We start from the raw sequence: 71643 nt of genomic DNA on the forward strand, positions 1-71643 counted from the left end.
GGGTCTGCACCCCACATGTTAATCAGTGGAGACCCAGAAGCTGATGATGCTGCGGTAACACAACTCTTTACCCAGGTAAGGAGATCAGAGCAAGCCAAGTGCCCAACCAAGGGCATAGAACACATGTTGCCTCAGGGAAAAAGCAGAGACTTGGTCTCCCCTCTCCTCCACTGAGGTAACCCCCATATCTACAGGTCCATGCTACTTCCCCACACCTGTTCCTTGGAAATATAGAGCTGCCATCCCTCAAGCACACCCCTTCCTCTCTGCCTTCAACTGAGATGATATAAAAATAGCTCACAGAGCCCTTTTGAGTCATTGTTTTCGTGCCTTTTTTGCTTTGTCATTTTTACGCCTGTGTGTCTCTCTTTCTGCCAGCTGTGTTCCCATTGCTGAAACAAGCAAAAACTTCAGCCCACAGGTTGTGAAGTCCTCATTTGCTAACAAACTTGTACGGATTTCTGCTTCCTGATTAGATGACTTACATTTCTGCAAATTCTTACTGCTCCACATGACTATGATAGCATTAAAAAATGTTTTCTTGAGTTGCTGCAGAGATTAACCTTGAATCATGCAAATAGGTTGGGAGAAGCCGACAGGCTCACATCATAACATGACAAAAAAGATTCTCAGACATGCTTACACATACACAGTTCCTTCTCTCCTCCCACGTGGTAATTAATTATCTGAAAACAGAAACAGCTCCAGTATCACTATTCCTCTAAAGAAACATTTTAGATGAGTTTTCGAGTAGGTTCAGTAATTTGTTCCCGTCACTCTGCAAACTGCAACTGCTTCATGCTATTGTCTTGTAACTTTGAGGTATCACAGCTCATTTTCCTTTCCTTGAGTTATTTTCATAGTTGCATTTTCTTGAAAGATTTCTGGAAGGGCATTCTGCTCTGACCAAAATGTGAAATCAGTGAATAATGGTTCTTGTGGGGTTTGCAGACCATTTTACAGATATTAAGCAATGCAGATAGCTCCAACAGGCTCTGGACCAAGTCAGAGGGAAAACTACCAGCCTTGAAAAGGAGATTCACAAGCAAACATTTAATTTCCAACTGTCAGCCTCTCAAAACATCCAAAACTGAAAAAAAACATTGAAGATTTGCTGAAACCGTGTCCTTTTGCACCAAAGCCTCCTAGCAGGGTACAAGTGACCTGTGCAAATATTAATTCCAGGATTTGTTGGTGCCGTTACCTTAGCTCTGCTTCAATTTTGAGACTAAAGTTTAACAGAATATTCCACAAGCTTGCAGACACTGTTGAAGTCCTCCTAGCTGAACTTCGCCACCTAGTGATCACAAAAGGAACTGCACTTGATTTAAAAATGCAAGCCAAGTCGATGTATTTTTCAGCTCATAGGAAATGTTTTTGCCAGCTTCAACAATTTAAATTTCATCAGAAATAGTCTAATCTTCCAACCTGGTGCTGCTACATCAAACAGCTTTCATTCAGAGTAAACCTTCAGTCTTAGCGACATCCAAGAAAAAGATAGAGATGGGTATTGCAGTTGGAAAAATGTGTTGTCTTTAAATTATTAACAGCATCCCCTGCCTGGTGCTAAAGAGCCATGTACACTGGCTGCTTCTTCCAGGCTCTGCTTCACCTTTGACTGCTGCTGACACCACATGGAACCCAGCGATACAGGGACCTCCCTCCCAGGCTACATCCCTGCATCTCTGCAAGCCCATTTGACTGTTGCAGCATCTCTTTCTGATGTCCTCTTCCTCCAGGGACCAGCCAACATCAGCAGCTAATCAGCTTCAAACATAAGGTAGGCAGGAATATGAGGTCAATTCATTAACCACACCACTTATTTCAATTTTGTGAGAGCATCTTTAAGTACATTTATTCAGACAGTTCCTGATCTGCTTGTCTTTGCATTGACTGCTGGTGTCAGTCAGATTGCTTGTCAGTCAGGTTCCATGCTCTCCTGCTTCAGTTGCACAGCGGCTTCATTTCTGAGAACAGCACACCATGCCTGAGCTTCAGGCACTTTCCAAAGCCAGTGAAAGCTTGGGAATAAATTGGGCAAAAGATAGTTCTGCAACCACTGCTTGAAAAACCCGGTGAGTCATACTCTTTCCTTGCTTTCTGTTGCACTAGGATGGTCTCTCTAGTTCCCAGTAAAACAAAAAAGGACACAGAAGAAATAATTGCAGAGTCACTAAATGACAACATTTCCACACAGACCAAGTGACTAATGATATCAATAATAACATAGTTGAACTTCTGGAAAATGTGATTGACGGGAGCCACTCAGGCAAAACTGTAGTCTAAACCATTGTTTTGTCAACCATCAATCTAAACCATTAATTTTTCAACCCTCTAAAACGAGGTTACCAACCATGTAGCTGCCTGCCTTGTCAGCAGGATTCAGTGCCACCTCTCAAAGCACTGCCTGTAAAGAGAACAAAACAGAGGGAGAAGGTTTCAATCCACTGCCAAACTGTAGTGACTTTTGGAGGTTTGTTCATCAGCACTAGTAGTAGATGTTACTATTGGAAAGCAGCTTGTCAAATGCTATTGAACAGGCCTGGTAAGTTATAACATGTTCATAAATAATGCCTGCATCCAGCAAATCCCTCTCCATCTCAGCTGGGTTTGGAGAGCTGCAGTACACTGGGATAAAGACAGTAGCTGCATCTACCACCGTATGCTGCAGCCTGTGTCACTACATTGGGGTGGGCTGTGGCAGGACCTGCAGCCTAAGTTATGCTGCAGGACCAGGTGGGTGATACTAATATGGGCAGGGTTACAGACAAAGTGTCATGTTTGTGCACAAGTTTTAGATCAGATGGCACAGGGTAGTTTTTATGCAGCCACAGCTGTTTTTCCTTGGTCATGTTTGACTTGGAGGTATTTGATCTGTGGTCACTTCCCAAACTGGGCTCCCTCCCTCCACTACCACACTGCCATCAACTGCAGTAAAGGACTGCAAATTACATCAGACAGCACTGAAATCTGATGTGGGACTGCCTAGCAAAGTGCAAAAGAGAAACAAAGGAGTGGTGTTGCTTAGCCAAGACCTAGTTTATGGTGGCCTGTGTCCATCTGCAAAACCACGTTACTGGGAGACAGCACCTGTTGTGAAACTGTCCAGTTAACTGCACAACACTTCTTACCTCTGTTTTGATGAAATTGCTGCAGACACCTGAAATCTTACAGAGACTTTTTTTTCTTTTTCAGCAACTTACCACAATTACAATGTGTGAACTGAAACACACTTACACCCTGAGCCATCAGCCCTGCAAATTGTACATCTGGTTCTTCTGATTTTCTTCTTCCTTGTAGCTCAGGAGAAAGAAAAAGGAATAAAAAAGTCAAAAAGGAATAAGCAAAAACAGAATGCATTGGAAAGCTTCAGTAGCAAAGCCTGTGCTTTGTTGGGTTTTGAAGTGTTTGGTTTTTACCATTCAGTTTGTCACATCGTTTCTCAGAAGAGCCAGATGTCTAGTCATGCGGTTTCCTCTTGACAAGAGCACCCCAAGTTTCTGTTTCACTCAGGGGATCCTAGAGGGAGTCTATGCTGCAACCTGCTAGTCACTTCGTGGAGGCCACTAGCACCAGTACACCCTTGCCAGCACCCCAGGAAACCACGTCACTCATCCATTCGTCCCCTCTTCCTCTCCCACCCCCACTCATCAGTGCTTGCCTGAGGTGGAGGCTTTGGAGTTTTTTTTAGGTGCACAATATCAGGGTGCTGCATACACTTACAGTGTGAGAGATAGTGAGCCTCTTTTGTCCCTGAGTTTCACTCTGTAACACAACAGTGCAGCAAACAATTCAGCCATCAGGGAAACCACACCAAAATTGGCTACTAAAGGGTGACGAGATCCAGTGGAAGAATGGGAAACTGCCTACCAAAAACAAGGTAGGTTCTATACCATTTTATTTTTCATTACTAAACAACAGGGCTAAGATAGTGATTTTATTAAAAAAGGAATAAACGATACCTGCAATGAATCAGCCTTAGGGGACCATGTAAGGCAGCATGAAGAGTCTTTTGATTAAACAAAGGTAATTTAGCAAGCAAATTAAGATGAACAGTATAGTTCTTAGTATGTCAGAAAGTATTGTCTTAGGATGATTTTTAGGGAGGTGACTTCATCTGTAGGCTCCCAACACTGAGAGCCTGCTGAGGGGAGAAAAGTGTTACAGGTGCGGAAAACAAGGAGCAGAGAGTATTGTCATCTGCTCCAGGTTTCCAGGCAGGAAAATGACACTTAGATGTTCACCTTGCTATCTCTTACCTGTTGGCACTGTGTCTCATAAAGACAAGCTTTTACATACACTGTATAGAAATAGATTCAATTATACAATATATTTAAATGCTGTACATGGGATATTTAAGTATAGCACAGTTATGTACAAGAGTGGCTCGGAATAGATTGTCTCCTGAGGAGCTGTGAAGCAGAGGAGGATGCTCGGCAGGAGCCACCTAGCACAGGTGGGTTGCCTTTGGCACTGTCTGTGCCAGAGATGCTCAGTGAGGGGACCGCAAGCACTTCTGGGCACTGGCCAGGCTGCCCCTCTGCTCAGCCAACAGGCTGCCATCGCTGCCCGCTCTGGGGGAAGGGTTTCCAGCAAGATTCATCACTCTGCAGTACAGTGCTCCTTGGTGCTGCCCATAGAAAGGAGGACAAATTACATTAGAAATTTCTTTTTTACCTTCAATTATATTAGAAATGTCCATGTTACCTGGATATAGTGAAGCACTTGGATATTTCTGAGTTTATCCCACCCAAACAGAACAAGCTTGGGTTCCTGAAGCAGCACACTACAAAGCAGATAAATAAGGTCACATAGCTGGAAATTTTTAAGTAGCAGTAATGAAACCCCCCCCAACAAAACTGGCTGGCTCAAGCAATGACTTCTTTCACTAAAGCGAACAGAAGGTGGTTTGCTCTGTAATGTGAAAACTCACAGACTATCTTACAGCAACCTGGGATTTTCAAGGAGGGTTCCTAACCCCATGTGTTTAAATATTATGAACATGGGGAAGGTCAGAGGCAGATCTCTAGACACAAGGGGGTGAGAGCCATCACCGCAGCTGGCAGTGCTGTATAGGGTGTCCAGAGCTGGCCTAAATGGGCTGGGGGACCCCACCACGGTGCCACAGATTCTCGTGGCTCTCTCGCCCTCCAAAGTTGCTGTGTTGTGGTACGTAGTGGTGTTTTGCTTGGCCTGGCTAGCCACAGGCATAGGAAAAACCTGCAAAAGGCTACACTGCTGCAGAGTAGCAGGTGCTGGATGGCTCTCCCACCCAGGTATCCAGCCCCTCTGGCCATTGCTTTGCTGGGTATTCATATCACAGCCTTGCTTCTGCTAAATACTGTCCAAGTTCTTGGTTTGTGTCTTTGCACTTCCAAGGGATGGTCATCAGGGCTCTCTGTTAACACCTCTTCTAGTAGAAGCAACTAAAAAACCAATGCATTGACATGATTTCCTTGAAGGCCTACAGAGAGAAAGAATCCCTCCCTTTCCCATTGTCTTCTTGGTAGACCAAAGAAAAACTCATGCAACTTCTGAGTACTGTACCCTGACTGCTTACTTGATCTTAAGGAGCTCAGATGAGGCACCTCGTTGCTAAAATTAAATATTATGCTTGTTTCTGAAGAGATTGCATCCCTCACCTCCTTGCAGGTCTGTGGCCAAATGTCTAAGAAGGCGTGACCACTTTACCTTGCTTTGGGGGAAAAAGACAAAATCCCCAAAGCATAAAGCCTTGCTCTCAGAAGCAGTCTGAGTCAAGGTCAACAAAATCCGCATGAAGCTGGTGGGTCCTCACCTGTGGCAGTGGTGAGATCACGTGCCTGTAGGGTCTCAGCACCAGGCTCTTAGCTCCCAAGTTTGCTGAATACCCATTGCTTTAAGTGCCTGTGTCACACTTACGGATGGGAGTCCTGCTGCTTTTAAAAACATTCCTGACTGCTTTTGAGGAGGAGGAATCAGAACACTGTGACCAAAGTTTACATAAAGTAGATATTCCTGCTAGCTGTCGAGATCCATATCCCCCATCAGAGGGGAGGAAGGTCCACTGCTGTAAAGGGTGGCACTGGCATGGTGCTGTGTCATGCCCTGTGCTCATGCAGCTCCACACCCTGCATTCCTCACTTTCGAAAACTCTCCTCTAACAAACCACTACCAGAAGAGGTAACATGGGGGGAGCATTAACTAGCTGCCCTCGCAGGACAGAGAGCAACTGCAACCCATCTCGCTCCATCTCCTGTTGATTAGCAGCGCCAGCTTACCATGGGGTTTGTGCAGCATGTCACTCCTCAGCCATATCTGCCTGGCTGCTGATAGAACTGGGTCTTTCTGAAAAATCATAGACCTTGCAGAAGTTCAGAGGGATGGAGAAATGACGAGGGTTTAGGGTTTTTTTGTAGAAAAACTGACATTTCTGTGCAGTGACTCAGCATCCTTGCAAAGCTCTGGTCTGGGGAGGTCCAGCCCTGTCTGCCGCTGTTCACCAGGCAGCGTGAGAGGCAGAAACTGTGGGTCAGCTGCCAAAGGGCTCCTCTGCTCCACAGCTCAGGGCAGGCTCAAATCAGGCTCACAGAAAAGCTCAGGTTATGACATAAAAGATTATATCTATCTCATAGCAGACAGCCCATCCACACCAACCTGATCCTGCATTCCTGAAGGTGCTCAATACTCTGTGGGATCAGATCCATAGTGATCGTGCCAAGGCTCCCCAAAGCACTTCTCTTTCCTATCTTAAACTCTAGGCATGTACCATCTCCAAAAATCTTCCCCAAAGCATTTTGTTCTGCATTCACAGCTTATATTGATATAAACCAAAATTCCTAAGGGATGAGGCTTAGGCAGACACACCATTCAGCTGTCAGAATCTCTCCTGAGTAGCTTTAACCAGATCTGGAAAAAATATCAAAGTAGATGAGCACCTGCAGATGGGGGAGTGTCCACAAGGCTTGGGAAAACTGGCAGCCAGGTGGAGGAAATAACCCCAAATTTTCACTTCAGTGAGACTGGCAGGTAAAGTTCATCAGCTTGAGGTGAATCAGCCCATGTGTAGGTGAGGAACAGCTGTGGCTGGTGGAGTCCCAGGGATGAGACCTCAAGGGCAGGAATTACAGTGTACTGAAGCAGTGGGATGTTGGGCTTTCTTTGTCAAGCAGCCAGCTATGAAGCAAGGATGATGGGGTTTTTTGCTTGCTCAGATGGTTTCTTTTTTGAGGGTTTTGCAGTTTTGTGTCAGAGGTGGTGGGTTTAAGGAGACAGGTAGGAATTGGCTACTTCTGGTGGAAGGTCCAGCTATTTCTGGACCAGTAACCTCTTGTTGAGGGGGACCAGGTTAAACAGAGACAAGAGCTGCAGTGTCTGCCCACTAAAATCCTACCTCCTAAAGGCTAGTGGTGTCACGTCCTGCAGCAGATCAGAGGAGTGTCATATTTCTGAAAGCAGGTGACTCTGGCATCACCCCTTACAAAGGTAGCTTGGTGGATGCGTGTGTGACCTTAACAGCAGCGTCCCACTACCTCTGCCCAGCAAGTCCCCATTCGGGATCAGAAGGGCATCCAGTGCCTTGGCCCTTTGGCAGAAGTGGGCCTAAAGTAAAATCAGACTGAAGGTGATCTTAGTTTCAGATGTGCAATGCAGACCTAACACAAACTTGAGCTCTCAACAGTGGGTGGCTTAATGCTGCAGCTGCTAGAAGAAAATGTCGCAACTGGGAGCTGAATGATTTCAGACACCACCTTTTATCCATAGACCTCACTGCCTCTTCTGTATTTAATTTCTTGACCATCTCTTCTTATTATTATATATTCCTAAGTCTGCCACTTCATCCCTTCTATTTGGAGAGCTTACTCTTAGTGGCACTTCTATATTTGGCTTGGCCACTTCCTGAGCGTGACAGCCTCCAGAGCCTGTACAACAGCTCATACAGCTACTCTGCAAACAAAGAAAATTAATTCTGCCTTTGTTTTTATTTTAAACAGTTGAGCCACATTTCTTCTCTTTGGAGACTGCTGTTCAGAACTATTTCCCAGCATTTTTGCTATATTTATAATTGCCTCTAAACAAACTCAACAAGAGCCAACCCCCCACAAAAACCCTCCAGCCCACAGGCAAGTCAGGCTCTCCTCCTCTAACTGCTGGGCATCTGCCTCAAAGGAGCCAGCATGTCTGTAGTATGAATGCAGATGCTGAGAAAAGCTTTCAGTTCCTAGACCACGTGACATATTTCCCCACAGGATTACACATTATTGACTAAATAAGAAGAATTTATCTATGGGCTGTGCAGCAGTTTACAGGTCTAATTTGCTACGGGAACATGTGTTATTTATCTTTTGACAGTCCAGGGGAGGAGCTATCCAAGCCCAGGAACCTTTCCATTCAAGCGAGGGACTAAAAAATCAGAAGGCAACTGAATATAAACAAGAAAAGGTGGAATAAACAGATGATCAGAAAACAAAAATACATCAAACTCATGATACCTGAAAGTTATGATATACTCCTACTTGTGAATTATGTATATTATAAATATACATAAGATATACATACATATTTTATTTTAAATGTATCTCATAGGACTTCTAGAACCAAACTGTATGAAACATTCACACTGGCATCTCCAACGAAGCTAGAAGACTTTATGCTCAGTATAGGCAAAACGCTATATACAATTCAAAGAATGCTGTAGGATTAGCTTTATCTTTATACCCAGCTGTAATAAAAGTGATCTAAATCCTGACACTACACAGAATGTCAGGAAGTTCACTAATATTTTCAAAACTTTCTGCTACTCTGATAAGAACACCAGGGGCACACGAAGAAAGAAATTATTTCATACAAATTGCTGAAATTAGGTAGTACATAAAAGAAATAAGACCTAAGAGCACAAGTTTAGCAAGGAAAGTATCAACAGCAACAAAGAATGGTGTCATTACCTATTTACCTCCAGTCCTGGGAAAGAAGAAGCATATGAAAATTAGAGGGTGACTCATAATGCACCTCCACAGGCAAGTTGGGCTCATTCCCCAACTTCATACAACTTGGCAGCTATACAGTCCCCTAGCAAGTTTTTATTATATATGTAAAACTAATATATAAATATCAATACCGCATTGTAAAATGTTTGTAAATTACTCTACATACATTTACAAGCACAAGATTGTAAACTATAAGCAATAGTGCACTCTTTAGCAAGCCTATCTTTTATCACCAAAAAGCCTGGTAACAGCAACCTGCATGTAATTTAAAGGATGTTAAATTTACCAGGTAATCTCAGTACTTAGTCTTTGCTGTTTTAAGCAGAAGACTATACTTCCAGGTTATTTTGGTTGCTGGAGATTAGCGTGTCAGCCACTCGCCTGTCCACTAGCCTTGCACTCACCCGCAGGTTTGCAGTTTGGGTTACACAACTGCCATGTTTCTCTTTCTTTTGATTTTCACCAAGACATGCCAGAAGTACCCTGATGTGAATAATTTTGGAGAGGATGGGGCTGGTTCTCTCCGATTTTGTCCCAGTATTTACTGCTCACTCACCCATCTGGAGGTATTCAATATGAACAAGCCCAGAAATGTTGATTGCTCAAACCTACCAACTCTGCTGAGCTACTGCCAGGCTCCCCAGGGGTATGGAGGCTGTACTTTGCAGGAACAGCTAAATGCTGTAACACCTGCCATCAGCTGCTGGCTTGTCCCTGCCATCCTTCCACCCGCGGACCTGTGATTTGTGCCTCTCCTCGCCTGGGGCAGGCCCTGCTCCAGCAGCTCCCAGGGCAGGGCTCGGTGCCTGCCTGGGGCTGCCTCCCAGGCAGGACATGGCAAAAGCTGAGAGGGCAGAGGCAGAGAAGCTGCATAAACTGACTTGTCTGAAAAGCTGCTGGAGGCGTCTCCTTAAGTCACCGTGGGTGCCCAGGGGCCGGCAGTGGGGAGTGAGGACTAACCAGCACCAGACCTAACCTGCCCACCCTTACTTCCATACCTTAGGTGGAAATACCCTTTCACCAGGAGAAAAAGATACTCCCACAAGGAAAGTAAGTAAAGAGGCTCCTCGAGCACCCCAGGAGGGATGTGGCTGGGTGTGGGTGGGGGCACAGGGGAGCCCTTCGCCAACACTCAGCACTGCTGCGGAGGCAGCCGGTGGGCATGGGCATGGCCACAAGCAGCAGCCATAGCCAGGCATTTTGCATTCCAGCAGGGGAAAACCTCCTTACATCCAGCGGGGTGCACCTGCCCTCTCGCTGCCCCACTGCACTGGGTTATTTGGTGCCTCTTTGGGTTTTTTGATTTCTGGAGAAGGCAGTGTGAGGGGGCAACCGTCCCCCCCCGACCTCCTAAACCATGCGTGTGTTGGCCACCACCTCACAGCTCCCTCCTGCAGTGGTGAACTTAGGATTTCCTATGTCACAGCTGGGCCCTCAGGCTTGCAAGCACCTGAACTACAGCAGGGGAACACTCACTCTGCAGGGTGCCTCTGCTACACCCCTGCAGAGGTGGCGGCATGCAGGAGGAAGGGGGCTGCCAGCACAGCACAGCCTGCGTTTGATCACATGCCAGTCCCTGTTTCCCACATACAAACACAGTTTAGGACTTTTTCTGAACAGTCGTTAGTATGAGGTATTCTCCTAATAAAACAGTTTCTGCGTATTAAGTATGCAAATAGGGACAACTCACATAGTAGCAAGGATCACGTGTGGTCATGTGAATCACAAGGTCTTGGTTTCGATTCAGACTGCTACCTTTTCCATCAGTGGGTAAAGCCATTCATGTGAGGATGGTATAATGCTTCTCCCACTTTCATAAGTTGCTGTATTTTCTCAAACAGCTTCTTGTTAGTTGTGTACATTGGCAATTTCATGGCAGTGTCAAGTCAGCACAAAACACTGCAAGTTCTCTAAGATGGCAGCTTTAATGCAATATTGAGCGACTAATGTCTTTCCTTCAATCAGGTTGCAAAATTAGTATGCTTAAAAAAACCCATTCTCTGAAGCAAAAATGAAAGCATAGCTCTGGAATTTTACAGGAGCAACAAATAGTTCAATCAACCCCATAACAAGAAGCAGCTAGGCAGATAAAAATAAAGCTTTGAGAAAGGATGATGCAAACAACCACCCTCTGCCATTTAGATGCTTATGGGACAGAGAGACAAATTTCCAGAAAAGCTCAAGCCCACTGAACCCATGTGCACAGACACCCCGTGCACACTCAGGCACGCAGCACATCATGGAGTGCCTCTGCACCCCAGCGCCCAGCCAGCAATCCCAGGCAGAATGAAGGCTGCATTGACCATAAAGCTGAAATACAGAGAACAAGCAAGCAAGAACAGCAATTTCTAAGAGATGTAAAACTGATTTCAGTCAAGTTAAAAAAGCACAAAAAAAACCCACAAAAATACCCCCAAAATGTTGCGCACCTAGGTTTTATTAAGATCAATGAACAGCACTACATGACGTAAGTGCGTGTCAACTAGAGAAAAATATAAATCTTGAAAAGCCATCAGATCTACTTAGCCCTCAGAGATTTAACCTTTCCCCAACTATGTCACACTAGCTCATGCTTTTGCACAGCCTGTGCTTGGACTGTAAGTCTGAGCAAATCCTGTGCTGCAGAAAATCTGTGTCCTGTCACTGCACCAAAGAATGACAATCACATGTGTTTTCTTCCTCTTTCCTCAGCACAGACCTACAGATATTCACCAAGTACCATCAAGGTAATGACTGAAAGTGAATGTTTTTGCTGTTCTCTGGGGTAACTGAGTCCAAAACATCCATGTGTCAGAAAGACAAGGTATCCATCATGTTCCCGCAGGAGAGACAAAAGCCTGTAATCGGGGTATTTGCTTGGGATACAGAAATACATCAGCCTATGTATGAAATAAATATATGTATATAAACTATAACAATGGTAGTTTAGATGCATATATTACGTACAGTGTACATACAATGACAGCAGCCCCACTCTCAGACAGCTAGTGGCCAGACCGCAGCACACCTTCATAATTTCTGAGGCTGAGTGTAACGCTGTCTGGCCTGAATCAGACAATTCAGGAGGTTGAACCTCACAATTGTGTCCTAGATGAGTGTCCACAGAGACTGGGCAAGTTATGTTTGTGAGAGTATTTCTCTGTCCTCCTCCTCCTTCCCTTCTCCCCTCAGCTTTCTGGTAGCCAGTGTAAATTCTTTTGCGTACAGTTCCATGAAAACTGGCACGTTTCCACAAAAGGTTTCTGTTTCAGCATGACATCTTCTAATAAAAAGCCATTTAACTGGACTATTGACAACTAGCTTTAGTAATAAAAGTAGTCTTCAGTTGAAAGACAAAGGGAGATTTAATACTTGGAGGCTTAAAAGGTTTTGGTTAATCTTCCCATTGTAAAACAATAGCTGATATCACAATGAATGGCTAAGTCTCTGTTGGAACAGAATAAGGTTTCCCTTTCCAATGTCCCACTGCATCTAGAAGGAAGGAAAGAAAACAAAACAAAACAACAAAAACATGCACTGTCAGGTTGAACATTAGTTTCTTATACACCAGAATGGATCAAATGTTTGCACTGCAGGTCAGGACACGCGGGAAAGACTGGCATGATAAAACACATTGCCCAGTCCATTTTTCTTCCCTGCTTTGGGGTTAGAATCAGGAGCTCTGGCAGTGTTCAGGAGCTCTGGCAACGCATCCCAAGGTAATTGAAGAGGTAACTATATAATTTGGTGTGTGCCCTGTTCCTTTGCCCAAACTCATCATCGTGAAGGCAGTGGAGGGGGGAGCAGCCACTTGACAGACGATGCACTTCACAGTCGTGTGTACTTGTTTTTCTGTGTTAATACGCTGGGCTCCGAGAGGCAGCAGGTCTCAGTACCTGTGGTTTGCTACCTCTGCTTTTTAAAGAGTTCATTTTAGCAGAGGGTAAGTGAAATTGTCTCTTGTGTCACCAATGACAAACAGTCACCAGAAGCCCTATGTACCCCAGAACAAAGCACTACCATTTAGCAGCCCAACCTGGTTGGGTTTTGCTGGGGTTTTTTTATAAAGATGACATCAGTAAAAACAAAAAAATGTTTCTGCCTGGCAGATATGTGGGTGTTTCGCAGAAAATTTTGAAGAAAATGGGCAAGATGACAGAAAAGGGTGTGATTAAATGAGATCATCGTTTATACATGTGAGTGTGGGGTGGACTGTGGAGGAAGAGAGGATGAGGAGGTGGAACTGTAATGGGAAACCTGCCAAGTAGCTGTCTAGATTTCAGAGTTTTTATCCTAAGTAAAAGCCCCAGAGTGAGGTTTGAAGACAGTCCTGGGAGGGTTGTTCGTGCAATAGGAGAGATGCCCCTTCTGAGTATTAAACTTGGCCTGTGAATAATGAAAGACTAATGAAATCCAAGACTCTTCATGCTTCCTTCTTCTGCACCATCAGTGTGTGGGACAAAACACCCCACATCTGCACTTCAGTCTCCCGGCTGATAAGAGGAGGTCGATGATAACAGCATTTCAAAACTTGTAGACTGGAAGGTTTCTGGAAAATATGGCTATGAGCAAGTCTTGGATAGACCTATATGTTGGATGGGACAAGAGGCACTTCAGACTTCACTCAGTGGATTGATGTGGGACAAGACTCAATCGTGGCAGATTTGGAGCGAATCACTCATAAAAATTAAGACCCTACCTGTTCTCACTTAACAGGCACATTAGGAGAAATACTGCTGCTCTCCCAAGTCTTTGCAAGAGACAGTGGGGGAGGAGAGAGGCATAAACCTGCAGGTAACTAGGGAATTAATTTTCTGAAGGAAGTCCACCGTGATTGCTCTGCTCCTTAAAACTTCTGGAATTTCTAAATCTCAAAATTTTATAAAGCCTCAAATCAAAACTCAGAAATTATTTTCAGTGAAGCGTCCTCAAGATCAGGAAATCTTTCGCACCGAGCAAAATCTAAACAGACAAAATCAGTTATATAAACTGGGAAAATCCAAGACAGATTCTGCAAGAATTATGTTCTAATAATTCTTTTTCACTTCTAAGTTTGAAAAATAAAAGCAAACCTTTTGGTTTTATTAACCTGTGAAGCAGAGACCTCTATTCCACTTACAGAGTAGGAAAGGTGGCTATAAATGTCAGCATGAACTCAGCAACACCCACTTAAAATATTACTACCCCTGTAGACAATAGAGGATAACACAATAAAACCTGTACTTACTCCTTGGCTTTATTACCCAGTGGGTTCAAATCAAGAGCATCAGGGCAAACAAATTTTTAAGTTCTGCCTCCAAGGACTTAATCAGTTCACTTTGTCCCTTTAGATGTAGTGAGTCATCCTGCTATAGCTATTTAGATGCACAATCACCCACAACCCATTAGCAAACACCTTCAAGAGGCAAGAGGAGGGACATGTCTAAACAGAGTTGGGAAGGCATTTACCCACACAAGCTTACCTCCTCCTTCAGTAACGGCTCTTCCTTCACCTCCCTCCATTTTCAAGGAGAGCCTTAGATGAGGGCAGCCAGGGAGGGGGTTAGCCATCGCTGCATCTCCTGTGAGGCCAGGGCCCCTTCCAGGACAGTGTGTCTCCTGCACAGACACATCCATACACACACACTTGGGGTCTTACTTGACTCTCAGACCCTACAGTCTCTCTGGCAGCTGGCTGCGACTCCCTTGGCCCTCCCTGTATTCCTCTGGTTTTCTATGCCTTTTACTCTGCAAATCAGCCTGACCCGTTCCCTTTAGTTACTCCCCTAAATATCTCATGTTAAATCTTGTGAAAACCCCAAATGCTCTCCCCTCCAATGCATCAATAATATTATGTCCCATACCTTTAGTAACTCCCCCTCCATCCCCACCTTCTTCCATTCACTCGCTGGGTGGGATGTTCCCCTGGGCTCACTGGGATGATGCCTCTCCTGGAACAGCCCCAAGGGGAAGCTGGGGCAGGGAATGATCCAGGCTCCCTCCTGAAGTTGTGCTGATGTGCTTGCTCCCTTGTATGTGTGTGTGTGGTGATGAGCTTCTTATCACATAACAGGCCGCTAAGCAGTCCAGCCTCAGGACAAGGGTCAGGCTTCCACCCTCCACCCACACCAGCTGTGTACTTGTTGGGTGCTGCTGGTGTCCAGCCACAGCCAGCACAGTAGGGAAATGACTGGATTTACAAACCATTCTCAGTACTATGTACATTGCTCAACACCACTGCATGAGCACGCTGGCTACACCAGATTTGTTCACGTTGCAGATTTCAAGGTATAATCACACTGATTCTCTCTCTCTCTTTCTTCCCCTCTCCCAGGGACATTTTGACAAAAAAGACTGTATGAATTCCAGCGAGCTGTGGTACTCTACTGTCTACCATGATGTAAAACATGAAACCTCTGTGATTAAAGGCAATAATCAGTCAGAGTATGCACTTGTCAATGTGCCCAAGAGGAAGGAAAATATCACCAACGCTGAAGAGCACAGTGAATATGATTACGTCCTGATAACTTAGACATTTTCTGCTCCCAAGGCACTCTTTTACTTGAATGTGTACAGCCTTGCTAACCATTGTACTTCTGCTGTCGGGTCTTCAAACAAACATCTCTCTCTCGTTTATTCACTAGGACACGTGCCCATCATTTCCAATGAGACAAATCTGTCCATGAAAAGGAGATTAGAGAAAGACATATGGACAGGGTACAGGACAATTAAACCAGGAGGAATTAGTAGCAACTGCCATTGTAAGACAACGTTTCTCTATAGAAAGTTAGATGCATCATTACTAGAAACAACTGAGGCTGCACATTCTTCTGGACTTTCACTGTACATTTTTTTAAAAAGGTGTCTTACAGAACTACTGCTAGAAATTACAAAAATGCAATAAAAACACCCTTTATTGTTTGTTTGAAGGTGTTTGGTTTTTTAAACAAAAGCATAGACCCCGTGTTAGGCCCGTTTGCTCTTTTCCAAAGTTTCTCTGGCCTGCTTGATATATACATTATACGATGTACATTTTTTGATTAATAACTCGTTTCTCAAATTGCCCCCCACCCCCACCCCCTTAATTTAATACTACTTATCTTAGAGTGAAGTCTTAACCCAGTTGGAAATAAATAAATAAACAAACAAACAATTAAATGCATGTAGAACAAAAATTCCCACCATTTAGAAGACTATGAAAATGAATGCAGACACACTGCTAGCATGGTGCAGGCAGCACTCTACAGGTACTGCTGCAGTGACAGGCAGCTGAATCTGCCCAAAATTTGTACCAGCTACTGTGGCCGCAGAGACGGCTGCCTGCCATGGGATTTCAAAGTGCTGGCTGCACACTCCACAAGCTGAATTACCAGAACTATCTTTTATCTTCCTTTTTAACAGTGTCTCAGTTGCCTCAACCATTGAAGTATTACCCACACTCCTTCTATTAAAATTAACATTAAACATTCACATAAAATATCTAACTTGATGAAATAGTGTGTTTTCAGAGTGCTCTGTCCCCAGTGGATGAAGTCATAATTATGTGGTTATTTTCTTTTACATGATCAATTTACCTCAAATATATAAAACCAGAAACCACTTTTTGTCATTTTTTTGGTATTTTCTTCAATGAGGTAGGCTGTAAGGTTGGACACTTTCTGGTGAACATCTTGCCTGAACTCCACCTTCTTCTTTCCTGTGAACTGCTGGGATAAAGGTACTGGGGCAGAGAAGGATGGCTGGGAAAAAAAAAAAAAAAGGATGGCTCCTTTTTTCTGTTGATTCTTAATGCACACAGGGGTACCGCAACAAAGAAGCATAATCGTTATATTATTTTTCAGTTCTTAGAAACAGAATCAAGATAAAGAAATGTTCAAGGGCAGGTTCAGTCATCTTAGTAAGAGCAGTAAGATCAAGCAGCATCTCAAAGACAAATTATTTCTTCGCTGCTGGTATTTTCATAACCTGATCCTTTTGGGACAAACCATATAAACTATTGATTTTATCCTTCCCCAATGTTAGAATTAGAAGGAACATCTCTTCCATTTGTACGCTGCATAGAATGTTGCATCAAGAGAAATTATGGTTCTTACAGCCAATGCTACACCTTACAAATCAAGATGGGGTCAGAATTAACCACAAATATGAGAGCCATGTGAACTAATAATTTGGTTCAGACTGTCTCCCAAGATCAGTTAAAACTCAAGTAACAACAAATATGGATTTGAGTGTACAACTGTGTCAGACAGATGCTTCATACAACTCTCAGCATTAAGAATTCTGATGGTTATTTTCCAACTCAAACAGCTGAAAGACTGGAGATGCTGAAGAATGAAGAACAATCACTTTAAGAGTAAAAATAAATAATTTAATGCGCAGTAATTGTCAGATTAAATAAAATAGTAATATTAGAAAGAGAGAAACACAATTTCCCATAAGATATTTCTTATAATACTAAAGGTTTCTTAAAATAAATTTGTCTATCCAACAGTACTAACATTTATACTGGTTATAAACAAATGACAAGAAGCTATACTTCACTAACATGGTAGTGAATCCTTTCCGTTCCACATAAAGTTAATGCTTATTTTTTAATTTCCATGTTATAGCCAGTTACTGGCTGTAACACTCATACCACGCTGGCCTACGTGGTCTGCTTCAGCACCTTTCTCTTGGCATTGGTCCATCTCACCCAATCTCTTGTCAACAAGAACAACTATTTCCTGCCTTATTAAGGCAATTACCTTGCATCTGTTCATTTTTATTCCCACTGCTGGGACAGGGACTAGAATCAAGGGTATAGACTAGTTTCTCTTTGAATTTACAAATGTGGGTCAACTAGCTGTTTATTCAACCGCACCAATAGCTTATTATTAAAGCACACAGCTAATTTGACCCTTGAAAGATTCCTGTGGCATTCAGATGCATTAGTGAACAAGACATGTTTCTTCCTTCATTGCTATTTCACATTACAGAAGAGAAAAACAGAGCAGATACCGCCTTATCCAGGAAGACTGTAGGATGAACAAGGGAGCGATGAGAGTTGCAGCTCACTTAAGAAGCTAGAGCAAAGGTCTTCCATGTAATCAAAGAAAATAGGGATGATACTTAAGTTTCCAGGTTGTTTTATGAGGGAAAAAACAAACAAACAAACAAACAAACAAACAAACAAACAACAGAGAAACATTGCATATGAAGTTAGCAGGGGAAAAAGTAACAGACATGAGCATGGGTGGAAACGAGCATTAAGGATGAAGCTGTGCAGATAATTTTGGATGAGCCAAGAGAAGAAGAAAGGAGCTGCTTTTAAAGGGAAGGGAATCCAGATTTAATCATAAGGCAAGACAAAGCAGAGGTTTCAAAGTCAACAGAGCATGTATCAGATAAGATACATGATTTTCACAAGAGTGACATGGGTTATTGAGATATCAGGACCACAGTAAAGGAGGTAGCATTCTTATAGGAGTACAACACTGTTATAAATATACCACATTTTCCATTTACAACATTGCATCACAGCCGGTATTTACAGGACAACATCTTTAGAAGTGTTTCTACCTAATGAATAGCTTCCTGCCCTGGGATTAATAATAGATAGGAGAAGACCATCTCTTCTAGGAAGGGAAGATGATGAGGAGTCTTTCCATCATTTCTCTGAAAGTTAAAACAATACACTATTAACATAAGAAACTTTAGTTAGATATTTCAGCATATTCTTTCCTGTCCCTCTTACACTACATTTTCTATGAATCTTGTCAATATATAACAAAATGATACTGAGAGTTGGAACTCATGACTTGTTGCTCTCTTGTCCCTTGATAAGCGTACCAATAAAGATCAATATGAGTTAATCACAAACTTACTTATATACATTATAGGTGTGAGCCTAGATTTATTCTGAAAGCACGTAGCTGTGGCTCAGTAAGTTGAGGGTTGGGGGGAAGCAGCTCCATGCATTGTTTTCAGTAAAACTTCAAGGCTCATAGGACTTTTATACTGACATTTCAATCAAGATAAATCTAAATGCACTGGAATCACGACCTAGTCACTGGTAGTCATTGGTATAACTACCTAGAAAACCTGGAAGAATGAAAATTTGATTCCTTTAAAAGGTATCTGTGCATAATAAATCTTCTCCCAAAACTCTGAAAAGACAAAAATCAGGAGGGTTTTTTCACCCTTGTCTGTGAAAAAAATCAGAAGCTCACTCCCAAATTACTTACCCTGTTTAATTGAAATAAAATTTGTTTTATAAACATTCAAGTATGAATATACACTGAGGAGAAACATTTTTAATTGTTTGGCTCCTCATTATGGTACACACACACAAGAGATTTTCTTTGCATGCGTAAAACACAAGAAGAAATCTAAAAAGTTTGGTTGGAGTCCATAGCTAACCATTCTCATCCCTTCCTCAGAGGACCAAACAGTAAATCCTAGGTTATAAGCTAAGCATAGCAAGACTTCCTTGAGAACTGAGTATTTTACAATTTTCTTAATACTGTTGTGCAAAAGATATTTACTAGCAAATCCCCAAATCTTTCCAGAAAAATTTCTCTCCATTCAAGTACATACTTCTGTTCTTTGTAAAGAAACAGTCTCTATAACATACAACACTTACATGTTAGTGTGAGAGAAGTCGGGTCAAGCTTTAATGTGTTACACTCAGATGTCCCAGGATTAAAAGTATCATATTCATCATAAATATTTTGACGTAAAATGTTCCTTATAAAATCTGGGTTCATCGTGTTTTCCATAAACCCATCTGTTTGTGGTGGTACAGAAAACTCTAGCTGATAAAATACAGTGGAGCTTTCGTTACTGAAAAACAAACAAAGTCAAGAATGAATGCCTTCAAGTCCCTGCTGGATCTCTTCTTTTTTGAGAAGACTGACTTTTCATATCAGTGTTGGTGTGGATTTTTTTTAAACTTGTTCCAAACAAAAGCATTATAAGATAAAGCTGCCAACAAAGATTCCAATTTACTCCTCCCCCTCCCTTCTCAGAACAGCTCTTGACAATAAAAGAAACTGGGCCCATAACCTGAAGCCAAATGTTTTCAAATGCACAAAGGGCAGTTGGACATGTGTCCTAAAAGGGTGAAGTTTTCAGCACTTGTGCTTCATAAGTATATCATGATAAGAGGTGCTGCAATACCTCATGCACAGGTTAGCTGAGAACCTGCAGAAATATTTCCCCTCCTGTTAGCAGTACCTGGGGCCACCCAGCTTTGCTCCAAACTCAGTTCTGGAGTGGATTACACAAACCACCCAACTGGAGTCCATCTCTGGAGATTCATTATTTGTAGTCTACCAAATGCAACTGACTACAATTTGACAGTTACATTTTGTACTCGCAGAATTTAAAACATTAAAAATGTAGTTGGATGGGGCAAAAATAAAGGAGATACAGCGAGACAAAGAGGCAGAGACACACATACACAAAGCAGGGGAGGGGGAGATAAATCAGCTCATCAATACATATGTAGCACTACAGCTTTGCACTTGATGATCTAAATCAGAATTTTTACCCATGGATAAACCATCATTTTTACCAGGGCTAAGGAGCTACAGCTCATTGAACAGCACCAGCATGCCCCAGACTGGCAGTGTAGGGGAGCACATTCCCCAAAGTGCCCTCAGGACTGCCCCTTGCTGCAGCCCAAGGGGGCTCTTCCTCTGGCCTTGCTCTCTCAAGGGCCTTGGGACTTTGCAAATCTACTTCCCTTGATCTTCTCCTGTCTTTCTAATCCCTTTTGTAACAATGCTTTTTCAGAAGTCCTTGGGGAAGCTCTCTGACCACTTTCTCTTGCCTCTCTGTTATGTCCCCATGGAAGGACACGCTGCAGCTCATTTTTCCAGCCCCACTTTTCCCTCTGCTGCTCAGCCTCCCCTCCTGTTGTAAACCTGTGGTATCAGCATAGATTCAAACTTTATAGTCTCAAACACAGCAAACTCCTCAGCCTTCCTCCAGTGACAGTTTCTGCCAAGGGTAAGATCCTCCCTTTGTTCCAGTTTGAAGCTTTCTGTTGCCTCTGCAAGGCAGGCCTGGATGTTTTTTCCCTTCTCATCACTGCTAGTTCTCTGACTCCACCAGCATTCAGTGGCTGAGCTTCCCCTTCACATGCATGAGTCTCCCACCCAGGCTAGCCTAGCCTCCCCTCTGCCACCTGCTCTGCCTCTCACTCCTGTTCCATCAGTCTCTCCAACATGCTGCTGCTTTGAGATTTGCTCCTGTTCTCCAAAATGAAGTGAGGGGGGAAAGTGGCCCAAACAAACCAGCAACATATTGTTACTGTTTTGGCTCTCATGATTTGTATGCCCCTGTTGCCTTTAGCTCTTTTGGGAACAAAGCAGCTCTCCCCTCCACATGAACCCCATTTTAATCATGTAAGGCTATTTAAGCCGTGTCAATCTCAGGTGGTTCCAGCAGCTCATTCTCCTTTTAATAAATATCCTTGAATATGTTCATTAAAGGCTGCACTTGGAACCAAAGACAGATGATACTTAACATCAACAAAATGCTACTGTCATTATATATTATTAGCATCATTTGCCATTTGACTGGTTTTCACTACTTACACACGTAACTTCCCCCAAACAACTTATTTTTCCCAGATTTAAATGTCATGCATATTTACATCAGCACACGTATGTCTCTGAAAAGCCCAGAATTTTCAGAAAATTTTTGTGACAGAAAACGTTTACCTGAAATAAACCACCTGAGCTGACCTAAAGTAGCGTCCTAGAGCTGGAGATGAACTGTAGACATCTGTTAACTTGGAGAGAAAAAACAAAATAAAAAGAAAATATATTTCTTCCATTCACTCTCCCTTCCCCATAAAAGAAAGTACAGCAAATCATTTTTACAAGTTGTTTTAAAGGGCATAAACATGGGTGCTGAAGGTGAAATATCAGCAAATATCTGCCCTGGAAAAGGTACACAGTCCCTTTAAGCTTGATAGACAAGTTAATCTGTGTGTTTGAGTGATTACTTCATTATCTTAACACAATGGAGGCATTCAGGGTGAACTAAAAGTGTGTGCTCATGTTGTCATGTGCAATTTATCTTGTTTGGCTTGGGTTTTTTATTAGTACCAAAAAGTCCTTCTACTCTTACTTGGTAGAGGGAAGGGTCTCACTACTGAGACTCGCTTTCCACAGTAAGTCTAAATCAGCAGTGCCATGCTTGCTGAGCTTATTTCACTTGTAACTCAGAGCTGTGACGGCTCAGTGGAAACAGCAGCTATAAACCCAGGCTGTCATCATGTGCTTACAGAAGAATGCAACACACGGGACTTTTAGTCAGTATTGGGTTTAGATGACCTTCACAGGTACCTCCTAACCTAAATTATTCAACAGTTCTATGAAAAAGGTAAAGACTATGTTCCAACCACTACTCAAATTTGGGAAAAAAATCAGGTTTTTTGTGTTTGTTTTTTTTTTTTTTTTTAATCGGTGTAAACTGCTTGTGTGCTTAAAAGCACACAATTTTTTTTCCAGATCAGGATTTAAAATTCTACTAGAAAAAGTGCAACTCAATTTCTTGGGGACTTGCAAATGACGGAGTAGCTACACAGAGAAACAAACTTCTTAAAAAGGAAAACACCAAATCTATGTTACAAGCAGAATCAGCTTTGCCAAGAAGCACATCAACACATACCCTCTTAGTAATTTCTTCAGAGAAAAGGTGTGGGAGACCACACATTAACTCCAATGTTCCTGAAAAATTGCGATAGTATCCACTATTTAGTAGTGCATCAGGATCCCAGTAGTCATCCTCATCTGTGTAAACAGCTTATATACAAAAGGAGATAGAAAGAGGAGGAAAAAATTCCAATTAGCAGAAGTATTGAAAAAAACCTTCTTGGCTTTCTCCAAGGTGGTTTTCTCACATTTTTTCTAGGTAATGACTGACTGGGAGTGACAGACAGTGCAAGCCACCTGAAGTAAAGTGACAGCACACGGAGGTCAATCACCTGCTGCCATTAGCAAAAGTCAGCTGCTTTGGGAGCCTGACAGGCACTGGTATCACATAAGGGTGATCAATTGTTGCAATGTTATAAGCATCATTTCCATCTTCATCCCTGACTCTGTTCTCATAACATTTTTTCACTTAGCTACAAACTGGAATTGCCATCCAATCAGATACCAGTAGCTTGCTGCCTGCTAAAATAAAAACATTCACATCCACTACTCAACTCACCACCCACTGTAGTCAGCATCTCAGTCCCTTCAGGAGTTTACAAAATGAGTTTAAAGGATGCTACTGTTCAATTTGCGTTATATTAGATTGCATATATTGAACATTTGTATTAGAGGATGAACCATGAGTGAGATACTTACTAGAATAAAGAATTAGGCTGATGAGAATGACCAGGAAGAATACTAGAAAAATTGTAGTGATAACCATCCATAATTTACACTTCCAGAAAACTACATTCCTGCATGATTTCCAGTGATTGCTCTCCTAGTTATAAAAGGAAAGGGAATATTGATTAATGAAATAAGTCAGGAAAAAACATTGAAGCATGTCTCTACTGTCACATTTAGAAACAAAAAAAACTCATAGAGATGGGAGAGCCTCATTGGTAAGCAATGCCCTACAACCAGGTGTTCTCAGCATTAAATACTGCTGGAGGTGGGAACCTGCAGAAGGCAAAGAACATTCACAGGTAGGTTATTACTTGAAAGAGAAACCTATCATTCCCCATTTGTGCAGAATTTCCCACCCCTGAACTGTCCATAAAGCTAAGGTGCTACAAAGGTGCTTTCATGGGTTCCAAATGTTTTTAAAATGACATCAATTTGATTTACATGTTCCACAAGCTATCCTTTTAAAGTTTGCCCTCTCTCCCAACCAAAAATGTGTCTGTGGAGGAATTTCCAGGATCATTCACCTCTGCAACATTGATGCTATCAATCTGCATAGCTCCTGAGTGCCAGCACCCAAAGCCAGTGGACTGCTGTTCATTAGATACTACTGCATTAAAAAACAATGTAAAACAATTGGGACATGTACAGTTGATGCCCTTTTTCTTCAGACAGTTGCAAACTTGAAGGCTACTGAATATATTTAACAGAGAGTTTATTACAAATCTCACTTGTTCTAGGAGATCACAAGGAAATTCTTCAAAACAATTGTTTATGCATATATGTTCATATAGGAGACAAAGGACAATACTGGCCTTCCATTTAATTTTTAGTAAGATTTAAGACCACGGCATAAATTAGTTTTTTTAATAATTACTGCAGCAGTACTAACATTTTTTAAAAAAACAAGCCAGAAAACAAAAAAACACTTAGGTTACATAGCAAACCAAAAAACTACAATTGTTTTGTTCCACAACCAGAAGACTGAAGGAAGGGCATGAATTCATAAGTAGACCATGATGCTTTTTTATCTCCTCTTCCTCCTTCCCATCTGCCATAAACCCAGCACTAAAGTCCATGTCCTTTTTGACATCAGTACCAGGAAAAGAAAAGCACACGCTGTACGTTGTCTGGGCCACACACATGCAGGTTGGCAGGAACCAGCTGCTGGCTGGAGACATTAACCCGGGCTACCTTCCTTTACTTTTTGAACTTTCTAAGAACTCAGCATAATAGAAAGCCTTTCACTGAATTCAACTGACATCCGCCAGCTGGCTTAAAGCTGCTTTGGGGGCGACAGATGAACAAGGAAAGAAAACAGCCACCCACACAAAGATCTTACAAGAGTCATTTCTCCAGGATCAGGGGCAGAGAAAGGGAAAGTGCTCTCCTGTGTGCGGAACTTTGCTTTGGTGAAGAATGAAGGGCAAAGGCTGAATATGGTTTAGCTTACAGCGTGCTTTCATGTATGATCATGTTTACATAAGTATTTTTTAATTGATTTTGAAATGTATTAGAAGAATGAAGCTTCAATTTAATACTTGACACTAGCGTATTGTTTTGTGTCTGAAAAAAAGCCCGTAAGTACTGCCTAGAGCACAACTACGAAATCAGCCATAGCAGTATGAGACAGACAACTATCAAGTCCAGGTTTCGAATGAGCCACATATTTAGACCGTCAAAAAAGCGTAATTCTTAATCAGGCGTAGCAAACTGGCTTGATCTCAAGCAGACATTCAGCTCCCCAACTATCCCAACACCCTCTGGACATTGCCCATATACATCACAAGACTGCCGAGAGGGAGCAGCAACAGAGAGAGCCTCTCCCTGGTGGCCAGGGCAGTTGTTCTGATTAACCTGCCACCTCGGAAGGAAGAAGAGCATGATAATTTTCCAGTAGTCCCTAAAGGACAGGGAGCCAGTTTCTAGAATCGGCAGAAACTGAGCCCAAATGAAAAATCATTTCTGGGAAGTGGAAGGCTAAACAGAAAAGGGTAGAGTTTCTCAAGACAGCTGAGCAGATCTCGCTCACCCCGGCCTCTCCTCTACCCTCTCCTGTTCCTCTTTGCACCACCCTAGAATTTGTCTGACCCCGCCGCAAGCTGATTCAGTTTACCAGGCCAGAGTAGAAGTAACTGCCCCCCGACTGAGTAGAGTAAATGGGGGGTTTGCCTAGCTGGTGGAATGAATCAGCCCACAAAGATGATCAGTGGGGCTCACACAAGGAAGAAGTCGTTGTTGCTCTGCCAGGAGCAGGAAGGGAGGGGTGGCATGACTAATGCAGATGAGCTCTCAGGAGGGGTCAGCCATTCCTACAGAAAAGTGGGAAACAGCTCTGCCACAGGTAGTCTCTTGAGTAAGTAATGAAAATCATTTTACAACAGTCACCTGTGAGTATGTATTACTCCTCTGCCAGCATTAGTCTGTTCCATAGCTTTAAACTAAAAGCTGGAAGCTACCTCCCTCAGGACTCACATGCTGGTCTTAATTGAGGTTTTGGGGCACTCTGTACAAATTCGTAATTGTTAGCAACTACAAATTACTCAGAGATAAAAAGAGAGAGAATCGAGTCTGTTGCAGGACATCCTATTCTTGTTTTGGCAGTGCTCTTTCCTGATTAATTTGTTCTGAGAGAAAGCCTGTTTTTCTAACTCGGGTTTCAACTTTTCTCCTTTCTAGTTTTGAGCCCAGATCCCACTGACAGCACATGAAAAGAGAAAGCAAAACTCAGAGTACCAATTAGACCTTAATTTTCTTAGTTAATTTCACAAACAGCCAAGCACAAAAATAGAAAAGCTTAAAATCCCACTCCAATATTAGTATCCTTCATTGAGAAGAAGAAAATAAATATGTTTAGCAGGTTTTCAGCCTTTATTTCCAAGTGAATAAACCTTCCCTCTCCCTCAAACAAATTAAACCACCCCTACAAGTTGTTCCTGCAGTGTTGTTTCTCTTGCTGTGTGGTATTTTCCCCAACAGCAAGCATCAAATGAGCAAGTGAAATTCTTACCTTTCTTGCTTGAGAATTTAGAGGCTTTTCATGATCAGCCTCACTTTCCTCCATGTTATCTTCTTGCAATTCAATAATGTCATGCTCCTGACCAGAGCTTTGCCGTTTCATAGTTTCTGTCTCTGCACGAGGACTGCTGTCTCTGAAGCAAGCACAGCGACAACTCATTTCCTTCTGGTTTCAGTGGCACTTATGGTCAGTAGCAGTTCTGGTGTGAGGCTGGGCACGGTAACATAGAGAGTTGTGTTAGTTTTCACAGGACTGATCTCAAAACACTGATAAATAAGGGGAAATCCTTGGACAAATAACGTCATCTGCCCTAGCTAGAGAGAAACGGGAGGCGGAGGAAGTATCGATTTGCCTAGCCGTCAGAACTACAGCTCTCAGCTGTGCAATACTAGGTTTTCCAGTTTGTCTACCTTGCTGTACCAGCCCTTGACAAGCAGGTGACTAAACGTTCAGCAACGTTGTCATTTGCTAAAGCAATTTTGAAAGGAACCAGATTGCTTTCCCTGCTGCTAGCAGCCGAAACAGTAAAATGTCACTGCTGTTAGCCGCACAGCTAAACAAACAGATGTGATTCTGAACAGCACAAGCTGAATAAAGGATCACACAGCTGCTTGTACAATTAGGCTGTGTAGGGAACTTATCCATCAACACTTCTAATTTTAGTCTCCCTGTACAGTCAATAAAGAAATGAACAGTACTGACCTTTTAGCCGTGAATTGTCCTCTCTCTAGCTGCTATGCAGCCTAACACCGTGTCTGGTGTTACAGCACCATTTAAGACTATTCACATACTATCCAACCTAAACCTGAGAAGTGGCTGCCATGTGAAAAACCAAAAGGATAAATCTGAAGAGAAGAGAAAGGTGGCCTTCATTCCAGCCTGTGCTCTACAGGGCATGCTTTTATGAAGCAAATCATGGTGTGAGTTGAGATCTGGTCTGCGCTAACTTCCCACGTGAACTCTCCCGTGCTAGAGTCACTCGTAACAACTTACTGTAGCTGGGGACTGATTCCTCCCCCCACATCCCCAGTATCCTTCATCATACCTCCTCTCATTTCTCATGTTCTGACTCCACCCTCGTGTTTCTCCTTCCTCCCCGCAGAGCACCTCTGTCCCCTCTGGATCAAAGGGTTGAGCAGGCAGCCAGTAACTGCACTCCTGCTCACTCTCTTGTCACAGCTCAGAGAGGGTCACACATTAAGAGTGAAACAAAGCCTAGCTCTCCAACTCCCTCCCCTGCTGGCTGAGTATCCACGAACAGTACTGCTCTTTCTTTCTCTTGCCAAATGTTGAGGATACTTTCCCCTCAGATTTTCTCTTTATGTAATTCCTCTGGCTACTGATGCTTGGAGCATTCCTGAGGGTTCAGACTTCATGTCACAGCCATCCAGGAAAAGGCACTCCATAAAGTTGAGCACATGTCTTGGCTTCATTCAGCAAATAAAAAGAAATACAAGTTGCATACCCCACCTTTCAGTTCTGAAGAATCCTTAAAACTCAGGAGGACTGAGGACAGAGCTGAGCAGTCATCAAGATCAAAATATGGGTCCGGATCCACAAAATTTTACCTGGACATCTTCACTAGGAAATCCTTTACCTGATGGTTGTCAAGTACTCCTGCTGGAGATGAACTTAATTTATTTCATTTCTGATCACAGTAAAAGACCCTAGCTTCGTACTGAACTGTCTGAAACCAGAACGTTTTTTCTAAGTCAAATGAGTTAATGATTATGGATCTCACCCTGAAAAAGCCAAAGTCCTTTTATTTGCATCTGTGAATGAGTTCCTTACAAAATCTTGAGTTACTTTCATCTGATTGATCTAACTTCCACACTTGGTGCCTTTCTTGCATGTGAAGTAACTAACTCTTATGACGCATGGAGCTGAGAAACTTAAAGAAAACAGGAAGCCAAGAACTGATCCAAACTTTCTGGTTTAGGCCTTAATCTAAAACAGAAGAGCAGGAGAACTGTTTTTCTTCTGTAGTGAAAACATCTCTAGTTTCAATATAGGGAAAGGAAACTTGTGAACTTAAATGTGCACTTTAACAAAATCGTCAAGCTAGGCTCAGCTTTACAAAAAGAGGAAACTCTAACGTACAAAGGTAGTTCTGATTACACCTGGGGATTAGAGTTCAAAGGCACAAATGAATAAAACATAATCACTTGCATTTTTTGCATGTGTTTATTAAAAAGGAAGATGTGAATGACTGACTAGCCATTAAAGATACTAACCCCCCTAAAATACGGGCTTTGAGTATAGCTTATGGAGTAAGTTTGACACAAGCATCAGGGGGGAGGGGCAGGGGGGAGTGGGAAATGGCCAAACTGATTCAAGAAAGGAAGGAAAAGCAGTATCAGTGAGACACAGGAATCTCCCTGCATGCAGATTACAGCGCTAGCTCATTCCAGTGTTTTCCCCACATGCTGCCAAGGTGGGTCTAAAACTAAACAACGGATCACATATTGATGTACTGTAGAATAAAAGTGTGTTGTGTGAACAGCAATGACTGGTATTCAAATTGCCAACTTTTTTTTTTTTTTTTTTTTTTTTTTTTTTTTTTTCTTATATATACATTAAGCATGAAAGCTAAACACTTCCAAATACTGAGCACAATTTTAGGACCATCTAAGACAGATCTTCTATTAAACTGAATACCAGCATTCTTAAGTCCCATAAACACCTTTGGAAACCTTAAATCAGCTAGATTTGAGTGGATTGGCTTGTCAGGAGATTATAATTATCAAAGCTAGATCTACTGCTAGGGTTAAAGGAATGTGGCTACCGTTGCCAATTCTACTTTCTTTGAGTCCAAGGATGCATCCAACCACATAAATCCCTTTTCCTTTAATGTCCCTTTCACTGTAGTGTGGCCATGTGGGCACAGCCCAGAAAGTAGTACAAAACAAAGATCTTGACCCTGAAACTCTGCTTGCTGTAGACCAAGGACTTCAGGAGAAGCAGTGCAAACCCACTCAGGAGCATGCTAACAATTCACAAAGTATGCCAGAGACAGAGCTGGGGAAATACACTTGTAACACATTGCAAGTATCAGACCCTACGGCTATGTTCAAATTGTAAAGAGAATGTAAGAAAGCACTAAAGTTTCCTTCTGTTTAATTAACTAAAACTGAGTATTTCTTTCCTCTTATTTAAACAACATTCCAAACAACCTAAATGATGCTCTTCAAGTTCTTTAATGAAAATTTCTTGCATCCTAACATTTCTGAACTATATATCTGATGTTTTTAGGAAAACACAGGAGACAGCACAAAAGTTACAGCCCAGAAATGAAAGTCGTGCAGTGACAATGTAACTAGAGAATGAATCAATCTCAGCCTTGTATGCTATGCTGATTACAGTATTTGTATTTCCAAGAAACATGAAATAATTTACGTTTAGAATCCTGTAACATGACTAAGGTAATATATATGAGTATATATGGGACTGGGCCATGTATATCCAGATATGTGTATATGGAGACATATAGGTATCAAGTGAGATGAAAGGAGGGGAGAAGATTTGCAGGAGAAGTTTGGCTGGATTTTTTGCTACAGGTTCTAATCCATTTTGTTTTGTTTTTAAGGCAGTGCTGTTTCTGCTGATGGGGATAAGAAAAATGAATCCATAAGGAATTTGAAGTTTCTCTGAATCTGAACAGTCACTGCTAGGTGAACAACACATGATAGTTTCTTCATAAAGAAAATGCATTCCTTCACAGAGAAGCAGTCAATGGCATTCTCATGTTACACTATCAGAGGTGGACATGATGGAAGGAAACCGCTTTCATAAGGGAGATGATCTGCATTTTCTCCTTGGCAGATCAGTTTGTATTCTGACGAATCCAGTCATAAAGGGCTGTCACCTTAGTGTATACACCAGGACGATTGCGTCGAGCACATCCTTCACCCCAGCTCACAATGCCAGCAAGGTACCATCTATTTCCCTTTCCCATGCAGGCCAAGGGACCTCCAGAATCTCCCTAAAATGAAGGGAGTTCAGCCATTAGTGCACGCAGGCGCGCACACACACACACACACAGAGCACTGTCAGGTTATTTAAGGACAGTAAATACCTGCCCCTCTCTTTCCCAAATTACAATTTAATATTATAATCTTATTTCTGGATAGAATGTACCCAGATAAATGTCAAATTTATTTTAAGTTATGGAAGTAGCACACTAATCAATATATAGCAATGGCAAGAAGTTGTTTAAAAAATTTCTCATTGCTAATGTCCCATCACAGGATTCGTAAAGCAACTGATCACAGGCTGAATGGGGAGAAGAGAAGACAGGGAAGAAAAGTGGAAATTCTGCTACCATTTGACCATAAATTGTTCACAGGTTGAAGGTACAACTCTTATATTGTGTATTAAAAGGGAACAGAAAGATACCACATACTGCCAACCAAGAAAACCAAACCAAACACAAAACCAAACAACCAAATGAGGCACAATTAAGTATTATTAGTAATTTCATAATCAAGACCTTGTTTACGTTCATAGAGGGAGAGGAAGGAACAAAAACTAAGGAATGTGCAAATAAGAACTGGCTTCTCAAAGGGAACGTGCAGCTCTGTAAAGTAATGTAGAAAATAAAAAATTCTAATTTACTTCAGCTCACAGAATCAAAATGTATTTAGGATCACAAACACTTTGTACCCTTTATCAGTTTAAATTGGTATGCCTTCTGTGAACAGACCAGTTCAGAGAATTCCGAGCATCTCTGAATGCAGCTTATGTCTGCAGCTGTTCCTTACGCATGCAATGCAGCCAGCGGCCTCCAAGTTGACCCTGAGGTTTGTTTGTTGCCCCCAGTTGGAGAACATGGAAGAGGTCAGAAGAAAGCCATGTACCAAGAAAAGAGAAAGCCTTCACCACCCAAACAAAACTATCTAGAGATAAGAAAAGAAGACAGAAAGAGGCTCCTGTCATCCTGGCAATTTTGATAATCCAAGAGGCTGATCTCAAAGTGACTTAAGAAAGGAGGCTACATAGTCCAGCCAGTTACACAACCACTTCGGAAAGACCGAAGGGGCTGTATGCTGGTGGAGAGAAGAAGGATCCTAAAAAGAGAAACCAAGATCAGAAAACATCCTGGAGTGATAAGAAAGCAGAGTCTGAAGGAGTAAATGTGTTATTTCTCACTATAAGTATCACATCCTCTAAAGAGGAAAGGTGTTTGGAAGTTTCACATAATCCATCCAGTACATGCACAGTGTACATGTCCATGAAGAAATGAAACAAATCAAGATGCCCACAAGTCTGGAACTGTAGTAAAAGGGTTTTTCAGTGTGCTGTGGGAATTTCCTGAACTGCCAACATCATTCCTCCCCAGCACTGCACAGGAAATACACGAGTGACAGAAAAGAAAGAAATAGCAAAGGCACTAACCAGAGTAAAAACTTAAAGGCCCAGAGAGCCAGCGTGCTAGGGCTCAAACACAGCATATTATGTTGGAAACTGGAGTGACCGGTATGGTATATAGCTGAATTGGTTAGTATGTCCATCTAAAAATTCAAGGGCATTTCTTAAGCAACACATTTTTTGGAGGAACATCAAGCCTCTAAACCAACATGTTTTAGTAAAACAATGCCAAGGCCTAAGGTTATAGGCAAACTGTACATAGTTAATTAAAATTTAGAATTAAGAATAATAATTCATTATTATTATCAAATTTATTATCAGAATTAGAACTTAGAGACTGAAGGAAGATCCTGCCAATAGTCTATTGTGTATAAAGAAGTTTGACCCATTATGAGCTATGATCTTGCAAAAATTATTATATTAAAGCAGTAACATTTTTATATTGCCCAATAATTTTATCAAATTAACACAGTCTAAACTTCAATAACACATTTCTCTCCCTTTACAGTAACCTTTACCAGTAACTGGTATAATAACCATGTTGGTAATTTTGAAAATGGATATTCATCATGATAAATTTAAATATTGGTAAAGTACACAATTAGTCTAGTAACTGAGAATGAGAAGGAAGGCAGAGTTAAGACAGTTGAAGTACATTCCAAGAGCAGTTTCTGATTGTGTGTGCAAATAAACTAGGTCATATGATACCATGATGTAATCAGAACTTGTAGTTATACACATGAATGAACATTTGAAACTAAAAGGCAGCATTTAAACTGCATTTACCAAACCTAGCTTACCTTTGCCTTTTGCATTTCTTTGTAAATGTAACAATACACTACTCATTATTCTGTTACAGTTATTAAACCCACATCCAGACATCAAAAAAAGGAAAAAAAAAAATATTAAGAGAAAAAATTGCAGACGACGCTAACTTTATTCCATTTATCCTTATATCTCTGTTATTTTATAGGAAATGTAACTGTTGAAGAAAAAGAATTCTTTTCGATACACATTTTATCCCTTGTCTTTTCAAAGCAACATTTCTCAAGAGATTCAGAGATTATCTATGCTAAATTTCCTTCCTTATTTTGGAGAGCCTTTAACTGCCATGTTAAATTAACCACGCACTCAAGACATCTCACTCCATTACTAAGAAAAAAAGAAAAAAATCCCACAAACAACCCACAGCTCTGAACAGTTTTCCAATGAAAGCAAATATTCCTTTGTAGTTTTTCTATAAAATCCAGATTACCTGGCATGCATCAACTCCACCATTAAGATTCCCAGCACACAGCATACGTGATGTGATAAGATCATCATACAACTTGTTGCAAACACTTTGGTTAATTATCCTCACTTGAGCTTCCTGCAGTGTTTTGGCAAGATGACCTAGAAAAAATACAAATGGTACGGCAGAGGTTATGGTAGTACAGATTTCTAACAGAGATACCACTTGTCAAAACAAAAAATAATTGCTCCAAACTCAAAATCTACCCAGCTGATGACAGGAGAGTAATCCCTCTCCTTCAATTGCTGCCTGGCCTCAGCTTTCAAAAGCTGTTGTCTATACTACCCTCTAGAAAGAGGTCTGCCCTGGTTTTGTCTGGGATAGGGTTAATTTTTCTTATTTGTAGCTAGAATAGAGCTGTGCTTTGCATTCAGTATGGGATTTGGTATGCTGATAATACACTGATGTTTTCAGTTGTTGCTTGGAGATCAAGGGCTTTCCAACTCCCCATGTCCTGCCCAGGGAACAGACCCAAATTGGCAATGAAATATTCCATATCCTGTAATGTCATGCTCAGTACACCAAGGAGGGTCAGCCGGGAAGGGGGGGTGTCTCTTGCTTCTGGGATTGCGATTGCAGAATCTTGGTTTTTCCAGGATCACTAGCTGGGAACCGGCTGGGTATCAGTCAGGGGGTGAATTGTGCATTCCTATTACTGTTATTGTTTTATTTGATTTCAATTATTAAACTGTTTTTATCTCAACCTACGATTTTTCCTTTATCCATCCAATTCTTTTCCCTATCCCCGGGACAGGGGAGGGTGAGCCAATGGCTACATGGTGTTTGGCTGCCGTCCAGGTTTAAACCAGGACAAGGTCCCTAAGCACCACCTTTCAATTTCCTTAGGCTTTATCCTTATGAGCTTGTTCTGATAGAAAGTAGCAAAAAAGCTGGGCAAATTATGAATATAATACAAGATTCCACGCAGTGTGAATAATTTTGAATGCCATTTCAAATTATGCTCAAAGTTTTTTTGTTGTTATTTACACTATGGTTGTGCTGTGAACATTGTCCAAGTCCTACTAAATGAAATTTCTGCATTATTTTCCATGCTCTCACTTCTAAGGAAGGAGCTGAGGAGTGAAACTGAGAGGGGGAAAAGAAATAATTTTTTTAAATCAAGCCTGTAAGTCACAAGAGATGCTAGGAGCTTAATTCTATACTATAGCATTGGCATAAGGTGTCATTGTGAACTAAATATCTTCAGTCACGTTTTGGCTCAGTGGTGAACACAGCCTTTTCAGTATCTGGATGATCAGAGGAAGTACTGGGCTTTAGTTTGGCTACTTTTTCAGCTCTGAGGGTGAGCTGGGAATAAAACAGGTAAAATAGGAAAATGTTTTTTTTCACATGCCACTATATTGACTTTTAGATATTACCTACATTATTTTGTTAAATGCAAGAACTGTAATAAATTATCAATTGTAAAGCCATTTGCACTTCATGAAGCTATTGTGTTATTATCTAGCTTTAAACCTTTTTTTTAAGAAGGCATATTAAGAAAGCCAGAATTATAGTATATCGCTTCTGATTAAACACGAGGAACTAGGTCTCTGTGCAATTGTGGGGACCGCTGCAATGCTGAGGAGCTGTCTAAGCCCAAGTTTCAAAGCTGGCTCCCGTTTAATGCCAAAACAGAGCCAATATCCCATGGGCTACCCCACTGCCCCTCTCCAACTCCGTTTGCTTTTTTCTTGCACTCCCACTTGCAGAATGCTACTCCAAGCTGCTCAGAGGCAGAACTCTTCATGGTCCATACATGCAATTAGCTTTGGTTAAGACAGACAAAATAAAAAACCTCCACGATATATTTTCAGTTATTGCTGTTCATGGCTCAATGTTGTCAAACACAGTCTTAGAGACAAATTCTTTCTCTGCAGTAGTTGCAAGTTGCTGTTTTCCTTACCTGTAAAGTTGCTTATGATCTATTCACATAATGAGTCATAAGCATGAAAATAAGCAGATTTTTGTAAATCTACAGTCATTTGCTTTTCAATGGTCTTGTGACACCTGAGTATGAATATTGTTAGTTATCACCTGCCACCCAAGCAAACATTCAGAATTCACAGACAGTAGCTGAGGGGACATTTTCTAGTCTTTTACAGACCTACTAAGTAAACCGCAGGGTTTTTTTCTTACAACTATAAATATTTCATTGTTAGAGTTTAAAATTAAGCCAAACTTGCAAGAAGTATATCCAGGAAATGAACATACTATTTTCTTTTATGGCTCCCCAGCCAGTTACATAGCAGACAGTTCCATAAACAAATACTCTAGAGGTGCTGGGTAAACAAATGGGCTGTACCAGCTCACTGAAGAACACAGGTGTCTCCATTTCCAGCAGGGCAATGTCATAGTCTGAGATAGATTGGTCATACTGTGGATGGACAATAATCCTTTTGATTGATCTCACAGCTACACGACTGCTCTTTTCATTAATAGTATGTAAGCCCATATATGCTCTCCACCCCGAAGGAACAGAGTATCTGTAAAGAGAATGTTTTTAGAAGATCCCATTGGAAAGTAATGCAGTGTCAGTTCACTCCATTTTAATCTGCTTTTCAGTATTTGCTGGGATTCATCAAAACCAAAGTGAATAGAGTAGAATACCACTTGGGAAGATAGATTCACTTGGGAAGATAGAGTCTCTGTCTCCTAAAATATTAAGTAATGTTTTTACTTACTATTTTGAAAATAATAGCTCCAGGAAATTATGAGACCAATTCCTTGCAATGCACCATGCTTTGGAAGTCCGCAAAACATATTATTAAACTGTATTTCCTCTGCCACATGTAGGAGGCATGTCTTTTCAATTTACACTAAGCTGAACATTGGTGAGTTTATCACCCTACTTACCAATAAATAGTCCTTTTCTTGAGAGAAAAAAACATAGGTCCTACTCAGAAAATCCCTGCCTTCTATAAAAGTGCTGTTTACCCTAGATCTAACAAAACATTTCGTTTTATCATGCAGGATTCACTGACCATAGAGGCAAAATAATTACTTCAGATACTTAGGACTTCTGAAGCCAGCAGAATACAATATCGAGGGTTCAAGTAGTGATGTCAGCTATACCCTGAATCATCTAGACAAGAAATAGTTACTGAAGACTTTTGAAAGCAACACTGTGAAGTTATCAAACTGCAAATACTCGATGACAGTATAACTTCTTCATACCTCACAGAATCAGAATCCAGGAAGCAATGGGCAGCAGATATGAGCCACCTGTTGGAAACAACAGATGCACCACACATGTGTCCATATGCTCCCATCTGTAAACTTGCTTGCCAAGGCCACTTTCCAGATCTTGCATCTTCACCTCCAACAATTCTGTTTTTCTTAAACTGGTCTCTTCCACAAGCTAATAGAAATAATTGAATAAAATAGTAACAAAAGACACAAGCTCATTTCTCTTTGCTATATTTAACACACGGTTATCCACAGACCAAAACGCTGTTAAAAAAAAAAAAAAAAAAAAAAAAGTATTTTCCTACTGTGGAATTGGCAAAAACGTAAGGGTACTTGCCCATTTTCACTCAGGAGACAAGTCAGAAATAAGCCAATCATTGCTTATACTCCCTTAGAGCTTTGTAAAGAGGTTACTAACTCGAAAAGACATTTAAGCACAATTCTAAGCTGGGTTGTTTCCAAAAGCTCACTTGAATAAAATCTCATATCTTCTCCCTCCTTACATTCACAGCTCCTTGACTGCATTTCATTCAGCTCAAACAAGCACTAAGACCTACCAGCGTATCCTGGAAGTGTGCATTGCTTGAAATAAGTCATCATAGACGGAATGGATCAGTTCATTCAAAATGAAACAGTGTAAAATTCAAGACTGACATTTTCATACAGATGTTACCAGGAGATTCATATTTTTTTTTAAATCCACATCTGATTTAATCAATTCTTAATCCAATAATGCTTGACCATAGCACAAATTACTGACTCGTCTTCCCAAGTCATTAACTAATTTTTAAATAAAAGTTACCACACCGCAGTTCATTTCATCAGATCCATCTGCACAGTCTCTTTTCCCATCACACTCAGGGTTTGGTTTCAGCAAGCATTTTCCATTGAGGCATTTGTATCCATGAGGGGAGCAGTTTCTGTAGGCTGAAATAAGAGAGAGAAGATAGTGTCACATGTTTGGAATCACAGTTTCAAATTATTATAAAGCCTCGTACATTCAACCAATTTGGTGAAAAGTTGTTCCAAGATACACATTCCAAACTGCTTGAAGTCATAGTCTGTAGTTGTGTAAATCGGACCCTCTATGGAGAGGGGACAGGGTGAGTGTTCCGCTCCTACTACTGCGCACACTAATTTCAGTCTCCACTGCCCATGAGTAAAAAGACAGAAGAGCCTCCAACTGTCCTCACTCTCATTTTACTTAACTCTAAACTGAGCAAGCCAGGTTTGTCAGATCTGTTGTTTTACTTTCACCATTGCTACTGACATTACAAATTATAAATCTTCGCAGCAGGTATAATCTGAAAGTTAACCTTTTTTCAGTAAAATTTGAGAAAATTGTGGAAGAGCTTTATACCTCCCTCCAACAAATTTTTGGCTAAGGACTATCACAGTTTATTATGTGGGAATCCTGACAGGTCTCTCCATTACTATCATTCCTATTATCAGTTGTTTACAGTAACCTTTAAACAGTGGGAGGGATGAGGGATTTTTTTTAAAATTTTTTTTTTTTTTTTTTTTTTTTCAACAGACAAGGACATACTCCTGGCTACCTCAGGGACTGAAGATTCAAAGCAAGGCAAAAATCGTAAAGGTAAAATAGAGCAAGTCACTAGGAAGACATTATTAGAACCAGCAATGCCTTGTAACCATGGCAGATCTGTAGTCAGGGGACCATGCACATGACAAAGGGCAAAAGTCCCAAAGCTGTTATGTCTCTCTCCCTTACATTATTTGGTACTGATCTGGCAGCAGTTGGGGGAAAAAGTGCTCTTCTAACAGGATCACCAGCAAGCTGTGATTAGGTCACCTAAATTATATCACTGTTATCTTGGATTTTGCTTCATTAATTACTTGTCTAGACTTTCCCAAGAACTAGTTATACTCTGCACGTTTTGTTTTCACCATTACAAAGCTTGTACTTTGTGCTATGAAAAAAATATAGAGAAATGCTACGTTTATCCATTAAAATAAGCATATTCCTGCTTCTATCCTTCCACCATCTTTTGGGAAATAGCTACAAATATATACTTACAGCAGTTGTTTTCATCACTGTCCTCCCCACAGCTGTCATCATCTTTACAATTCTTATACTGATGCTTACACTTCCCATCACCACAGTTCAACTTTTCTGGATTACAACCTGAAGAAGAAATGTCTGTAAATGCTTTGTAATCCAAGTGGCTGGCTAGAAGCCATGTGCTACACTCCCTACCAGAGGTCACCTTGATGTTACTATGCCATCTCTGCCAGACATGAGTCTACCTTGGTTTTGATAGCCTCCAGTGACAGAGAGACTTGCTGCGTTACCTAATTTGTGCTGTGTTCTCTTGGATTACCTGGATTACCTTCTGGTCACTCTCTCTGGCATCACTTCATTGTTCACTATCTTTGATGTGCAGTGCCACTTTGAATACAGGTCTCTAGCTGAAACCTTCCCAGTGGTGACTGGGACGATCTTTGCAAACTCCTGTCTTATAACCTAGTGTGACACATAAACCCAACAAAACACCAAACAACCACAAAACACACAGATTGTGTTGTATGATTTTGTGACTCTCAAGTCAGCTTTTGAGCCACTATCACCCCCCAGCCATTTTTCAGCAGGAAAGCAATTTTAGACAATCCACATGTTTGTGGATCCACAAGATCTTGTCTTTACTGAATGGAGTATAATTTTCTCCATATACATTCTCCAGCTTGTCAGGATCATTTATAAATGCATCCCTATTAAATACATCCCTCTTTCTATTGTGTGACACTTTCCTATTTCATAAGAATCTCCTCTAATCCATCATTTAGATCACTAATAAAAATTATGAGATGTCCCAGACTGGCAGAATGACAGTAAAAATAATCCTTATGTTTTGGCAGTGAGTCACTGGCAATAATTCTCTGGAAACAGGTTCTTTTTTTTTTTTTTTCTCACTGTTTCCTTTACTTACTGATAAGTTTGTCACACAAGACAGTGTCAAAGTACAAATTCTCTATTTATTCTCTCACAGCAGAGAACTAAAATAAAATTACAAACTCCATGCTGGTTTTTAATACCTTTTTCACTGTTTACAGATAGTTTACTTTGACTACTTGTTGCCTTTTTTTTTTTTTTTTTTTTTGAGCTTAACTTGTAGAGATTGGTATAAAATTCCCTCCTACTTTTTTCTGTTCTCCCACTCTTTAAAAAGATGCATTACACAGCCTCTTCTCTAGACATTTAGATCTTCACCCACATCCTTCATGTGATCTTAAAGATAGCCACCAATATTTCAAAGATAATTTCAGCCAGTCTCTAAACTTCCTGGAACAAACTTTACAGGAGAACACAAAAAAAGATATAATTGCCCTACTACAGTCTAATTCATCGCTGCCATCTGAGCAGCCTTTCCAGCCTTCAGACCGATGACTTGAAGGAACGCATGTTCTATATGCACATCTAAGAACAAACTAGAAAAATAAGAAATTAAGGGCACTAGAAATGCTGTTATCGTCTAAATGCGTTAACACAAGTCTGCACTATGAAGAAATATTAAAACGGCTATTAAAATCCAAAGTCAGTGTTATTTATAAACCAAATTGAATGTTAAAAAAGGAAATGCTATTTTACTTGGCATAATCTGCCAAAGACTTTTATCAAGCAGTCTGAATGAAATGAATCAATATTCACATAAATGGAATTAGAAAATTAAATTCACATTCACTACCTCACTCTAAGGGTTGAAACTGATTCAGCACAGATAAGTAATTACTACCAATAGTGAACACCTCTTCAATGTACTAAGGTAATGTGTTTTACACAGGAGCAATCAGAGGAGAGAGAGAAAAAAAAAAAAAAAACAAACAAAAAAAACAGGGAATTCTCCTTAGTATTACAAATATAAATTTCCTGGCATTAAAATGTTGTAGAAATTCATCTCTGTACTACAACATTCCAACTTCATGTCTAATGTGAAGTGCTTTATCAAACACTTTTCAACTCCAGCAATTTCATTACAAAACCACCTTTCACCAAGATTTTCTTTCACTTTCACTTAAACTAATGACTAGTATCGATGCTAAGGTTTCCTTTTCACCTCTAGCACCACAGGCAAATTAACAGCTAGATCAGATTGAAGGACCAAACACATTTGTCCCACATTTATTTAATCAGTTTGAGTCAGGGGTCATTCCGTTTTCTTCACTGCCTTGCATGTGACACCAGTGCACACTACACAGCCAGCACTAGCTCAGAGCAGGAGTCTCTCTAGGTTCTTTTCATCATTCCCTCAAGTTATTCAGCTGATGGCTGTCCTTTCCTTTCTGGGTCAACTCAGAGCAGTGCCTGTTATTTTTTTAATAACCATGCTTTGCTAGGCTCCTAACAATGGAAAGAAGCTAATCTGAGGTGGGTGACTGCAGGTACTAAATCTGTAGGAGAAAATTAATTTATTTCCCCCCCCCTCCCCCTTACTACTGCTATAGGCAAGGCTGTTGTGGAAGACCAGTGCTCTCAATACATTCTGCTCTCTCAGATAGCCCTCTACAAATACCTTTACTGTATCGACTTCATACCGACACATCACAGCTAATTTACCCCTCCTGGTGACTCTTAATACAGATCCTTAAAATTGTGACTAAGAACTGATTACACAACTTTGAGCTGTCTGCTTGCTGACTCAGTGCTAGAAACTGAGCAGAACACACAGGAAGACCTGTACATGCAATAAACACTGGGGATTTTCTCCGTTAAAAAAAAAGGTATTCTTACTCCTTGACTCGTGTCTGAACTGGTTTTGAGGCAATAACCAAAGTAGGCAGAGACTCAGTATAGTTTGTAACTATTTCCCCATAGAAAGAGATGGTGAAAAAAGAAATCCCTGAAAATATGCGAGTCCTGTAGAACAACTGGCTATAAAATCTGCTGTTTATTTCTAATGAAAGGCATGAAACAAGAATCTGCACCAGAAGCCTTCATACATAAATACTTTTAAGTCAGCACGGAACAGAACTACACTCAGTCGAGCAAGCTGAGGATATGAAGAGGTTTTACAAACTGAACAGATCTCTAGAAATCACAGAGAGAACTTTAGACGTTAGTTGGGTAAAGGAAAGAGAAAACATTTCCAAAGTATACATTGCAGATGTGTCTTTTCAAAGAAATATCACAAGTAAATATGTGTATCTCCTGAAAATCCCTGTCCCACCCTCTGGAAGCCCCCCAGAAATCTGATCCAGAAGCACTTAGACTGGGGAGTCAGGAAAGGGCTGTAAGAACCCCAGCCATGTTTCTGTAACACCTGCTAGTGAGAGGTCCTCACTGACTACCCATGAAGACTTAAATGTTTCTCTAAACCTGGAAGCTGATCCAGAACATGCTGATTTGTGATTTTAAAGGGACTAACTATTCATGATTAACTCCTGTTGGCAGAAGAGGCACGCTTAGAGGCTCGCTGACACTATTTTCATCTTGCAGCTTGGCTATTTTAACATGTTAGCAAAATGCCAAATAATTAGATCTACAGCAATTGGGAAATTTTACTTCTCATTGTACAAAAGTTTGTTAAAAGTTGGAAAATAAGTACTGGTTTCTAAAAATATCTTTTACCTAATTTTGTACATCTATTTGTTCAATGAAATACATAATAACATTTTAAACATTCATGTGTTGCAATTAGGTTGAGAAAAAAAAAAAGGCAGGTTGATTTGTATGTGGTTGGTCTGTCACGCATGGTTTCTTGAAGGTTTCTCCTTAAAAAGCAAAGTACACGCTTATTGACTTACGGTCTGTGTGACTGAAGGCTTTGTATTCAATATAAAACCCTCTGTGGGTAACCAGTTCATCAGAATGGAAGTTGATTGCAACAGAATAGCCATATTCTCTGTTTCTGTTGCTTTCTGAAAGAGCATTACAGTATCTAGCAAGGCAAAAGTGAGAATAATTAATTTCTAACTGGATTGAGCATTACCATCCAGTTAACCTCTCCACTTACAAAAGGCTAACAATGCCAAAAAACTTTAAAACAATACAATAAATATCAGCTGGTTTTTAGTGTTAAAACAGCCCAACAGAAGTATTAGAAAGCCTATTTACAAATTCCTTCCACTCCACAACTTTTCTGGGACTAGCAAACTTTGAAACGAAGTACAGCCAGATGATCAGTGATAGAATCTACCTTGTAAATACAACGGACTTGTAAGCATGCTTGATTTCAGATTTCCCATTTAGGTTTGCAAAACCAAAGGCTAAAAATCCAGTAAATGGAATCATACAACCAAATTGCTGGTTTCAATACACTCCTTCCAAGAGACAAACTACTCTGAATACTGGCTTTTTGATTTGGGGATCTTTTTGGGTGAGGTGGTGTTGTTTCTTTGTATTGTTTTAAGTACACAGATTGCAGTTTGTCTTATTTACAGAAAACAATTACAATCACTGAAAAGTGGTATAGAAAAATGAAACTTCAGATGACACAAGCTCTTCACTCATGTCAAGACCATTGCAGGAGCTTACAGTTCAGCTGCAGCTGTATAAAAACCTGCAGTTTTCGATGTCATTCATTGCTCTTGAGGGGAGCAACAAAGTGCCTAACACTGCAGAAAAAGCAAGATGCTTAAATTAATATAATGACAAGTGTTTAGTACCAGGGCAGGATTAAGAACATTATTCTCCTGAAATTCAGTGGAAGCATGCCAGGTTTTGTTGAAATGTATCTTTGTGCACTGGAAGTGGCAAGACATTTTTTTTCTTAAGTACGATATGTTGTGCAGAGCATTAAAGTGCAAATTAATAGTGTATTTACTCACCTAACCCCATCAATTTCTAACCAGTCTTTATCACATGTACTGGATCCTGGAGACTTCTCTTGAATTTGTATTATGAGGATTTTTAATGACAGCTTGTAGCCAGGCAATGGTGCCTAAAAATGAAAGGATAAATATCCTGATACACACAGCCCCAAAATGAAAGGTTCTGTGCTTCTGAGGTGGTAAATCTTGTTTGACTTATCAGATGGAAAATACTGCATTTTTTATTTTGCAAACCAGCACCTTTGAAGAATGAAAAAACTTTGCTATTTTAAACATATATAGAAATATTTTTAGATCCAACTTTGGCCAGATAAAGGAGTGTACACCTTCCTGCAGCCAACACAAAGCACTATATCTGAGGTTCATGCTATGTTTGTACTGTCACGTGTTTCAGTAGGTCAAATAAAAGATTTAAGATATCTAAGGCAGATAGTCACTCAACTGCATTAGCTGACAACTCTCTGTTTTAGAAAGCATTTTTCTTTCCTGCACATAGTTGAGAGTTTTGTGCTACAAGCTGCTAATAATTTTCATTGAACAAGTGAAAGGTAGAGACTGTTACCAACTCACAGACATGAAGAACTTTCCGTGCAAAGTCAAAAAAGTAGTTAAATGCTTAAATGGTGTAACAGATAAACACACCCACACCAGGAAGTTGATGGGAATCATGAGCATATTCTAAGTTCTGCCAAAGGGCTTGGTGGAAATCCAGAGTTGAATTTCTGAGCCAGAAAATGTCCTGTTTCTGCAGAGTTCAAGGAAATCCAGTGTGTTATCCATCGTATGAGGCATGATTTACTTGACCATTTTTTCTTTCTGACATAGAAGCAAAGCGATTTTCTCTGGCTGCTATGAGTTTCATCTCACCCATCAACTTTGTTTCTCTCATGAATAATACTCAAACTTTTGGAACCTGGCGATGGTTCCCTCCCATACCTGGCACTTATACATGGGACAGGAAAGAAATGGGTGCCTGAGAAGTCAGGTACAGTGGTCTGAGTACTTTTTCCCTCCATTTCACCCACATTGAAAGGCATTTCTCCCAGTTTTATCACATAAAGCAAAGTCATCACTGCTCAGAAGAGTTCCCAGCACTTACTCTGATGATCCAGCTGCAGTCAATGTTTGGTGGGTAGTAACTTGGGTAATAAGGGGAACTCAGTGTCCCATTCCAGGAAATATAATGACCACCACAGACTAGGAGAGAAATATATCAGCAAGGAACACTGTTACCTCAGCAGGGCTAAAGTACAGAGCCTACTTCACTTGCTAGGACCTTTCTTTATGTACAGGGGTGGAAGAATGTGTTGTGCGAGTATTAAACTCAAGTTTTGCCTGTATTAACAGAAAATCATATAACTTCTACTTCCCCATCCTGCTGAATTTCTCTTAGTTTTGGATCCAGTTACAATTAAGGATAAGTACAAAACACCTCTGAAGGATTAATTTCATGTAAAGCAGGAATTTTTTTGTATCAGTTCTCAGTCTGAAAATTCATGCCACATTTGAACAATATTTTTGAGGTTTTATTTTCTACAAAGAAATCTCTTAGATATCTAGTTCTTAGTGCTTTTCATTCCCTTTAGGTAATTTAGTAAATGCAAACATGAATATAACAGAAATTGAGACACTTTTGAAAATAGCAACATTTTATGGCAAAACCTGGGCTATACATAATTTGGAATGGCCATCTTCAGAACAATGAAGCAATTCTAATTTGTAATGTGCATGGGATGAATATTTGCCTAAGCAGTATCCACAGAGACATAAGTTGAAATGTGTAAGCTTTGGAGAAGTCTATTCCTTACAATTTATTCCACAAGTTTAAAAATAATAATTTGCTTCACTGTCAAAATTCTTTCACTTAGAGCTTACCAAATAACTGTGGTTACTTTCACGTGTGAAGCCCCTATATCTCCTGTAAAATACTACAGTTTATTGTTATTCAAACATTTCAGTAATCACCCAGAACTCCTGCAAAATTCATAACACTCCATAGGTTTGGAATATGCTTCTTGGGTCTTGAATACATTTTTTTTTATATACAGTTAACCACACTGACCAGTGCTTTCAGAAAAGAATAAAAGAAATATTAGAAGTGTTTGCTCTTGTTTTCCATTTTCATTAAAGACGCATTCCCCAAGCTGATGATAGATTGCCAAAACTGATGAAAGCACTGCTGTATCATTTGGGCTATCTAGTTTTGCTTAGACATATAGTGCCTGTGGTGCTATCTGGCTGGCTGCTCCGCTACCACTCCACAGTGCTACCCATGCAGAAAGATTAATGTCTGGAAAGTATGGCTTGGGTAATAATCGGGAAGACAAAAAAAATCTCCCAGACCAAAGGATATTCTCTACGTGTTCAGCTCTCTTTGTTCAGTTCTCAGACATTTTAAGTGGATCGGAATGACAGTTCCCTGATTTATATGCCAACGTTCCCTCCCCCCAGATACGTTCAGGTAATATCAGCTTTTTTAGAACCAACAGCAGGAATAAGCGTGCTCACATCAGATGCTTGTTTCTATTAATTGCTTACTGATTTTAGGAACAGCTTGAAAATGAGCTTTTAACATGTTGCTTTCTTCTCTTCGGTCCAGTGAGAAGGTAAGCAACATTACATTACTTGACGAAGTTAAACGTACAATAGGAGGAGTCCAGGCCCCAGGTCCACACCATCTGAAATATTACAGAAAATTGCATATAAAAACCCCCAAAACATTCCCCACATTTCAGTCATCTTTGCTGAGAAACTGGGCAGAAGTAACACTGTTCTGGTTGTCTGTGTTTCAGAAGTATTCCCCTGGCTACCACTTCCCCTTTATTCTTCTACCCAATTGATACTACACAAGATGATAGTTTCCCACCATTGAGGCTTAGTCACTCGGGGTGAACATCACAAATATTCTTGCATAACAGATGCCCTGGAGTTTTCAGACCTGCAGAAGCATCAGAAAGGCAGTGCCAGATTATATTACTTCAGTAGTGATTGTGGCACTGAGTAGTGGGTAACACTGATAAAGCAAGAGGTTCCATTTTAGCAGTGTTGAGCAGCATCTATGCAATAGATAACAAGCCCAAAGCATTTCCATTCTATTACCATTCAGCTTGGTTTCATGTCACAAAAGCTGTCACACAAGAAGTGAAGCCCCATGCATGGCAACAATTTCTTCTTATTCTTCTTCTGTTTAAATAATGAGGAGTTAATTTATATCCTGAAGCTTGAAAACTTACTACCACTTGTAACTTGAAAGGTTATTTCTTGCATCTGTAAATTCACTTTTGTATTTATTCCATTTGGAAATCCACAGTGTATTTCAGATTTCACTCATTTACAAATCTGTCTGTAAAAGATTTCTAACAGCTTTCTTGTTTTCTATGCACAACAAATGAAAGCAATTAAGATTAGACCTCACAGGAACAGAATATTTCTATCACAGCCCTGCATCAAGTTCTTTGAAATCACTGAGATCCAGAATGGCAGCGTCAAAATTGAATATTTGAACTTTAAACTGAAAGTATTCATCTTTAGCTTTAGCAGGCTATTCCCTGTTCCCATTTCATGTGAGACACTGCACAATGGATCTGTGATTTGCCTCTCTTTTGCAGACATTATTATATCCTTTTTATCATAATACCTGCCAAATCCTTTATAAAATGAACAATTTGAGTCCCCTCCACACTGCTATGTTGGAATCTTTCAGCATCTTGATCTTCTACCCAGTTGATAGCCTGGCTAATCTTCTAGCTGTACCTTTTGTCACAGTTTTATCAGAATAGGAAGGCAAGCACATATGAGAAGAGTTGTCCACATGAGACAACAGCTTTTACAGTATATCTCTCAGTCTCAGATCACTTACTCTTTAGTGTTGGTCAATGAACAGTTATATTATTGCAGTTTACAAAAACTGATGAGAATCATTTTAGTCACCATGTGTGAGCGATCCTAGACCTGAACATCAGGGAATAATGGCTATAATACAGTCATTCCTGGCTGTTGTGGATATTGAAGGCATTATTATTATTAGTTCTACTGCATCTGTCAATATATGTCACTTGCTGCTTTCAGTTTAAGTAGAAAACTAAAAGGCATATGCAAAACCACACATTTGCTAGGGTGGCAATAAAAAATAACCAAAAAGAGACAACTTTTTTGGAGGTACAATCAGGCTTTTAATATCACTTCAGTCACCAATTCTGTTCCAGTTCTTTGATAGACAGACATCAATGCACATTCTTGAACCTTCTGTCTTACAGCTTACTGCATTGATGGTCTCTGAACATGTTATATCATACACCTGTGTTGGTTCCGCTAGCTTCCAGGTGCTTTAATGCACATGGCTGACTATGTTTCTGGTTTCTAAAAAGCTCAGCTGTTGCTAATAACACGCAATGGAGTAACAGTCCCAGCAATAACTCAAAATCAGCAGCAGAAGAGATGCAGCCCAGCATCAGGAATGGGATTCTCCATGCTATGCTACTATCTGGGACTAATTCCTTATAAAACCCTGTGTTCGCTTCAGGCCTGGCCTTCTGACAGTCTGACAGCAGTAGTAAGATCTCATGTCTTGTTGCATAAGGAGAGAAATAAATCTGTTAACAGAGCTGAAGATGACCACCTACTCAAGAAAGTTAAAGCACTACTAAATCAGTGTGTTTCAGACACTGCTAACTGAATCTCCATGCTCAGCTAGCCTCTCCCTGAAAGTTCTTTTTTTTAAAAAAGAAAATTTTAAAAAATTCCCTCCTTGAAACCATCCATCCTCAGATTCTAAAAACTTCTTTATTTGTTTTGTTAATGAATACAGGTTCATGGTAAGTAACATGTCCATACACAAAATTTGACTCTGGAAAGCAGGAGCAGTGTGGCCACTGAAGGTTAAATATCATTTGATCTCACTTATGTAAATGGACTACACAGTGACTCTAAGGATAAAGACTTCTGTAGACACACAGCTCTGTTATGAACAGGGATTTGCCTGTGACTGAACTGCTATAAAACACGTATTTTCTAAAAGTAATAGAATACAATACTCCAAAAAAATGAAAGTCTGTATCTTTTTGAGTTGTGACAGTAATTGTATGAAATCCAAACCGTTAAAAATTAGTCATGAAATAAAATAAAACCCACAGGAATTTATAACAGGCGCTTGTCAGTTCAAGGAGCTTCTGGATGATGCTCTTAGTCACATGGTTTAGTTTCAGGTAGTCCTGTGAGGAATGATGATCCCTATGGGTCCCTTCCAACTCAAGACACTCTATGAATCTAATTCGGAGGGGGGGGGTGTGGATAATGTGGATGATATTTTTATTGCCTTATACAAGATTTTTAACTAAGTTGTATTTGGAATCTTATATTTTGGAAGCCTGTTTATTATCAGTTTGACATTGTTACAGTTTCAGAGAGTTTCTGTTCAGCTCAAAAAACATTTTTGCTCTGTACTATCATACCTTGTAATGATCTTGTTCTGCAGAGGAAGAAGGAAATCATATGCTGATAAGTGGTGTGATGCACAGCTCTCTGGAGTGACACCATGCAAAGTGATAACTACAAGTCTCACCACATAGTTAGAAGGAACTCGCAGCCTCCATTGATAAGAAGACTTTTTGGGATTCATCAGAGTTAGAGTCCTGTTGTTCCCTGGCTTGGCATACAGGTCAAAGGATACTGCTATACAAAAGAAGCTAGATCAGTGACTGAAAAACTGTTAAATTAGAAGATAAATTAAGTTATTGGGTAAAATTTCAGAAGAGGTGGCAACAATTGCCTACCTGCAAGTCTTGACTACTCTAATCTCTTTTTTCCCTTACCTTTACAACTCTATCCCCTTTTCCCTACCAGGCTGCATCACCTTCTCCTGCTCTGGCCAAGGAAGTACAATGCCTCACCACAACTGGCACATCAAACACGCAGCAAACAGGAATGTGCAACTTGGCTGCAACTGCTACCATCTCTGCTTGAAGCCTACTGCTTCCCTTGCCATTTTCTCTTCACCCTTCTCCATGTAATAAGTACACTAATTATATGAAGTCAATCTCAAGGTGTGCTTGATATGGAGAAACCAGGCAAAGTGAATTACAGCTCTACAGTATCTGACTGATCATTAACTATGAATAACCAAAATTATCTAGTCACAAGGCAAATAAATTATGTATAATTTTGTATAGTAGCTTTTTAAAAGATGTCAAAGTAAAGGAGCCACAGCTCATTGCAATTCAATGGAAACTATTAAATTTCAACCATTCTAGTCAGAACACCAGAATAAACACTATAATGTGTTTTCACCCCAGCCTTTATTTGGAACTAGGGAGACCCCTAGTCTGTTTTGGTTCATAGGCCCCACAGGTATAAGAATAACTGGAAAACTGCTATTTTTCTTTTACAGGATTTTTTTTTTCCCCCAAAGTAATACCAGTTCAGATTGAAGCATAATTACCTGATTTTAGCATCATATCATATTCTGTGGAATCTGAAACTGAAATTTAATAACTATCAGCCACACAAGCCAAAGACACAGACTGGAGAAAGAAAAATAGACAGAATAGGTATTAAATGACAGGTACATTGTTACCAAAAAGCTCCATTGTAACAAGATCAAAATCTTCCTCCCCTGAAGAACTGAACATGTGAGCTGCTTGTTTACTACTGATTTCTTTTTGTTCCACTGGAGTTAATTTTTTAAGAGAAGCAACCATATCTTGTGGTGCCCAGAATGTATTCCAGTAGTAAGCTCGGAGTCCAGACTCTCCTTCACTGTGGAGGGAAAAAAACCCACATCATAAATACAATTTAATTATTAGTATTTTTGGACATTTCTCCACTGGTCTGCATTTTTGGCTTTTGCAGTTTCATAGCCAGTTCAACTGCTGTGCAAAGGGTAGCAGCTGAACATGGTGGCAAAAAGCTCTTGTTTAACAATTATTTGTTCTATACAGTCGAAATACTTGGAAAATATTCTGCTTGAACAGTTACATACTGAGACTGAAAACTACACCTCTCAGAAAATCCTTGCAATAATTTTTATGGAATTGGATGTTTCCATCCCCGCTGTATAATTATACAGTTTTAGGATATTATTACAGCTCCAATACATTCTCCTTCGTAATTTTTAACTGAGGCTAGCACCATATGACAACATAATTTTATGCCCATACTTTGATGCAACATTTCAGACAATTCTTGTTGAAACAAACAACATGTATGTGTACATACGCAAAGTATTACTTAAGTGCTTCAGAGAGACAGTCCATCACACTCCTCCTTTCAAAATGGCCTATGGACTGACCTTTCAGAAGTTTTCAGAGACTACCAGGACAGTAGTAGCCATCTGCTCAATGTATTTATGTTTCTCACCAGGAGCTTAATTAGAGTGCCCCGCCCAAAATTATACCTTTATATTTTGTTTAGGGATGTTAAAAAAGGAGCTTCATTTAAACAGACAAAACCAAAATAAGATTCTGCAGGTGGTAGAGAATTGTATTTCAAAAAATCAAAAGTAGTTGAACAGACTACAAAGCAACCCACAACCCAAGGAACAATTAAATCAGGTTTCATTTCTTTCACAGTTCTACAGGGTAAGGCAGAAGTCACACTATTTAGCTCTTAGCTCATATACTTAAGTGCATTTCTGCATTTTTCATTCTATGTTATAGAGAACTGCATATTCCTTCACAAAACAAGTTTAAAACACATTTAAAAAGACAAACACAACTGGGTATCTCAAATGTATACAATATGCTGTAACAGTACCTACCTGAAAGCAGCCACTACAGACTTCATGTAGTACTTTCTCAAGGAGGAAGACCCATATGTTTCTGCAAACTGACAGTTAAATAACGGTATAAGAAAATGTAGTGTTACATTTTAGTGTCAGCATAATCTCTTACACAATAAAGTATTTGTCTTTTTCTTCCTTCTGTCTTCCTCAGTCCTCCCATATTACAAGAACTCTCCATCATTTTCACAAACTGTATCAAATAAGGATCATAAATGTGTATTCATTTCCACTGGAAAAAACCCAAACTTTTAAATCACATCACATTTCAAGACCACTGAGATAGCTCTTGATAATTAGCCATGAAAAAGAAGCCTTTATGAATACCTTTATATTTTTGTTTCAGTCTTTAGGTTTCTGGCATATAATCTGGACATGAGCAACTCGTATTGGCTGTGCACAAAGCAGTTTTGAGACACTAGATTAAGTTCTTTTTGGAAATACAGGCTAACAGAGAACAGCTTTGTGTTTATGTCTGCTGTTCACATGTACCCAGGAAACAGCATTGATCTCACAAATAGTAACTCACATAAGAAGTGCAAGAAAGCAAGCTTTGTTGTGGAGGGTAAGCGAAAACAAAACAAAAAGTTGAGCATTGAATTGGAGCTGCAATTAAAAAAAAAAAAAAATAGCAAAGAAGAGTGTTTGAGTAAAGTAAAACAAAACAAAACAGAAAACACGGTCCTAATTCCTTTAAGAAGAATAATTTGTCCATAACCATGAAACCTCCAGGTTTTATTACCTAGAAAGTGTTGGCCTTACTACGAGACACACAACCCCCGCTGTCTATCTACATTCCTGAGCCTGTACACCACTAAGACACTTTCTAGCTTTAACCTTACAATTTTGAAGGAAAAAAAAATGTGATTAACTGGAGTCCCCATACCCAGTCTGATTCTGTAGTAAATATTTTGAAATTATTGTTATATTCATGTGGGAACTTACATAGTTTTGGATTGCTTCTGCTTGCAGGAGGAATTTCTGTGACTTTGGATCACTGAGGTCATTTGTATAAGTCAAATTAGGAATTTCTACACTTCCACCAATATAAATAAAGGAGAAAGCTGGAACTAATAAAAAAGAAGAATAAAAAAATTAGCACACCTAACAACATTGCAGAAAAGCTTCTGGAACAAGAAGCGTACAGAAGCATGTACTTGTCCTTGATGTGTCTCTAGGTATTAGTTCTTAAGAGAAACATGAAGTAATAGCCAAAGTGCTGAGTAAAGCCCATTAGCAGACTAATGCCCAGAAGGAAAGGAGAGCAATGAGGTACAGGTTCAGAGAGGCATTTTTACTAGGAAGCTTTAATTGTTAAACTTCCATTTTTTGCAGTGCTCTAGTGCTCCCTTCTGAAGAGATACAGTTTTAATGGCTATGTGTTGAGATCTGGGAAGGAGCATACATAAATTAGGTATCCATTTGGTTTTGAAAAAGTGAATAAAAGATAGACGGTTTAATCTTATAGGTTCTTGGGAATGAAGACAGTTATAATAATGATGGTATTCACAAGCAGAGACAGAAAGGTTAGATATAAAATACATACCTTCATTATTCTTGCGCAACTACTAACTGCTAATTATTGTGCATTTTGTTGCTTTAGCAGACATTAAAGAGAAGGGAAAGTCAGTAGTTTATACATGCATTACATGCTTAGCTGCTTTGTGCAGAGCTTTTTCTACTAATCATCCCCACACCGTAAAATACCCATCCAGACCATGACAGGGAGTAAAACTTACAGAATGAATAGTGCAGGACTAGCACGATTACTGTAACTATTAAAGAAACTAAAGGTAATATTCCTAGAAGCCATCTTCTCCAGAAACACAACCTCATCCATTTGAAGAAACAGTACTTCTGACCCAAGCCTCCTCCGCCGGTTGGGCAGTAGTGAATATGCAGATTTTCCTAGAGAAATACATGGGGAGGCATCGGTTAAGTAAGACAACAGAAGCAGAAGAAGAGCTATTTATTGTTCCATATTTTAGTATATTTACCATTCTAGTTTTTAAAGAGGTTTAAATTGAGATAACATCTTTCATTTTATCAGCTATGCCACACATGAAACCCACATATTTCTCTGCTGCTTATTTGCGGCATGCATTCCAAGCTACATAAGTGGGGGAAAAATTGTTATCACTTTGGTAAAGAGCAATTTGCATATGAAGAACAGAGGTCAATACACACCAGAGTGGACAGAAAGATCATTTACTGTGTTCCTACTTATAAAGCTTAGCTGGTGTCTCTTACCTGCCCTGCAGTCTGCTCAGAGTCGTATGGAGCTGGTATGCTGTACACAGAAACCCGGCTGGAGGGGAGAGACCGTATCATGATGGCCTGATCAATTCCTTTGGACAAACCTAATAACAAAATCCTAAATGAACCTCATTTCTTAAACATGCTGCTCTCCCCACCACACACACCAGGCTTCTCTCATTTCGTCTTTGCCATACTGCTTCAAGCTGGAGCCAGCTGATCTGCAATCAAAGAAGGTGGAGAGAAGTTACCATCACTGTAACTCTTTGTTTTCCTAACTGGCTAAGTAGGATATGGATCTGATCACTTGAAAACACATCACTTCTTTCAGAAATACAAGAGTAAGAAATAATTTATGACACAATGCAAAGGACATGAAAGCAATTTACAGATAAAAATGTCCCAAAGCAAGGTAAACAAGGCAACTTCTAAAGAACACCTGGTGGAATCCAGAAATATTTATGAGAGCGAAAAAATGCATAATTCCACAGACCATCAGAATTGTCCATCCTCAAGCTGGTACCCCAGAATAAACACAACTGCAAAGCAATTCCTGTTCACATTTCCTGTTTGAAATATAAAACAGTTTTAAGTCAGCAAACCAACAAGTTCAGGGTATTCTGCATGTAAAATAAGAAAATCAAGGATGTGTGCAGGGAAAAGTGTATTACATACATGTTGAGAAAGAGAGAGCGAGGGAGCACAAAGAACAAAACCTAGAAAAACAAAACATGCCCAAGAAATCTCAGTCCCAGAAAACAAGAAGGTATTAAATCCCAACACAGAGACTACAAAAGGGCTTAATTGGAAAGCAATCCTCACAGCCCAGGAATGCAAACTACAACTGTAGACAGACTGCTTTGTTCAAGTCCTCTCTTTCTTTCAACAGCCTATCTGCACTACACACACAACCCGCTGACTGACTGATACTTTGCCGCTTCCCTCATGGAAAAGAAACACAGAAAAAGCCTATAGGAAACAAAAGCTCTTTTATATCATCTCTAAAAATTTTATCAGGACTTTTTGAAAATTATATACATTCAGAGAACCCAAGTCCATATCAATACCTCTCAGAAGGTAGAAGCATCAGTTTTATTTGGGCAAGGACAAGATCATTGCAATAACACACATCACCATGTTTACTCTTCTTGTTAAGCTTGCCTGAAGATAAAGAATTCAAATTCTCAGGTCGATGAAATTGAATATGGGGAAATTAAGCAGAAAAAAGTTAGTAGCTCCACATCATGCAGTTAATTAAGATGAAAGCTGGAGAAGGAATAAGACTAATGGTTTGTTCCGTGCTTAACTGCAAAACTTCTGATCTCCAAAAATGAGAGCCCTGTGGATTTGAAACGATTTAATTACTTTCTGCAATTCCTCCTCTCCCTGTCAGCTGTTCTTGGTAGAGGAGGTAGGGAAGAGTACTAACAGTTGATTGCTACCTCACAGTTACTACTGAATTGGGCCATACACATCTCAGAGGAAATGACCGAGTAAAACTTAAGCTCTACCTCTAGGTGGTCAGCTGTATCTTCAGCTTCCTGACAGATGATTGCACATGCACTTGGTGCCTGGAAAACAAGTACAAAGTGCCAGAAGTTTATTACTGCACCTTCTGCTGTGTCTCCAGACATCTGCACAGAACAACCATCACAAGGAATAGTCTCTTCTTCTTTCACCAAGGCTTGAACAAAGGGCATTTGTTACTTCCATATGTGTACTGCAGAATCAGCAGGTAGACATGCAAAGAAATTCCACCACTGAACAGTTTTACCAAATATAAATTTTAATTAAGATATCCAGGACATATTTTATTCTAGGAAAACAGTTTTCAAGTTACAAGACTGAAGGCACATATCTGTGAATCCATGGTGCAAAATTTGACACTCTTGTGTAGACACCTGGGAAATTTGGTCTTCCACATCCATAACCCCAGCTAACAATGCCAGTCAAAAACCATTTCCCATCTCCATTGCTTTGACATGACAATGGTCCACCGGAATCACCCTAAAAAGAAATGATTTGCATGTGTTTACAGCATGTATTATTAAAGCTGAGACAAAATTCCCCAGGAGATATTTTACCTGAGTAATTCCAACTATTATTTTATTTTCCCATTCACATAGTTCAAACCATTAGACAGTCAACAGGGGTATTTTCCTTGAAGCTGATGGCATTGTACAGTTGTACCAAAGTTTGCTCTTTCACAGGAGAGAGGACTAGCTCTCTCTCTTTATAGACACTAATAAAAATACTACTTTTTATAGACTAGGTGTGAAATTCACATTTTGTTTCCAACCCTCAAGCCTACCACTAGACTCCAAATCTGCTAGTTAATATGTATGGTTTTTTATAGGTTACATACCTAACTCCAAAAAAATAAAGCTTTTAAAAAAAAAATCAAATAAATAAAATAAACCACAATATTTAATAATGATATAACTTCTGTCAAGTTAAAGGTAAATGAAAACAGATTGAACCCCTTAATTGATTTGGGTTTTTATAAAAAATAATCCCAAGTGTTGTCCTCTAGTAGATACAAACGAGCATGTAATGTTTAGGGGCACATAATGTCTTTGCAATTAGAGCATTTAAAATGAAGTCTGTTATGGATGTCAAAGTTTTATACAGGATGGCATAATTCCATAATACAGGACAAAGAAAGTAGTACTCTTCCTGTATAGGGTATTCTTGTAGAAATATATTGGTAGAGGTTCAGGGAAAAAAAAAAAGCGCCACTATTTGGGGAAAAGTTCTTTACCAAGTTTATACTTTCCTGTTAAGACTCTGCTGTACACACAGCAGCTCTGAAAAAGACAGCTATTAGCAAATTGAACTTCACCAGAACATTGGATGCAATAAAGGACTTCCAAACCCAAAAGGTGAGTTGTTAAAATCTAAATGTTTTGCAGGAGAAGTACCATTCTTCTAGTCCTAAATTTTGTTAAAGGTAGCAAACTCTTTCGCTTTAACTTTATAGGGTCTTAGGATATGCAGGTTGGAAGTGACATCAGGAGATGATCTAGTAAAGTCACCTGCTGCGCAAAGGGACTTTATCTTGAATTGCCTCACAAAATTGTTAAAGATTTAACTTAGATATTTTTTTCCTTCCTTGAAAATTAACATTTTGCATTTAAAGAGTCAAATTTCAAGTTTTTTCTTTAATTACTGAGAAGAAATAGAACATCAGCATTTTTCACAAAACAGAAATCTCACATTTCTATCAGCTCTAACAGTCAGACAGTCACAGATCATTTGCCCTTACAGAAATGCAGCCAAAAAAAAAAAAAAAAAAAAACTTTGGCTATATCTTGAGTAGCCATACAGATAACTACAGAAAAAAAAATTATCCAGTTGGTGAAAATTATGCTTGATGTAAATGGTCTTGCTACTCTCTAAAAAGCATCTGGTTCATTATACTCCTTCAGAAAGCCCTCAGACATTGCTTGTCCTGATAGCCCTTGTGGTCTCTCTCACTTTTTATGTAGACCAGTGAAAGTTAGAACACTTTGAAGACTCCAGATCATCTCCATCGTAAAAAAGTAGCTCTACTATTATTTTATCAGTAAATTTACTACTATTTTAGTAGTAAATATATGATTTACATAAATTCTAAAAATTATAATAAAAATCTTATATTATAGAAATATAGTGTGTGTGTATATATATATATATATATAGTTGTACTACTATTCACTAGAATTAGACTCAGAACTTCATGTTTATTATCTTTCAGCACTTCCAGATCACAAATATTATACATTTGAAATATATCTGCATCTCATCAAATAGCCCTGTAGTTCCAAGCTGGGAGGGAGGGGTCCTGAAAAGAGGCAGGCTAGTTTCTCAGTTTTTCTTCAGCTGAGAGACCGTTGAGCCAAAAATTGCCTCATTTCAACTTGTTATAGGGGCTTATAACAAACTGCTCAGTCCTTGGCCTGCAACTGAAACTTAGTGATGCTACTCATGCACATAAAGCAGCAAAACTCTGAACACACCCAGATGACGAATTTGCTGATAGAGAACTCTTACATTGCTGTTTTTCAGAACTGAAATGTATAGACCACAAAGTGGTCTGCCAGTAAATTCTTACATATCATCATGCAACAAAGACAAGATAAACTTTATGCAAAGTGGGCTAAGATACATACTTTGCACCCATCTCTTTTCCCAGACAGTAGTCCAGCACAAAACATCCTAGCTGTGATAATTCCATATGTGGAGTGACATAATGTTTGGTCAATAATTTCTACCTCTGCTTTCTGAAGAATTGCTGAACCTTCATCATCTGGAAAACAGAAAGAAGGGTGTTTCAACAGAGCTTAACATTTTACTCATCCACTGAAATACAAAACAATAAGTCTTCAGAAAATGTCCACAGATACTTTTGACCTCCAAGTTATTCCAGGTTCCAAGTAATTAACTACAATGGCACAGAAAGCCTGTTCTAAGTATCAGATATCTGTGTCCTTTAGCTGCACCAAATACAACGGCATAATCACTAGGGTTGGCCAAAAAGTTTTTTCTAATGCCTTTTGCAAATGTCTCAAGACTTCATAATTTGTTCTCCTCTTATTTTTAAAAGGAAACGGGATTTTACAAAGGTTTTCCGATCATCACAAGACAGAATAGCAATTAGGGCGGTGTCTCTGAAGGTGTGGGATCTGAAATGAAGATTATGAGTCAGAGTTAGAGAATGCAAATTGCTCTTTTGGCAGCATAAAGAACTTGGACATATCTCAAAATGTGGTCCTCTGAAAGTTCTGATAAAACACCTCTGTTTTATAAGATAAATACTTACAGATAAACAGAATGAAACTGAATTGTCCAGTCCTTACAGTACAACAGCTCTAATAATACTATCAGGTAATCCTCTCAAAATCTGGATATAGCCAAAGAAACCTCACCAATAGATTCAAATAGTGCTGGTTTACATTGTGAAACTTTGTTTCAGGATTTGATAAAGCTGGTATGCAACGAAGTATACTTAAAGAACACCTGAAAGACTGCCTTGGCAATAAAACTGTGTAAACTGATAAAGGGGAAAAGAAAACCCTTTTTTTTTTTTTTTTTTTTTTTTTCCTCTTTTTGGGGCATCACGTTTATCTTTCAAATAGTTACCTTTTTAATTTCACATATGGCTAACCGGTAGGCAAAAAAAGAGACACCACACCACACACCCTTACCACCGTCATTGCCCAGCAAGCTGCTTGCACTTGGTTCCCAACCATATATTCTCCTCACAACTTATAGAGAGGCTGAATGTAATGTAGCAGGTGGTAATTGTCGCTGTGAACATCAAGTCAAAATACTGGAGGTTAACTACCTGCTGCTGCCTCGCACCATACCTTTGCCGCTCGTACAACCCGCCAAGAGCGGCGGGATGGCCGGGCCAGCACAGAGACGGCAGCCCTGAGAGGGCACGCGAGGCTGGGCCTCTGCAGGGGCAGACAAACCACCCTTGCTGGCAGACCCAGGGCTTTACGCCAAGGGAAGCCATCACACCTATGGTTACACCGGAAGGTCTTCAGAAAAGCGGCCACAAGAGGGGCAGAAGGTACCAGCTTTCGCAGAAGGGAAGAGGCAGCTCAGAACAAGCCGGTGGGAGGGCTAGACCTACCCCTGCCATGGGGCAGCCTGCCATTACAGGTGTGGCCATTTTGTCAGTGGGGTGGCCGTTTTGCCAAGGCACGCACTGAGGATGGAGGTGGCACCTCACAGCTGGGGTCAGCGCTACAGGGCTGTTCAGCCTGCAGAGGCAGGAGGAGGGAGACTCACCCATTTCATCTCCCTGCAGCAAGCAGCAAAGGGTCCATTTAGGCATGCTAGCACACCTCCAAGAGTAACAAAGCAGAAAAACAATGCCATGTTATTTCGGAGTAAGTGTAGCTCCCTGCAAGCCTTAGCTAACAACACAAGTACACAGGGCTTCCAGATCCACAGGAGCAATAGACAGTCTTCCTGAGTACATGAAAGTATGTGTACGTAGGAACCTACTTTCATAGGACAGTAAATTCAAAACATTATGATTTTCTGCACACCTCAGTCATGCAACAAAAGCAGGTGTCCTGCATGCACACCCATGGCTGTGAAGGCTGCTGTTCACCTGGGAACAAACTTAGCTCAACTGAAGCCATAAAACTCACCCGCTTCCTGCTTTTGGCCCCAACCTGTTATCCAGCACTTGTCACCACTGCGGACTTTGTGTGAAAAGGGAGGCAGGCAGATTGGCTGGATGACGTGGCTCATTGCATCCGGCCACGGCTTGCTCAGCTGCAGCAGTGCAATGTCGTAGTCGTAGTTCCTGCTGTTGTAGTATTCATGGACTACGATCCGTCTCACCGTAGATACAAACTTTGCACGGCCTTGCGTTTGCATCCCCAGGTGAGCACGCCATGCTCTGGGGTCAGCCAGCCTGGTTGGGAGCAAACAAACAAGCCATCTCTTAAAGTACCCCAAAACACCTGCTGGCAGTGGAGCAGGAAAAAGAGGAGGACGAATCCCACTTCAGTGCAGTTCAAACTCTGGAAGCTAATGGCATTGGGTGATGTCTGGGACAGAGTTAGGGGGAAGACTGCTTACTTGCTCCCTTGAAAGCAGTGGGCTGCAGACACAAGCCATTCTTTCGATATCACTGATGCCCCACAGTAAGCAGCTCCCACAAAATGGAGGCTGACCTGCCAGGGCCATTCACCTTCCTCAGTGTTGGTGCCGCCTACAATCCGAGAGATGGGATTGCTGCTCTTGCTGCTGCCACAACCTGCAATGGATATTCCACGTTATAATCCCCATCCCCAGTGCTTTCCTTTAACGAGACTGTTTCCCCACACAGGGCATTAAAGTATCTTACACTTTGAAATGTTTTGAAATCTATTTCCTTGCCCTACTCTTCTAATTAGAAGACCTCTATTTGGCTACTCTATTCCTGAAACAAGAGGCAACTCCATTGATAAAAGGCACTGACCTGAGAAATTTAATGTTTCTTTTCCAGCTCTGCTGTAGAATTTGGCCTCTAAATATTTCTTTTTTTTGGAAATGTCAAAGGATCCATTGATTTCATAAGCGTCAGAATGAATACATAGAAATCAACAATCTCTCATCTCTTTTTAATACTGTCAGCCTGGAACTGAAAATAGTCCATCAAGAGGGAAGGAAGTTCAGCATCATCAGGACCTTTATTTGTTGCCAAAACAGTGGGAACAATACTAGAAATATGTTTATAGTAGCAGCCACATATGTAGAGTTTGGTCATTTATTATTTCAGAAACCAGATGGTCCAATCAATAATTTTCATGGAAGCAACTGAAAATCTGAAAATGCTGTGTTGTATATTGCTAACTCATGAGTGGAGAAGTCATGTTTCAGCACAAAAATCTGCACGCTAATTTGAAGAGTAAGGAAGACAGACCTCTCTATAGGGCCTTGTGCCCATCATAGTGCATATGCACATAAGGCCCGGTGTTAATGCTTCTAGGCACTTTCTGGCACCCAGACAGATTCAAAAGCAACATTAATGTTTCCAGACTCAAGTAGGCATATAGGTAAGTCTTTTAAGGTGTCCTACCGGACACAAGGCAGGTATTAGCAGATTTGATTTACACATAGTATACCAGAAACAGCTGAGGGCCAAATAAAATACCCAAGAACATTCAGTTTAAGCAACTAATCCTAACCCTGCTTTTATTGCTACTGCAGTAACAGTCATCTGTTCACTTTACAGCAAAATAAAAGCTTGTACAGAGGTTTCTTCAGGAAGATTTGATAACCTAGATAGAATCTAGCTTGATACTATTAAATACTAGGGTCTTCACCATCTAGAAGATACAGGGAAGTTTGTGGGGTTTATCTCATTGCAGCTGTATCACTCCTGAAATCCAAATACAGTATGACTCCAACAGAAACACCCGACACTGCTGCAGGCAACAAAAATGCTGCCTTACCAGCTAGCCAAGTTCACTCTGCAATTAACGCTGCTTCCCTGCTCCTTAACATAGCTATAATAAACATTACAACTGACTAAGACTCCCCATAACAGTAAGCTCACCTTCCCACAAGAACTTAGAAAATTCTGCAACCGGACCTGAACAAAGTTATAACTGATCGTTACCCCACTATCACTGAGAACATGCAATAAAAACTCAGCATCTGCTGCATGAGTTGTACCCACTCTAAAACAGGAAGAAATAAAGGGCTTTATTGTGTGAAAAGGTCAAAATACAAAAAGAGCATTTGAGAGGGACTTACTGCAGCTGCTTTCATCACTTCCATCAATACAGTCCACAGTCCCATCACACTTTGCATTTTGTTTCCTAATGCAAATGTTATTTCTGCACCTAAATGTGTGCTTTGTGCAGGGAACACCTGAAATAGTTGTGGGGAAAAAAAAAATACTATTGGCTCAGCTTAAGATGTGAAGACACGTCTGCACAGATAAAAGATTCATACATGTCTTAATAAATAGGAGGGAACATAGTGGAAGAGCACTTTGGCTAGGATGGCTTAAGCCAATCTCTAAGTAGAATAAACTGTTCAAGAGGAACTGCATCTATACTAAAGCTTGCATCAAGTTGGCTGACTCTGAACAAAGATATCCTCCCATCCTTTCCCACAGCACTAAGGAACATGGATATAGTAGCAAAGACTTAGCTATAGCAAGTGTTAGGCCAAAAAGAAAAAGCATCCAGTACGATGGAAAGAAGCCCTCCTTTATACTTCAGTATTAAAGATGAAATGAAAGATCACAGTGAAAGCAGTCTTACTAATTGTATTCAGCTAAACTGCAACTCCCAACCTCAGCATTTTCCTATTTCCCTGTGGCTTGCAATAAACGAGGCCAATCGACCCCAATCTATTTTTCTAGTCAACACGCAGAAGTATCCTGTAACCATTTTTGCAGACTGCCTAGTGGAACAGGTTGAAAAACATTACTTTGAAGAAGTTACTTGTAGTACTTCCCAGTTGTGCTCCCTTTCATATGTCCTGGTGTCCATTTATTCTAAAGTAAAAGCAATGGCCAACTAAAAACTTTCATGCACCCAATGCTAAATTTATAGCTTGCATAGCATTTTAAAAACATTAACCTTACAATCCTGAAAACTGCTTCAGAGAAACTGTCATTTTTAATAGATATTTTACAGATGATAAAACAGATCTAGAAAATAATTTGCACAGATTATGCTTTAAAGAGATAAAATCTGTGATTAAGATTTTAAATCCCTAGATCCCCATCCCACACCCACAATACTTAATTCTGTTTCAGCAAAATTCTGACAGATGTTCACGAGCTCATTAAAAAGAAAGAGTTTAAAATCAATAGTAACTTGTGTGTAAGCATATCAGAAAACTGAATAGAATTATATAGCCTGACTTAGATTCGATAGCGCCTCTTAACTCTTTGAATACAGCATCTGTATTCAAGTCAGGATTGGACAGAGAATAGAAGAGAGACAAAAATTAATCACAGAAGTAGCCTTACTGTGGGTGCAGTTCTGCTCATCTTTTCCATTCTCACAATCATTTACACCATTGCAGGCAAGCAGGTTATCCTGTATGGTGAAGCTGGAGTTACAGTTCCACTCAGGGACAGCTTTAAAAACATAAGTCAAATCAGCTACAGAAGCGTGCTTATAATGCTACCACTACTCTTCTGACTACCCTCGGGTACCACTTTCATACTTCCACCATACGGTACAAGGATGAGTATGAATGCCACATTATGCACTGAGAAAATAAAGGACAAAGGAGTTCACTGACCTATCCCAGTTCACACACTGCACCCAGTGGAGCAGCCCAAGCTCTAACTCTTTTTCACAGGGGACTTTTATTATCACTCTCACCTACTCTATGCACCCTAATTGGTCATTTCCCATGAAAATAAAATAGCTCATGTCAAAATAGAACAGGACTTTACCAGCATTTATCACAAGGGAAAACTAAAATATAACCTATTACAGCTATTTTGCACATCTTCCTTCCTTCCTCATGCTTTCCAGTACTATATCTTCTTCGTTCTTAGTTTTGTCCCTTGTTAACTATGAATTAAGCACTCAAGAGACTGACTGATAGTCTGTACTTGGAGATAGAAAGGAAGCTGGAAACATCTTGCCCTCCCCCCAAAAAAAATTTCACCTTGTCTCAACTGCCTTCTAAGACTAGAGGATACATTTATCGAGTTTTCCAGTCAAGATCTCTAGTAAGTAAATACAAACCACAAAAGAGTTCATCACTTTCATCGAAGCAGTTGTTTATCCCATCACAGCGCTGCATCTGCTGGATGCAGAAGCCAGTAGAACACTTGAAATGTCCAGGTGGACATGCTGCAGGTAAAGAAAAACAACTCAAAATTTCCTTTTCCCAGATATTGCCAGCTCGTTTCAATTTACAGTCACTCAGCTGTTCCAAAGAATTACAAAGTTGATCTGAATTTAATAGTTTGTATGCATTGCCAACACTTAAATTAAGTTCAGATGTTTAAAACTGGGATTTAAAAAAAGAAGACAAAAACATCTCTAAAGTTCCAGTTCTGCTGTTACTGCAGTATGTACTGCAGGCTCTACACTAGGACTGCATCAAATCAGCCAGTGTTTTATGGTGCAACACAAAACAGCTCAGAATAGCATCTTCTTTTAAAGGACAGTCTTGCTTTCGATAACCAAAATTTGCAGCACTTTGCAACTTCAGTTAGCAACCTGTATTGAGGGTGACTTATGACTTACATAAATGTTTGCTGTTTACAATAAAATCATGAAGTTGCCATCTTTTTACATACTCCACATATATGTAATGCATAAAATTGCTCTAATGTGACAAGTAACTATGACTACAAAGCATTGCTTCTCTACTACTTTAACAACATGAATATGTAAGATTAACACAAGGGAGAAAGTATCAGTAAACAGTTGTATGTTTCAGGACTTGAAAAAAACTCAAGTAGACTCTTTTATCAACTTTTTGAGATGTTTTTCAGCTCAGATTTCTGCTTGCATTTAAATTGATGGAAACACTGGAATAGGCAGTTGGTTATTTGGTACTCTCTGTGCTTTGTAGTAAGAGAAACATTGCAAACAAAACGTTGGGGATGAAACCAAGCAGGAACAGATTACTTTAGCTGACTGCACTGGGGCCATAGCCACGCAGGAAACATTAAGCACTGTGCAGAAGACAGCAGACTGTGTGCGCACAGGAAACCAGAGCATGCTGCACATGCCCACAAACCTTAGCTGCATAGCCTTGATGAGCTAGAAAAGGCTCATTGTTTGCTACTTACCTAACGTGACAAGATTAGGAAAGAAAATAAACAAAAACCCAACAGAGAATTTCCTGCATAAATCTAATTAAGTCTTACTGGACCTGAAAAATGCTGCTTCACGGGTCTGAAATGCAAAGATGGGTTAAAAAAGATAAAATCCATCTTACGCTGGCTGATGTTATAGCTGCCATACTCCACCAGAAGTGGCTTCTCCGAGACCTTCGAACTGCATTGAAGCTCAATGTTGACAGCAGAACTTGCAATGTGGAAGACTGTTTGGTGATCAACATAGTAACCGCAGTACCTAAAAGTGTTCAGTGGAATTCTAGAGCAAGCCTCCACATCAAAATTGCCTTACATATAATTTAAATGTCAACATCTCTGAAATTCAACAATACAGTCAGTTGCCATACTTTAATTAAGAACCAAAATCTGAAACAGTACCCAAATTGCCCAAAATGCTGGATGTAGTCCTTCATGACCACACAGAAGCAAGCAGGATGTTTTGCCAGAAAGTCTAAAAGAACAGAGATGTAATGAGGAAATTTATCAAGACAAATATGGGTACTTTTGTCACCACTTCTTATATCTGTTTTCAAAAGATTTGGATTTTTGGGAAAACTTAAGTAAATTTGGTAGGAGAGGAAATGTCAGCACAGTGCTCTGATCTTGAGGATTGCCCTTAAAAAAACGGTGCATAAAGACACTGTGATAAAATTGATCCAGCTAATTTGGAGGCAGAAGGGAACAGATTTAGGGAAACTGAAAATATTTCTAAGTAGTCACCCAGCCTTCACCCACCATTAATATTCTGGAATTTTACCTTTGAAAGTCATTACTTCAAATAACTAGTCTAGATTAAGACAAATCCCTTGGGTGCACAAGAACTTCCTTGGACTTCTGCCTAGGTGCCATTTAACTCAGAGAAACCTGAATGCTCCCTGATTCAAGCAAACATTTAATCCATACATTGCTAATGCATTTCTATTGCCCCTTTCATCAAAGATGCTGCAACTGGCATTTAGATGCTACTCTAGTTGGGAAAAAAGCAAAGCAAACCGAAAATCTCTTAAACAGGGAAAAGTTGCTGGATTGGGCTTTAAAAATTGGAGACAATTTTAAATGTAGTAAAGCAGTGAACACTGACAGTACAGATTGTTCTAGTAGTAGAAATAAGAATCCTCTCCTTGGTTCCACTAAAATGCTCCCAAAATTCAGCACTTACGAGAAAAATATCTGGCTTTAAGACTCCTGCCAAGAAAAGTACTTATCAATCTAAAAGACTATGGAGAGTTAACTGTCAAAAAAGAAAAAAAAAAAAAAAAAAAAAAAAAAAAAAAATTAGTGTCTCTGCCATCAATGTTCCCAACCTAAAAAACCAGCCTGCCGAAGTGCACAGCAAAATGTCACCTAACCATCTGATTCCCCTCAATTAGCCCACAGACATTTTTTACATTTTTCCTTCTGTCAATGACTTAGACAACTTCCCTCCAAGAAACCTTAGCACCATTAAAAAAAACCCTGCAGGCTGCATTGACCAGTTCTCAGCCACATAAAACCACCTCATCTCACCAGAAGTAGAGGAAACTCCAGCCCATCTGTGAAAGAGCCAAGACAGCTACATCAAGGAAGCTATTCCCTGCACACGGTGAGAAATGCCATATGCTTGTGGGATTTGTAAGACTGAGCTACAGATCGATCAGAGCCTTCTATTGGCATTTTTCTAGCCATTTCTCCAGGTCCAGGGCAAATGGAGGTTGCAAGGCACCTTCTGTAACTCTGCCATTGCTACAGAGAGAAACTAATTAAGGGGATCCTGTCCCATACGTTGAAGCAAGGAGTGCGATACCTTTCCAGGGGATGAGTAGATATAGGCGTTCTGTAGCAGAGACAATGGGACGCTGAACCAACAGCTTTAACCAAAATAAAACACTATTGTTCACATAAATCTCTAACCTTCTGTTCACAGAGACTCGATATTTCTGCCTATAGGAATTTCAGCGAAAGCAGTTCATCAGCTGTAACTCCTCTAACTAGGCAGAGGAACATTTGCATGTCCACTGGAAGAAAGAGAAGGAAGAACTGCATGGTTGAATTCAGTGTCTTTTGTTAGATAAAGTTGCCCTTAGATGTTTGAAGGAACCTTATCTGCACCACCTTCATGGCAGCAGCTTTTATTTACCAAGGTCAGCCTCCTAAAGCTTCTGAACCCATTTTACTTTAGATAGAAGAATATGCATGCTGAAAGGTTCAATTGCGGGAAGCTGAAAAGTTGGGGGTCCCCTCACCCCCATCTCATTTAACCATTAAAATGTGGAGGGGTGACAGCAAATATCAAAGTGTTTTGTGATTTAAATGATTTTTTTTTCCATGGAAAGTAGACATAGAACAGAAATTCTTAGAGGTTCAAAAGCCTTGTTTTCAGTGAAGATGCTTTCAAAGAAAAACTTGTCTTGATCTACTTATATCATCAGAAGCATGTGTTCCTGTGCAGTACTTCAAAAGTAACCCTGAGTGCATTTCTAAGGGTCACACTGACATTTAATTCTGTGGAATGTGTAATTGGTAGGCTTATTTAAAAGCTGCTCTTTCATATAGCGAATTCTTACCATTTGAACCCATCATTGGTTTTTTTCTCCAGCTTCTGCTTTTATTTGATTCGTATCTCAGCCATCCTTAATATCTTGAGTCTTTCCAATTGTGTCATAAAAAGAACACCAAAAACCTCCACAGACACACCAAATGTTGTCTGTTTTGACTGATCTTTTTATGTGCCCATCTTGTCCAGCAACCAATTCCATCAAGGCACAATTTTAGGAACTTCTGATGAATTGAATTTTCTCTGTATATCTACAACATGGTATCAAAGAATAGAGAAACTTTTTTCTCCTCTCTGTAATTTTTTTGGTTAGACTTTTAAAGGCCTGACTGACTTTGCTTAGTTTCAGTAACAAGTTCAGAAATTCAGTTGCAAGTCTGATCTTACTGAGGTTTCCATTTGAACAAAGTGTTTAAAAAAATTCAAATTTCCAACATCCCAAATCTAACCTTGCCTCGTCACTCAGTGATTGAAAGATGATTTTAAAAATTGAGGAGAAAAATAGGTGGATAATGTGCCTGGGACAGCAGCAGTATTTGAATTTAAAAATAGCAGCAATATTTTAATAAAAACCACTTAAAGTGATACCTTGGCAGTCAACCTGTGCGGTTTCTTTTTCAAGAGCCAGTGACTGGAATGTGGAAGAAGTTACTCTTCTGTTCCAAATAATCTCATTGTAATAGCTTTCACTGAGGAGTTAATTAGGTTTGGCGTCCTTGTGAGCAATCATAGAATTAAGTTACACTTAAAAGCATTTTAACAGACCTTGTTCAATGATCCCAGAAATCACAGAATTATTTTAGGGTTCACAAAACATCTACCTTCACGCAACTCTTCCCATTTCTTTCTGTCCAGAGAGTACCAAAGGCTCTTTTTTTTTGTCTGTCATACTTTTCAATAGAATCTTTTTTATATGTGTAAATATTTTACAAAGATTTAGTTACATCATCAGTCAAAGTGAAAGAATGGTAAGAGACACCAGTGAAGTCTTTGTGGGAACTCCAAGTGAGCTGCAGTAGTGATAGGAAGATTTATTCTGGTAACAGTTTAGTAGCCCATGCAAAAGTACTTACATGTGTTCATTAATTTTCCACCAACCTCGCTCACAGCCTTTAACATTCTTCTCACTGATGGTGTAATTATGAAACTTCAGAGCTATACCAAGGCTCCTCTGTGGAGTCTGTTGCAAGCAAGAAAGACAGTGCAAGCAGCCTTCTTTTTTCTTTTGTGGACATAGTACAGCAAAGTCTTTAGGCTTATCCCAGCAATTACAGTGCTTGGCAATACCATGCTCTGGGAGCTGTGCTGACTTTGCCATCTCAACAGCCAGCACTTGAAACACCTGCCAGCTATTCAGTCTTGAGTAAAAGCAAAGGTTGGCAAAGCCCCACCACAGCTGCAGGCTTTCTCCCCCTTTAGCCAACAGTGCTTTCATCTTCAAAAAGCCACTGGCCATAGAAAGCAGCTTTTGTATCAAGATCAAAGCACTCAAACACATCCAAATTTACCTGTGGAGGGAGACACAGCCCCAGTGGATTGTTAGCTAAGATACTGCACTGAATACCCGTGTCACCTTTGTAATGTTAGGAGTTATTTCTACCACAATATTGTAGTCTTCTGATAGCACCTGCTCAGCCAAGCATTCTTTAGCATTGTACAAATGATTTTTAATCCTGGCAGTATCATGGGGTTCATAATTAATTTGAATTTCTTTTATTAAAAGGAACAGAACCTTTTTGCAAGACAAGACAATGTTCTTTTAAAAAAAAGTTCTGGTTCAGGACAAGAATCCAGAAATGAAGATTTTTCTCCTTCTCTCTTACACAAAACATGATTTGGGAAATGAAGGAAGTTTCAACATTGAGCTACTGGGAAATTAATCTGGTTTGAGAAATAAGTCTTGGGGGTTGCCCATGTTAAGCATCCAGGAACTTTTCCCTCAGAAGTTCAGAGTGAATTGAAGACCTGAAATTTCATTAAAAAGTAATTGCTTTAGTTTTTGAGAAAAGGAAGGGGCAGAGGCCGTATATCATAGCTAGCTGAACTCCATTCAGACTGGTGTGGTCCAACATGGGCAACCACTAGCTTAACGAAGTGTCAGTAGTGTAACCAGAAAGATGTGTAAATAGTGGACTGCATCATATCCATTGCCATATTCTTTAGAGAGGAAAACACTGAAGGGCAAACCGTAAGTCAAAGATCATATTTTAGCAGCATCAGTAGGGAACCACCAATGTCACCAGCCAAGGCACAACAAAACTATTTTAAATCAATGTAAACTTTTGGTCATTTGCTTTTAGGAAAGTACCTGAAGAGATACAGAAAAAGATACAAAGAAAAAACAGTCTGTGGGATTCAGGTGGTAGGACAGACCATCTTAGAAGACAAAAATTCAATCTATTAAGCATAACAAAATAGACTGAAAAGAGATATCAGAGAAGCAGCAGTAATAAGTAGGTTAGAGGAGACTTTTGTACATACTTTTTTTCCCAAATTTTGGGAGTGGGAAGAGGGGAACAGTAAAGTCTTCTGTTCTCTGCCATGAAGTAATTCTGCAGGCTAAACATCAAAACTTATCTCAGATTCTCACCTTTATAACTGGACAGCTTAGGAACTATGTTCTCTTCATTACAAGTAAGTGCACAGGGGGAAAAAAAAAAAAAACAAAACAAAAAAAACCCAACCAACAAAATCCAATACAGAAAACCTGAGCACAGCCAGCTATTCAGCTGTATAATTTCTATAAACTGCCACATCTGCAAAGATGCAGGTTACTCCCTACATAATTGTTTCTGCTATACTTGCAGGTTCTGTGTGGCCAAAACACACAACAGTGCCTAAGAGATTCATGTTACCTGGAAGTTCCATGCACAAAGACATTTTGGAGGGTAATAGCTTGGGTAATATGGACTTGTGATTCTCCCTTCATAGCCAATTTTCTCTTTTGTTACTATTGCTTCTCCACACCCTAGGGGAAAAAGGAGGCAAAAGTTGGTAAGCCTTAATATTCTTCCAGCAAAGCTATTCAGTAGGCTAAGCATCCAAATTTATCAGAAGTCTTCCACTGAAAAACAGGGCAGCTTAGGAACTATGTTTATCTGGGTTTTAGTTGTAAAGAGATATCCTTCCCAATGATGCAGACAGATGAGGAATGTAAAAGTCTAGGAATGCTTGCTGGGCTCTGCAGAACCAGAAGAAAACATTGTGAAGTTTTATATCGGTTATTTCAGTGAAGACCGTTCTACAAATAAGTCTCAGTGAACAATGTTGCACATCAATGCATCCACGCTGCAGTGTTACATGAGGATCTCCAGTCTTAAAATTCAGCCAGTTAGAGGAGAAATGGACAACATGCTAATCTAACCAGCTTCCTGGAAACCGAAACTGTCTGTTATGACTGCTCAATAGATTTAGAGAGTTCCTTAAAAACAAAAATACACACGCAAAAACCAACAAGAAAACCCAGCCCCAAATTTAAACCAATCAACCAAAAATAACAGCCCTGAATTTAAAGATACGATGGAGAATTCATCACATGCTTTTATGATGGTATTTTTATGCTTAATTACTCTCAACATGGAAAGCATGCATCATCTTTCTGAGCAGTTTTTAATTCCTTGTATTGTGCTGTGTTAGTTTCTTCTCCTTGTGCTACTAGTGTGATGTCCTTTGTACTATTTGTGATTATGATCTAGCCCCTTCTTAAAGATTAAAGCAATAAAAAGCAGATGATAGACTTGACGCACATACTCCTTTGTGCCAATGAGGAGGCAGGGATCGATAGAAAATGCAGACAAAGCTACTGAAGTTTTATTTTCTGAAAGCAGTTTTTAGTGCTGAACTCTTTCCACCTTTAACATCACCACCGAGTCCCAAACCAGGAGAGGCCAGAGCAGTGTTACACCTGGAATAACAACTCCATCTACTGGCCCATTGCAGTCCTGACCGAATTAATTCAGTGCTGGTTTCAGCCTTCTGCCTTCATATTTCACTTTAAAACAGCTAATCTGCACAGATTAAATTACTCACGAGGAAAACAGAAACCCAGTAATCCAAAGGAGATGAAGGCGAGAGACAAGCACGTAGGAAAAAAAGAAACTGATACACAGTAGTCATTTAGCCATAGTCAGGAACACAACAGCCACTTTGGGATCTTAGAAAAAAAAAAACAATACCAAAAAAAACCCTTTCCAAACACAGAACAAACCTACTTTCTTGTGTAATGACCTCAAAATAGCCATGGAATTCCTTCCGTTCCTTTATTTGTGCTGCCTTAAACATTACCAGCATGAGATTATTTGTGGACACAAGTGACACTAGTGAATCGGCTGGTTCACAGGCTCTGGGGGAGAAGCAAGGAGAAAGCATATGAAAGCAATCAGTAGAAAACAAACGACAAAAAACAAACCAAAATCCCAACACATTGCTCTCAATCTGTGTATAAGTTTTCCACTGGTGCAGAGCTTACCAACTTCAAAAACCTAGTAGAAACTCCATGCTCTTAAAACAAAAGTACCTGTTACAAGTCCAGTTAGAAACCCAGTATTGGAAAGTCACTTCTTACAAAAAAGAAAGAAAATGCAAACATGAAATGAAGATGGAATGATTAGCTCTGGGAGAAAATACTGACTTTCAACCTTTACTCCAAGCACAAATGAATGAAGCCAATAGTAAAAAAAGGCTTGCAGAAAGAGAGAATTTATTTTTAACCCAACAGATTTAGTTTGGGATTGGAGAGTGACAAAGCAAGCAAGTTATACTTCAAGTCAGAAATTAAGAACCTGAGCCAATCTCAAAAAAAAAAAAAAAAAAAAAAAA

The 71643-nt window shown here is 40.0% G+C and overlaps 4 protein-coding genes across 11 annotated transcripts in view; all 4 read right to left on the bottom strand.

The window, feature by feature from the left end:
- The window catches only part of LOC113479123 (OX-2 membrane glycoprotein-like), a 10318-nt gene extending 8643 nt beyond the window's left edge, over positions 1-1675 (bottom strand). Inside the window, 1 exon segment of the mRNA XM_026846843.1 lies at positions 1561-1675. Within this exon segment, the coding sequence (XP_026702644.1) occupies positions 1561-1675 (115 nt within the window).
- Positions 1676-18092: 16417 nt separating this feature from the next.
- On the bottom strand, positions 18093-27062 carry C1H3orf52 (chromosome 1 C3orf52 homolog). The gene is made up of 7 exons (XM_026843812.1): positions 27018-27062; positions 26307-26525; positions 23270-23393; positions 22587-22720; positions 21632-21702; positions 19546-19745; positions 18093-18578 (listed from the first exon to the last, which is right to left on the bottom strand). Coding segments are annotated over exons 2-7 (699 nt in total). The 5' UTR covers positions 26475-26525; positions 27018-27062; the 3' UTR covers positions 18093-18576.
- Positions 26538-53189, bottom strand: LOC113477429 (suppressor of tumorigenicity 14 protein-like). Of its 7 annotated transcripts, XR_003397917.1 has the most exons (19): positions 52973-53189; positions 52462-52630; positions 51668-51792; positions 50702-50769; positions 49520-49701; positions 49385-49423; positions 48399-48618; positions 45487-45626; positions 44048-44145; positions 42946-43058; positions 41923-42056; positions 38201-38308; positions 36970-37089; positions 36151-36334; positions 35188-35459; positions 32938-33074; positions 30181-30297; positions 27781-27932; positions 26538-27160 (listed from the first exon to the last, which is right to left on the bottom strand). XR_003397917.1 is itself a non-coding variant. In XM_026843786.1 (18 exons), exons 1-18 carry the CDS (start codon positions 53051-53053, stop codon positions 27909-27911), a joined length of 2331 nt encoding a protein of 776 aa, XP_026699587.1. In that variant the 5' UTR covers positions 53054-53189; the 3' UTR covers positions 27068-27908. The 7 variants fall into 7 exon arrangements, 6 of the variants coding, with proteins under 6 accessions (XP_026699587.1, XP_026699580.1, XP_026699571.1 ...); XM_026843786.1 differs by having other exon boundaries at positions 27068-27932; XM_026843779.1 differs by lacking the exon at positions 27781-27932 and having other exon boundaries at positions 27070-27160; positions 48399-48615.
- Positions 53190-54640: 1451 nt separating this feature from the next.
- TMPRSS7 (transmembrane serine protease 7) overlaps positions 54641-71643 on the bottom strand; it is a 24057-nt gene continuing 7054 nt past the window's right edge. For both annotated transcript variants that reach the window (XM_026843790.1, XM_026843798.1), the window contains 11 exons: positions 71037-71167; positions 69681-69793; positions 67899-68005; positions 64394-64530; positions 63187-63294; positions 62454-62564; positions 61223-61339; positions 59561-59738; positions 59125-59393; positions 57130-57266; positions 54641-54985 (listed from right to left, as the gene is read on the bottom strand). In XM_026843790.1, the coding sequence (XP_026699591.1) occupies positions 54815-54985; positions 57130-57266; positions 59125-59393; positions 59561-59738; positions 61223-61339; positions 62454-62564; positions 63187-63294; positions 64394-64530; positions 67899-68005; positions 69681-69793; positions 71037-71167 (1579 nt within the window). In that variant the 3' untranslated portion in view covers positions 54641-54814. The remainder of the gene's footprint in view (positions 54986-57129; positions 57267-59124; positions 59394-59560; positions 59739-61222; positions 61340-62453; positions 62565-63186; positions 63295-64393; positions 64531-67898; positions 68006-69680; positions 69794-71036; positions 71168-71643) is intronic.

This window comes from Athene cunicularia (assembly GCF_003259725.1).
Source record: "Athene cunicularia isolate RWA chromosome 1 unlocalized genomic scaffold, athCun1 chr1_part1, whole genome shotgun sequence".
Taxonomy (NCBI): Eukaryota; Metazoa; Chordata; class Aves; order Strigiformes; family Strigidae; genus Athene; species Athene cunicularia.

Coding starts and splice junctions, on each gene's coding strand:
- C1H3orf52 (XM_026843812.1), bottom strand. CDS start 26,474: ATGAGTTGTCGCTGTGCTTGCTTCAGAGACAGCAGTCCTCGTGCAGAG. Junction 23,394..26,306: donor TAAATTCTCAAGCAAGAAAG/GTAAGAATTTCA, acceptor TTTTATAACTAG/GAGAGCAATCACTGGAAATC. Junction 22,721..23,269: donor CAGCCTAATTCTTTATTCTA/GTAAGTATCTCA, acceptor TTTGTATATAAG/CTGTTTACACAGATGAGGAT.
- LOC113477429 (XM_026843770.1), bottom strand. CDS start 53,053: ATGATACGGTCTCTCCCCTCCAGCCGGGTTTCTGTGTACAGCATACCA. Junction 50,770..51,667: donor CAGAAGCAATCCAAAACTAT/GTAAGTTCCCAC, acceptor TTTAACTGTCAG/TTTGCAGAAACATATGGGTC. Junction 33,075..35,187: donor GGGAGCCATAAAAGAAAATA/GTATGTTCATTT, acceptor TATTTTTTCTAG/GTCATCTTGCCAAAACACTG.